The 70,218-nt window shown below is 49.1% G+C and overlaps 2 protein-coding genes and 2 non-coding genes across 4 annotated transcripts; 3 read left to right on the top strand and 1 right to left on the bottom strand.

The window, feature by feature from the left end:
- The first annotated feature begins 23,454 nt into the window (after window positions 1-23,454).
- Window positions 23,455-63,027, top strand: EIF3A (eukaryotic translation initiation factor 3 subunit A). Its single transcript, XM_056120973.1, has 22 exons — window positions 23,455-23,657; window positions 30,159-30,349; window positions 30,497-30,633; window positions 30,954-31,117; window positions 31,990-32,189; window positions 34,588-34,796; window positions 36,473-36,644; window positions 40,476-40,580; window positions 40,943-41,041; window positions 42,445-42,561; window positions 42,761-42,946; window positions 43,581-43,928; window positions 44,465-44,569; window positions 45,369-45,482; window positions 48,324-48,446; window positions 50,631-50,784; window positions 52,215-52,399; window positions 56,849-56,937; window positions 57,401-58,029; window positions 60,163-60,358; window positions 60,830-60,990; window positions 61,794-63,027. The coding sequence occupies exons 1-22, from the start codon at window positions 23,609-23,611 to the stop codon at window positions 62,018-62,020; spliced, it is 3,960 nt and encodes a 1,319-aa protein (XP_055976948.1). The 5' UTR covers window positions 23,455-23,608; the 3' UTR covers window positions 62,021-63,027.
- Window positions 40,676-40,803, top strand: LOC130029962 (small nucleolar RNA SNORA19). The gene has a single exon (XR_008793411.1). It is a non-coding gene; the product is annotated as a small nucleolar RNA SNORA19 (small nucleolar RNA).
- LOC130029961 (small nucleolar RNA SNORA19) lies at window positions 41,966-42,094 on the top strand. The gene has a single exon (XR_008793410.1). It is a non-coding gene; the product is annotated as a small nucleolar RNA SNORA19 (small nucleolar RNA).
- Window positions 63,028-67,173: 4,146 nt separating the features above from the next.
- NANOS1 (nanos C2HC-type zinc finger 1) lies at window positions 67,174-68,200 on the bottom strand. Its single transcript, XM_056120917.1, has one exon. The coding sequence runs from the start codon at window positions 68,071-68,073 to the stop codon at window positions 67,180-67,182; it is 894 nt and encodes a 297-aa protein (XP_055976892.1). The 5' UTR covers window positions 68,074-68,200; the 3' UTR covers window positions 67,174-67,179.
- Window positions 68,201-70,218: the final 2,018 nt, after the last annotated feature.

Here is a 70,218-nt window from a genome sequence, read left to right as displayed (position 1 = left end):
ATAAACCAAGTAGGGGTGAGGCTGTGGGAGGAAGACACTGAGCGTAAGCTGTTCTGATCTCCAGGCTTCGGGGCCATGACTATAATATTGATCACTGGGATCAATAGGACTGCAGTGACAGGTCTGCTGCAGTCTTAGTTTCCCAAATTGCCCCTCATCTGGCATTGCAGAATAAACCAGTTTTGCTAGTAAAATAACGGATGGTTTATATTTTAGATATCAAAGAAATTAATTCAATGTATAGGCCATGTCCAACCTATTTTTCTGAGATTTATCTCCTCTTGTCTCTCTTTTTAGTTTGTGTTTTTGGACTATACCTGGCTGTGCTCAGGGATTACTCCCAGCTCTGTACTCAGGGATTGCTCCTGGCAGACTATGGAATCATATGGGGTGCCAGGGATTCAACCCGGTTTGGCTGCAGGCAAGGCAAGAACCCTACCCTATTATCTCTCTAACCCCTCGATCATTTCTTTCTTTTTTTTTTCTTTGTTGGGTCACAAGGGTTACTGGAGATGCACAAGGGTTACTCCTGGCTCTGCACTCAGGAATTACCCCTGGCGATGCTCAGAGGACCATATGGGATGCTGGGAATCGAACCCGGATTGGCTGTGTGCAAGGCAAATGCCTTACCCGCTGTTCTATCGCTCCAGCCCTCTATCATTAATTTCTAGAAAAAATTAATTAAAAACACATGCACACAAATATTCATGTACGAGGCTGTGCTGTGTCACTGGTAACAGTGAAGAATATAAGAACATAATATGTGCTGGAGAGATAGTACAATGGGCAAGGTGTTTGCCTTCTATGCAGCCAGCCCAGGTCAGAGCTCTAGCACCCCAGGTGGTCCACAAGGCCCCCTTAAGAGTGACTCCTGAGTGCAGAGCCAGGAGTAAGCCCTAAATAGTTCTGGGTGTCACCCAATGTTATCCCCCCATAATGAAAATCACTTAAAGTTATTTATATATTTTATTTTATATGTTTATCATTTATTTTATATATTTATCATTGGGTATTTATATATTTATCACAGTATTTATCACAGTTATTTATATATTTATCACAGTAACAAGTCTCATGATGGAGACGTTACTGGGCCCACTCGAGCAAATCGATGAACAACGGGAGGACTGTGCTTATCATTGGGTAAACTAAAATTATGTATTTTATACTGTAGAATTCTGTGAAATTATTAAGGAGAATGAGGTAGTCATATGTTTACTAAGTCACTCTTATTCCTGATCTCTGCCATTGAGATGCACCCTATCATTATAATTGGGAACGTTTATTTTCCTTAACAGTACATAAAATGATACACTTCACCCCCAATGGTGTTTTTATATTTAATGACCCATGGCAAATAGAATAAATGTAGAAAGCAGAAGCTAGAAGGATGGTTCAATGGACTGGACTGGAGCACAGGCTTTACATGAAGGAGACACAGGTTTGAGCCCTGGAACTGAATGTTCCCTGAGTCATTGCACGGTCCCCCGGAGTGACCCTGAAGCACTGAGCCTTGAGCATCACTGGTGGCTCAAAAAACACACAAAAACTGTAACACTGTAGCACTGTCCCTCCGTTGTTCATCCGGACCCAGTAATGTCTCCATTTTGAGACTTGTTGTTACTGTGTTTGGCATATTGAATAGTCATGGGTAGCTTGCCACGCTTTGCTGTGTGGGCGAGATACCCTCAGTAGCTTACCGGGCTCTCCAAGAGGAATCGAACCCAGCTCGGTCTGACCAGCCTCGTGCAAGGCAAATGCCCTACCGCTGTGCTATCGCTCTAGCCCCACACAGAAACAAAACAAAACAAACAAACAAACAAAAAAAGGAGACCTGTTAAATCCATAGAGCCCAGATTCTTTACTTGCACCTTCATAATGCAACTCTCACTTGCTGAATCTCACAGAGAGTGATAACTTTAGCCCCAATTACAGGAGACACTTTTCTGTGGATGTGGACTTGGGGAGTCACTGTCCATTAAACAAGGAAAAGTGTAGGCTAAGGGGCTGGAGAGACGGTACCGGGGAAGGGCGCATGTCCTGCATCCCTGACACATAATCTCTGAGCACCGCTGGGTGCATCTCTGGGAGCTCCTGGAACTGCCTAGATGACCGAATACTCTTCCATGTCCTAGGGCAACTGCATCCTCAGGACCTCATACTGAATCACTGACCTGGTTGGCAGAGAGGGTCTCTCCACCCCACCCTTTACTGAGACTGCAGGCTCAGTCAAACTTCATTTTCTTTGCAAAGCAGACCCTTTTAATTTTTATGTTGGGGTCACACTTGGAAATATTCTGGGCTTGCTCCTGGCTCTGCACTCAGGGATCACTACTGGCGGGCTTGGGGTGCCACATGGGGTACCAGGAATCAAACCCAGATGGGCAGCTTGCAAAACCAGCTCCCTACCCACTGTACTTACTATCTCTCAGGTCCCACAAAGTAGATGTTGAAAGGGGACGACAGCTGGGAGGTGTTAGGGAGATCCCCCAGCCACCTAAGCAGTGCCAGGGGCTCCCCTGCGGTGTTCAGGGTTGCTTATCTCTGGACGGGTGGGAGAACTGGAATCAATACCTCCTCCTGCCACCCTCCCATTTCACCACTGGATTCACTGCTGGCTGGGCGTGGTGTGATGCGGGTCAGACCAGCCAGACTGGTTCATCAATGTGAAGGGTGAGGGTGGGAGCATTCCCAAACCTTAACTATAGACTGCTGCTCTCTGGACAGATGGAAAGCATGTGTGCACATCTGAGCTTCAGTCCAACAGAGCTCATTGTGGCTTCAAAAGCTCACCCCATCACCCGATTTCTCCACTTACACCCCAGTTATCCCTGGGACTCTCCTCTGTGCCTCTCCCAATGGTTTGAATGGAAAAAAAAACAATCCTTCTGCTTATTTAGCTCTCAGGAGAGCCTTGAGGAGGGGGTTCCCAAGACTGCTCACAGGTTCGGTGGTTAGGGGACTCGGGAGTCAGCTTGTAACTGTACTTTGCTCATGGCTATGACAGATCACACTGCAGCAACACAGACACTCGAGGTGACACCCAAAGGCTTCACAGCTCCCAGAGGAGTCACAGAGGAGGTGCTTACTTTGGGACCACGCTGTGAAGTCCTGGGGGGTTGGGTAAGGAAGGTTACTCCAGAATCAGTGCTCAGGGGTCGCTCAGGGGGTCACAGAGCTGGGATTATGCAGAGTGTTTGCTCATCTGGCCCCAGGATGAGCTGAACTCCAGCAGGTAGCAGACAGCTCTGTGAGACTCTGTGACCCCCCCTCAAGCTCAGAAGATTCAGCCCAAAGCACTCTGTCTCTCTGTCTGTCTGTCTGTCTCTCTCCCTCTGTCTTTGCCACACCTGGTGTTGCTCAGGTCTTTCCCCTGACTCTGGGGTACTCCCAGCAACACTTGGGGGGGACCATGTGGTGCCACCAGGAAGTGAGTCCTGGCCTCCTGCATGCAGAGCCTGTCCTCCGTCCAATGAGTCAGCTTCCTGGCCCCGTGCCTGCGCTTTTGATCAGGGCGGGGCGGGGGGCAGTCACATAGGTTCTTTCCACCACCTAGCGTGCAGCCAGGTGCTGGCCCCTCTGAAAGCCACGGGCTTCCACATCCAGCCCTCCCCCGGCACGGAGAGTGCAGGCTCTGTCAGGCACTCTGCATCCTTGGACCAGCAGGAACCTTCCCCATTCCCAAGATTCCAGACACCAGCCCAGGGCTGACATAACCCACAGGCTTCATCGTTGTCATTTCTTCTTGGACTTCTGTGTGGCTGGGGATGTAACCCAGGGTCTCAGGTGCAAGCAATGCTCCCCCGCTGAGCACCTCTCCTTGAACAAGCTCCTGCAGGCTTCTCTGAAGAGAGAGCTACTCGGGCAGAGCTGACTCACCCTTGGCTCTCCAGGAATGAGTGAGAGGACTGGCATTGACGCTGATTTGAAAAATGTCTAAAGTGCTGGGTCGGTACAGGATGCCGGCATCTTCCACATGCAGAGCGACCTCCAGGGCCCCAGGAGCACTGTAGCTCTTATTTCCTTCTTTTTTTTTTCACCATTGAATTGAATCAGAGATCAGGGACAATCAGCTAAGGCCATGGGGGTGGGGAAGGGGACTCAGGGCATAGGGGGCAGCTCTTTTCTTTATATATAATTTTTTTATTTTATATAGTAATTCACAATATTTGATTATATTTAATATTCAAACACCAATCTGACCAACATTACACCTTCCCATCACCATAATTCAGATGTTTCCATCCTGAATCCCAATCCCTGACCCAACGCAGAACCGAAATAATAATTTTTGTATTGTTTGTTATGAAAAGCTGCTAAAATATTGTTAGAAGGTAAGCCTTGTGTGCTTTTATATAAATCTCTTTTTTAAAAAAAAATTCCCTCTAAGATTTGTTGCCTCCTACTTTGAACACCATCAAATGTGGTGTGGTACTCTTGGAGTATAGGTAGGGTGTGTGGTATGAAGTATGACGTGGCCGCAAATGTGGCTGCGCGGTCCAGTAATACATTCACTTGTGAGTGAGGCTGAGCCTGAGCGTGTGGAGAGTGGCCATGAGCGTGGCGGTGGTTGAGTTCTGGAGCGTTTCGGCTGCTGGGGCTGGGTCTCCGTCTCTTGGGATGGCGAGGGCTCTCACCCGCCCCCCTTTAGGGCTGGGTGCAGCTCTTTTAAGGGATTTCAACTCACTAGATGGTGGGGGAGACAGCTCGGAGGGCAGAATGCATGAAGAGCAGCTAACCCGGAACCCCAGTGTAGACACGCAGCACTGTTTGATCCTCCAGGCCTGTTCCGCCTCCCCTCCCTGTCTCTGGCGCTTCCGAGTATGACCCAAACAAAGAACAACATCAACAACAAAAACCAGATTCACTGGACTACAAAGTCACCTTCGCAAGTGCTTCAGTCAATTTCCCTGGCCATTGCCCTGACTGAGGACTGGCTTCTAGTCTATGTGAGACTCCCAGAACATTCCTAAGAAGCTGTCCTTTTCTTTTCTTTGAAAATTATGTTTGAGGGGCTGGAGCTATAGAAGGGTGGGGAGGATGGTTTTTCTTGCATGTGGCCAACCCGGGTTCAATCCCCAGCATCCCATATGATTCCCCTGAGCACTGCCACAAGTAATTCCTGAGTGCAGAGCCAGGAGTAACCCCTGAGCACCGCCAGGTGTGACCCAAAAAGAAAACAAAATTATATTTGAGGCTCCATGATTTGCAATACTGTTGCCAGGGCTTCATTCAGTTCCACACCGCCCCTTCCCTTCTCTTGTCAGCCTCCCACTCCCCCCCCCCCCATCTCCCCCCCCCCACTGCCCTTCTTTTGGTTGACCCTGAGGCCATCTTGTCCTTTCCACCTGCTGCACTTTCTTCTTGTCATTCCATGCAAGGCAGAGTCATTTATTTATTTATTTATTTTGGCTTTTTGGGTCACACCTGGCAATGCACAGGGGTTACTCCTGGTTCTGCGCTCAGGAATTATCCCTGGTAGTGCTCAGAGGACCATATGGGATGCTGGGAACCGAATCCGGGTCGGCCGCGTGCAAGGCAAACGCCCTACCCGCTGTGCTATCTCTCCAGCCCCAAGGCAGAGTCATTTAGAAAAGTCACTTCCTCAGTGTTTTTTTGGGGGGGGGGAGTGGGTGACTTTTTTTGGGAGGGGTTGTCATACCCAGTGATGCTTAGGGATTACTCCTGAAAGCGCCCAAATCCAGGTCCCACACTCTGGGCAGGAGGCAGAGACTGCATTCAGCGCTCAAGCTTGCTAGCAGTTCCTTGCCATAAGCCTCCATTCCTGTGGCCTCTTGTGCTTGGACTCTCCTCTCCTCCACCTAGGGCCTGTGGACCCAGCAGGAAGGGCCCCTGTGAAGGCCATGGCATGGCCTCCTCCTACTCTCCAACTGCCTAAAGGCGGCTGTGACATGTTGTGACCTCAGGTGCAAGGAGTGCCCGTCCCACTCACAACCTCAGGCTTGCGGGGACTGCGGCGTTAGACCGCACAGCAGGGTCCTGTCCCCCACAATCTTTGTTCTTTTTTTTTTGCTCGTTTATTTGGGGACCACACCCAGCGATGCTGAGGAGTTATTCATGGCTTTGCAGTCAGGGATCACTCCTGGCGGTGCCTGGGGAACCACATAGGATTCTGGGGCTCAAGCCCGGGTCAGCTGCGTGCCAGGCACACGCCCTCCTCACTGTACTGTCTCTGGCCCAACAATCTCCATTCTAACATGGCCCGTGTCTGCGGCCCTGCGCTGTGTCAGACTGAAGAGCTCATGGTACATTAAAGACAAACCCAGTCAGTGACACTGACGGTAGCCAAGGAAAAGAAGAAAACTCGGGTGGGAGCGATAGAACAACTGGTAAGGTGTTTGCCTTGCACACGGCTGACCCGGGTTTGGTCCCCAGCATCCCATATGGTCCCCCAAGCACTTCCAGGAGTGATTCCTCAGTGCAGAGCCAAGTGTGACCCCTGAGCATCGCCGGGTGTGACCCAAAAAGAAAAAAGAATCTTAGTAGTGGCTACTCAGCTGAGTATTGGAAAGAGGGGTGTCTTTCCATTTAGGGTTCTGCCAGGGAGTCCGGAAAGAGCTCTCTGAGGGGCCACGTCAGCTGTTCCAGGAGAAGATACTACAATGAAAGGTGCAATATCTCCACAGGGGCTGATAAGCCCATGCCCTCGCTTCCAGGCGCCTCTAATCACGTTTTACACATTTCACAGAGGGGCTGTTTGAAAACCACGCCCTGAGCCTCTGAGCACAGTCTGGCTCTGCCTTCCTCCACCTGGTCGGTGCAGTTCTGGGACCAAGCTCCTAAATCCCCAAGCAGCAGGACAGTGTACGCGACAAGGGTGTAGGGAGTGTATGTACAAGTTCCCACAAGTATCCCCCTTCCTCCCCGGCCTTCTCAAGGGGACTGACACAATATTAAGCATGAAGATGCCTGAGTGTCAGAGGCATTTTGTGCAATGAAAAAAAAAAAAAAAAACAGATATTGTCAGGTTGGCTTTCTTACTTGATTCCTTGCCTCCCTCCCTCCCTCCCTCCCTCCTTCTCCCTTCCCTTCTTCCTTCCTTCCTTCCTTCCTTCCTTCCTTCCTTCCTGTTGCAGTTCCTGTTGGTGCCTGAATCACCTGGACGCAGTAACCTGTGAGATCACTCCAGGGTTCCTAGAGGCATTCTAAAAAAGTCCAGACAATGGCAAAATGACTGATGCCAGGGGACTAGCACTCTCCAGAGAATAGTGTAGATTAATAATTCACCTTTGGCTGGGCTTGTGGACACGGCTGCCTTTGAAAGCTTCCTGGTTGCCTTCGGAAACCTTTGAGGAGAACAAGCTTTGTCTCTGTGGGGAGAGCTTGGAGACTGAGTCTGTGTCCGTCTGAAAGTAAATTTGTAAAATTTTATGATTTTTATTTTATTATTATTTGAAACTGTATGTTGCCATGTTTCCTTTCATCTTCCCTTTGGCCCCTAACCACATGCCCACTTTTGCCTTCAGATAATCTCTGCTTGCCACAAATAACCTTGACCTCCAGCCATTGCCCGAGCCTGTTGGTTCCCAGTCAATAGCTCACTTTTTTGTCTGTGAACTCTCAGTCATAGACCAGATTCGAAGAGCCTGCTGCTCCCAGGTACCCCATCACCATGGATGGCAACCCATCTTTCTTCTTATTCTTTTTTCTTTAAATGTAGGAGTACTGCTATTTATTCAGCCATCAATTAAACTGATTGAATTGGACATGAACTCTACATTACTTTTTTTTTTTTTTTTGCTTTTTGGGTGACACCCGGCAATGTTCAGGGGTTACTCCTGGCTCATGCACTCAGGAATTACTCCTGGCAGTCCTCAGGGGACCATAGGAAATGCTGGGAATCGAACCCGGGTTGGCCTTGTGCAAGGCAAATTCCCCATTTGCTATGCTATCGCTCCAGCCCTCTACATTCACTGTCACCGTCATCCTGTTATTCATTGATTTTCTCGAGCAGATACCAGTAACGTCTTCTTTGTCCTAGCCCTGAGATTTTAGAAAGCACCACATTCGAGGCTCTTTCAGGGTCAGGGGAATGAGACCCATTATTTTTACTGGTTTTGGGCATATTGAACACACCACGGGAGTTTACCAGACTCTGCTGTGCGGGCAGGATACTTTCGGTAGCCTGCTGGGTTCTCCAGAGTAAGAACCAGATAATAAGATGTCAAGGCCGTGCGCTTCCGGGAGCTGGGTTTTATAGTCTCTGGGTCTTGGCTGTTGATGGGATTACACAGCACGGGGGGGCGGGGGGGGCAGTTGGTGGGTGTAACACCTAGCTACTGGCCGATGGGGGATCTGGGTGGAGGAGGCCCAATCCCGATTCTAGCAGGCTTGGAGATCTCAGCCTCAGGTCCCACGCACCTGGGTTCCTCTGCTGGTTCTTTCATGTGTGAGGCTCTCTGAACATGTGAAGAGTGGTCTTGAGCATGGCTGTGGCTGGGTTCTGGAGGTCTTCAGCTGCCGGGACTCTGCTCGGGGCAGGGAGGGAAACTCAACCCACCCTCCTCCGAGGGGCCCCAGTAAGGACAGCCAGGCGTGAGGGCAGGAGACTGCACTGTTCTCTTCCGGAAGCTGGTTTTATAGTCTCTGGGTCTTGGCTGTTGATAGGATTACATGGTGCCAGGGCAGTTGGTGGGTGTAACGCCTACCTACTGGAAGATGGGGGATCTGGGTGGAGGAGGCCCAGGACCGATGCGGGACCCAGGGCTGAGATCTCCAACTCTCTACATTACTTTTTAAAAAAATTTTTAATCGAATATCCGTGGGCTGAAGTGATAGCACAGCAGCTAGGGCATTTGCCTTGCACGCGGCTGACCCGAGCGACCTGGGTCCCTCCCTCCCTCCCTCCCTCCCTCCCTCCCTTCCTTCCTTCCTTCCTTCCTTCCTCCCCTCCCTCCCTCCCTTCCCCCCTCCCTCTCTCCCTCCCTCCTCCTCCTTTTCTTTCTCCCTTTCATTCCCCCTTCCTTCCTTCCTTCCTTCCTTCCTTCCTTCCTTCCTTCCTTCCTTCCTTCCTCCCTTCACTTCTTCTCTTCTTCCTTCCTTCCTTCCTTCCTTCCTTCCTTCCTTCCTTCCTTCCCTCCTTTCCCCCTCCCTCTCTCCCTCCGTCCTCCCTTTCTTTCTTTCTTTCTTTCTTTCTTTCTTTCTTTCTTTCTTTCTTTCTTTCTTTCTTCCACCCAGGGATCAGTTCTGGATGGCTTGGGGGACCACATGAGTACAGGACATTGAACCCAGGTTGGCCTCCTTACCCACTGTGCTATCGTTTCAGCCCCAGTTTTTGTTTAAAAAAATATATATATATATTCTCCTTTGAATCTGTGTTCCAATTTTCCTGCTTTCAATTCGCAGACTCCAGAAGTTTCTTCTGACGCAGGCGTGGGCCTGGCCACCGGGCTGGTCTCTGGTTCTGTTGGAGCATTTTCATGGTCACAGACACAAGACTGAGCTTTCGGACCTTGTCACGCAGTTGCACTGAAACACTGAACAAACATTTCCTGGGCAGGACTGTGCGTGACACACAGAGGAGGACAGCCTGCAGAGACAGCTCAGAGGGCTGGAGCACGAGCTTTGCTCGCGGGAACCCTGGGGGGGTGATCCCCAGCACTGCAAGGCCCCCAAACACTGCTGGGAGTAGCCCCAGAGCATTTTCCTAAAACAACAATGAAACCACAGAGCACTAAAGGGCGCACCTGGCGTGCACAGCAACCTGTAGCCCGTGTGGTCTCTCTAGCTTCATGTAGTCCTGGTGCCTGGTGGCCCTCAACATGGCTGGGGAAGTGCCCCCACTCCCAAAAAAACAAAAACAACAACAACAACAAAAAACCCAGATAAAGTCAAAAAAACAAATACAAAGAATGAGGGGTCAAAGTGCAAAAGTGCACACTCTGTGTGCGAGAGCACTAGGCTCAATCCCTGGAACTGTGTGGTCTTTAGCACTGCTGGGGGTGACCCCTGAGCACCCCTGGGTGTGACCTCAAACCCAAAGCAAGACTGAACACAGAGACGATGTGTTGCAGGGATACGTTCCCGGGCTGCCTGTGCCACAGAGAGAAATCAAACCAGGAGGCTGTTCTAAGTAACGCTTTGCTACCCGGAGACCTGGGGCCCATCCTCAGCACCGCATGCAGTTCCCTGAGCATCCCCAGGAGTGACAACCAAGCACAGAGCTGCCAGTAGCTCCCACCCTCTGCTAGGTGTGTCCCCTCCCCCTCAAAAAAGAAAAAGACAAATGTCTTGGGCTGGAGCAATTGCACAGTGGGGAGGGCACTTGTCTTATAGGCAGCTGACCCGGGCTCAATCCCCGGCACCATATATAGTCCCCTGAATCTGCCAGGAGAGATCCCTGAGCACAGAGCCAGGAGGAAGCCCTGAGTACCACTGGGTATGGCTCCCAAACTGAAAAATAAAATTTTATTGAGTGCCTATTCTGTAGGGCTGGAGCAATAGCACAGTGGTAGGGCATTTGTCGTGCACGCAGCCAGCCCGGCCGAGCTGGGTTCAATTCCTCCGCCACTCTCGGAGAGCCCGGCAAGCTACCAAGAGTATTTCGCCCGCACGGCAAAGCATGGCAAGCTACCCATGACGTATTCAATATGCCAAATACAGTAACAACAAGTCTCAAAATGGAGACGTTACTGGGCCTGCTTGAGCAAATCGATGAACAACAACAGAAGGACAGTGTTTTTTGGGCTGGAGCGATAGCACAGTGGGTAAGCCATTTGCCTTGCATGCGGCTGACCTGGTTGACCCAGGTTCTATTCCTCCGGCCCTCTCAGAGAGCCCGGCAAGCTCCTGAGAGTATCTTACCCGCATGGCAAAGCCTGGCAAGGTACCCGTGACATATTCGATATGCCAAACACAGTAACAATTGTCACAATGGAGACGTTACTGAGCACACTCGAGCAAATCGATGAACAATGGGAGGACAGTGACAGTGACAGTGCCTATTCTGTGCCAGGCATGGTTTCAGATATTAAAGAAAGAGAAGTTGGACAAAAGAAACACAATTTTTCTGCCTCTGGCAAGTTTTCTATATTCTACAGGGGTAGGCAATAAAGGAACCACCTTAGAAGGGCTGGATTTGACTCAAGTGGTGGAACACATGCCTTGCGTTGAGAAATCTGGGTTTTGATTACTAGCACAGTATAGCCCACAGTATAGCAGCAGTAAGCCCTTAAACACAGAGGGTGGTCCAGGCCCCCCAAACACCATAGTGTGAAAAATCTCACAAGAAAAATGTACTGATGGTAAAACAGTATCTAGTAAATCAATATCTTTTTTTTTTTTTTTTTTGCTTTTTGGGTCACACCCAGCAATGCTCAGGGGTTAGTCCTGGCTTTGCACTCAGAAATTATTCTTGGCGGGGCTTGGGGGACCATACGGGATGCCGGGGATCGAACCCGGGTCGGCCGCGTGCAAGGCAAATGCCCTACCCGCTGTGCTATCACTCCGGCCCCGTAAATCAATCACAAATCACAAAAATCACAAATCATCCTGTTATTCGTCAATTGGCTCGAGCAGGCCCCAGTAACGTCTCCTTCATCCTAGCCCTGAGATTATATTCAAGGCTCTTTAGGAGAATGAGACCCATCATTGTTACTGGTATTTGGCATATTGGGTACGCCACGGGGAGTTTGCCAGACTCTGCCGTAAATCAATATCTTAAAAAAAAGATGGAGCGATAACACAGCAGGTAGGGTGCTTGCCTTGCATGTGACTGACCCAGGTTTAAGCTCCAGCATCCCACACGGTCCCCTGACTCTGACTAGAAGTTATCCCTGAGCAAGAGAGCCAAGAGAAAACCCTGCACATCACCACGTGTGTTCCCTAAAGACCAACAAAAACTTCAAAAAGAGGAATCAAGGATGTCTCTGGGATTTTTATCTTGAGCAACTGGAAGACTTGGGCTGGCACGGTTGACGCTGGGAAGATGAGAGCAAGTTGGGGGCAGTGGAGCAGGGGGTGTGGTCTTTGGCGCTGGAGCTGGGTGTGTGCTGGATTCAGGCATTTCTTGGAAGAGTCTGCTAGGCGTCAAGGTGTGAGCCTGGCTTTAGGAGGGGCCCCGGCTGGAGATGCAATCTTGTGACATGTGGATACTCCAGTGACGCCTCGCCCTGAGCTAGAACCAGCAGTGGCGTGGCATGAAGCAAGAAGTCCTGGGGCTGAGCGCGGGGACTTTCCAACTGAAGAGGTCTGAGAGTTGAGGCGACAGCCGCAAAGGAGCCCATGGAGTTGTCACCGAGCGAAAAGAAAATCAGATCAGGGTGACTGTGGATGTTTAATGTTTAAAGAGCCTTGAATATAATCTCAGGGCTAGGATGAAGGAGACGTTACTGGGGCCTGCTCGAGGCAATCGACGATTAACAGGATGATTTGTGATTTGTGATTTGTGAGGATGGAGGGAGCTGGCAGGGATGGGGGCTGGCCTCTACAGGCATCTGAGCGACAGGACCAGGAGACAGGCAGAGTCCTCGGGCATAGATGCAGGTGGGCGGGGAGATGGCCAGAAACCCAGGTCCTCTTCTAGCTGCTCCAGAGGGGTATTGGTGCTGGGCGAGGCCACCTGCTGAGAGTAAAGGCCTGGAGCAAGAGAACGGTCTGACAGGGGTGGGGGTGGGGGTTGAGAAGTGCAGTGACAGGGCCAGATGGACAGAGATGCTCGTGGGGGCTTATGGCTGAAGGTGGTACTTGTCAATGTAGCTGCACATTTTTTTCCCCCAGTCATTTGAGGCTGCAAAGGAGGCACAATGGATTTGACCAGGGGTTGGAGTCCGATGGTGCGAGGTGAAGAAAGAGAGAGAATGTTCTGGAAGGCGTTAATGGGAAGAGTCAGTCGAGCATTGACCCCTCTTTCTCCAGGCCCCAGGTTAGTGGGGATCCGGTCTCCCCTTGGTTGCATTTCAGGGGCAGCAGAGCACGCAAGTGATAGAATCCAGGACGGCACAGGGGCCTGAGCGATAATGCGGAGAGTAGGGTGTTTTGCCTTGTATGTGGCCAGTCTGGGGTTTCCATTCCTGGCATCCCGTACGGTCCCCTGAGCCCACTGGGCACAGCAGCCCTTAAACACAGCCTGGTGTGATCCAAAAACGAAAAACAAAAACAAAACAGAAAAAGAATCAATAGTGGCACAGACCAAAGGGCAACTAGGTCTGGACTAACTTTCCTGACTGCAGGAAAGGTTTTACAGCCAAGGCTCAGATTATTAGCAGGTGTTAGTTAGTTGAAGGTGGGGGGAGGGGAGAAAGAGGGGTGCTAGCATCGGAAATCGGCAGTAAACACTGGCCGTTCAGAACCAGTGCAAAGAGAATCATTGGTTATTTTTTTCTTTCATCTTTGTGTGCCAAAGACCTAGGTACATTTAGAACTCTGTGTAGCTGGCAAATACGCTATAATTAAAGAAGACACACATTGTTGGATTTTTATTTTCTTCTTCTTTTTTCTTTTTTTTTGCTTTTTGGGTCACACCCGGTGATGCACAGGGGTTACTTTTGGCTCTACACTCAGGAGTTACTCCTGGTGGTGCTCAGGGGACCGTATGGGATGCTGGGAATTGAACCCGGGTCAGCCGTGTGCAAGGCAAACGCCCTACCCGCTGTGTTATAACTCCAGACCCTGTTGAATTTTTAAATGTCCACACAAGCAGAGCAGGAAGTTGTTTTACGTTATAGGCTGCCAACTGTTCATGTGGGCAGCCACACACTCTTCTCTCCAGCACATTCGAGAGCACTTCAGCTTGGGTCTGCCTGGCTTCCGCAGTACGGGATGCAGCCAGGGCAAACACAAACAGGGTCTTTCTCTCTGAGCTCCATCTGTGCAGAACGACAGTGGCCCCTGGCTTATCTTCACTTTCCTAGGTTTGCTTCCTGAACTGTGACCCAAAAAATGTCACACACAGGGGCCAGAGAAACAGCATAGAGCTGAGGGCACTTGGCTTCTATTAGGCAGACCTGGATTTGATCCTGGGCACCCAATATGGGCCCTGAAGCACCAGGAGGATGATCCCTGAGCCCATGGCCAGGAGTAAGACCTGAGCACTCTTGGGTATGGTGCTCAACACAAAAAAAGTCATGAACAAAGATATTTCGAGATGATTCATGTAATTTTCATTACATTCATCATTTGAATTTTTCTATTTTGTCTTTTATTCTTTTCAAAAATTTGGGTACAATAAGGTGTCAGAATGGGAGACTAACACCCAAGAATAGTAGACATAAGGACCAGGAGGTTTACTCCAAGACTTGGGAGCCGGCCTCAAATGCTGGGGGAAAAGGCAGCTCAGATAGAGCAGGGAACACCAAGTAAAGGGTGTTTGGAGGACCTGTTGGGTTGGGAGATGCTTGCCAAATGTAGGCTATAGATCAAACACAATGGCCACTTAGTGCCTCTACTGCAAACTGCAATACCCAAAAGGAAAATGAGAGCAAAAGGGAATGCCCTGCCACAGAGGTGGGGTGGGGGTTGGGGGATACTGGGATCATTGGTGGTGGAAAAAGGGCACTGGTGGAGGGATGGGTCCTTGATCATTGTATGACTGAAATGTAAACACGAAAGTCTGTAAGTCTATAACTGTACCTCACGGTGATTCACTAATTAAAAAAAAAAACAAAAAACAAAAAAAATTGGGTACAGAGGGTAGGGCGTTTGCCTTGCATGAGGCCAACCCAGGTTCGGTCCCCAACATCCCATATGGTCCCTGAGCACTGCCAGGAGTAATTTCTGAGTGCATGAGCCAGGAGTAACCTCTGAGCATCGCTGGGTGTGACCCCCTCAAATATCCCCCAAAGTAATTGGGACCAAACCCTGTGGTGCTGGGGTTGTTACTTTCTCTTGACTTCCCCCATTTTCTTTGTGCCGCTGCGGCGATTATCAAGGGCAGGCAGTCCCGCCTTCTGTGCTGCTCATCATTGGATGCTCACCAGGGGCTGCATTTCTTTGTTTTTTGCTTTTTTTTTTCTTTTTTCTTTTTTTTTTTGCCACACTTGATGGTCCTCAGAGTCTGTTTCTATTCCTGGCTCTGTACTTAGGAGTCACTCCCGGTGGTGCTCAGGGGACCATATGGGGTGCTGGGGATTGAACCCAGCTTGGCTGTGAGCAAGGAAAATGCCTTCCTTGCTGTATGATCATTACAGCCCCTGGAGGCTGTGTTTCTTTTGGCCGTGATGCTTGGCCATGTGTTTGCCAAGGCCCGGTCTCCTTCAGTTCCGGTGCTCTCACACATTCTGGTTGCAGTGCTGCTTGTCAAGCGTTGCTGTGGTGCTCCCAGTGTGCGTGCTGGGGATCATACTCCCGGCCACAGTGCTCACACATCTTTAGCTGAGGTGCCTGCTGGGGGTTGCAAACCTTTTATTTATTTATTTATTTATTTATTTTGCTCTTTGGGTCACATCCGGCAATGCTCAAGGGTTACTCCTGGTTCTGCACTCAGGAATCACTCCTGGCTGTCCTCGAGGGACCATATGGGATGCTGGGAATTGAACCCGGGTCAGCCGTGTGCAAGGCAAACGCCCTACCCGCCATGCTACCGGTCCAGCCTGGGATTGCAAACTTTAGCTGCAGTCAAAACTTCACACTCTTTTGTGTGCACTGCAGGTCTTTTCTTTAAGCGTGTATGTGGGGACCCAACTGGCGGTGCTCGGGGGCCACTCCTGGGTCTGTGCTAGGAGCCACACCTGGCAGTGCTCCAAGGGAATATGCCATGCCAGGATTCGAACCACGGTCGTGACTGCAGCAGCATGCGAGGCAAGTGCCTTAGCCTTTGTACCATCTCTCTGGCTCCAGTCAGGGGTCTTAGAGAGCAGAGCTGCCGAGACCATGCTCTACACATGTGCGTGTCGTCAGAGATTGAGCTCTCGGCCTCAGCTTGGAAGGCAGGTGACTCTAGTCACTGTGAGTCATCCCAGGGGCTCCTTGGTTTGGGGGCAATACCCGACAGTACTCAGGGCTTATTCCCAGCTCTGAGCTCAGGGTCCCTCTCCAAAACGCTCAGGGGACCGTTTGGTACCAAAGTCTCCCAACCGTAAAGCAGGCACTCATCCCTTTGTGCTCTCTTTAGCTGACCTAGATCACTTTAAAATATTCTACTTATTATTGTTAGTATATAATGTGTAATCGTATTTTATTATATATGTACTGTAGCACTGTCCTCCCATTGTTCATCGAGTTGCTCGAGCGGGCCCAGTAACGTCTCCATTGTGAGACTTGTTGTTATGTGTTTGGCATATCCAATACATCATGGGTAGCTTGCCAGGCTTTGTTGTGAGGGCGAGATACTCTCAGTTGTTTGCCGGGCTCTCTGAGAGGGGTGGAGGAACTGACCCTGGCTCGGCCTGGCTGGCCACGCACAAGGCAAACACCCTACCACCGTGCTAACCATCATTAATCTCTAATTTACTATTTTTATCATATATATAGAAAACAATACATACAATAAATCATCACACCCCTATCATAGACATATTATTTAAAATTACAATATTAATTTATTCATATTTTTGGCCCAAACTTAGGGGTGCTTAGTGATCACTCCTGGCAGTGCTCAGGAGATCATATGCAGTGCTGGGGATCTAACAGGGGTTGGCTGTGTGCAAGGCAAGTGGCTTGCACATTGTACTATAGCTCTTAGCTCGGAAACCACAATTTTAAGCAAGGCAACATATAATAATAGTGGTGATAAGTTAATAGACGAGTTAATTTCTATAGCATATTTCTAGTCATAAAAGCATCCTCAAACTTCTAAATGAATAACCCAACACTTCCAACGTTCAACTATCATTCCTCCCCTCCCCCATACCCAGTGGTGCTCAGGGTTGATACCTAGCTCTGTGCTCGGGGCTCACTCCTGGCAGGGCTCAGGGAACCATTTGGGAAGCTGGGGATTGAACCCTTGTCAATTGCAGCAAGGCAAGTGTCTTGACCGCTGTACTATCCTTTTCTTTTTTCTTTTTGGGTCACATCTGGCAATGCACAGGGGCTACTCCTGGCTCATGCACTCAGGAATTACTCCTGGCGGTGCTCGGGGAACCATACAGGATGCTGGGAATCAAACCCAGGTCGGTTGCATGCAGGGCAAACGCCCTACCCTCTGTGCTATCGCTCCAGCCCCCTGTACTATCCCTTTGATCCCAGAATCTGGAAAATTAACCTGGAAAAGAAACTGGTTGTTACCAGGTCTGGAAGGATAAAACAGGGGTTAAGGTGCACACGACCTTAGCGTGATCCTCAGCACTACATACGGCCAGTTCTCTAAGAACCACCAGGACTGAGTCCTGGGCACTGTTGGCTGGAAGTGAGAGTGGGCTGTTTATGGCACAAGAACAGGTGGGAAAGGACTGGAGGGACCATGAAGGCTGGATAGGGCAGTGGAACTGCATCTCTCCCCCCCGGAGTTCTGGTTACTGAGGTCTTCCTCTCCCTATACTGCAGTTTCCAAGAAGACAAGATGAGTGTGATCACTGCTATGGGCTTCCCTCTCCTGCCAGCCTGCAGCATACCTTTGCTAAGGGCTGGAGGAATGAAAGCATCACCCTGAGCATTAGCTGGCAGCAGAAATTGACCGGCCCTTCTAAATACCTTTATCTGTAAAGAAAATGGCAGAACAGTTCAGAAATTGTAAAACATGTTACGATTGTTTCTTTAGTTTTTGGGTTCATACCTGGCTGTGCTCAGGGCTTGGGGGACCACATGAGGGGCCCTGGATCGAGTCAAGGACTGTTGCTTGTGAAGCAAATGCCTTACCTGCTCTTCTATTTCTCCAGCTGCAACATGTTACTTTTGGGGGATTAGGGGATGCTCAGGGCTTACTCCTGGCTCTGTGCTCAGGGATCAGTCCTGCTAGGACTAGGGGAACATATGTGTACCCTGGGATCAAGTCTGGGTGAGTGGAGAGCAACATGCTTACCCCTTCAGTTTTCAGGTTTTTTTAAGCTGCAAGATATTATGTTGCAAATATGTATTATATAGTGTTTTCTTGCATTCCTAATTATTTTTTCCCACTCAATGGGGTGGGGGGGGGTTGGAGGCTACTGTGGTGGTTGGTGGTGGGGAACTCAGGAAAACATTGTATTAGAGAAATTATCTAGTCATGTTGTACCATTGGCTTGACCAGGAATAAAATATTCACTAGCCTGGTCCCTTCTTAACGCTTTCTAAATTAGTTTCTAGCATATACAGTTTTGCATGCTTTCTACTAAGTGAGCATTAACCAGCAGCAGTAATTAGACATTTCTCTTGGCCCAGAATAGATAGTATCTTGTCTGTTCATTGTGTGCCCGTCTTTCTTCACTGGTGAATCATCTACTCCTTGAAAGCAGGCATCTTCCTTCTTCTCTCCCCAGCATCTAACATTTAGCCTGCTAACTGGTACTGAATATCTGTTGCTTGAATTTATTACGAATTTTTGTTTCTTTCTGGGCCACACCCAGCTGTACTCCAGGCTTACTCCTGATGCTTCTCAGGGATCACTCCTGGTGGGGTTTGGGGAATCTTCTGAGGTACCAGTTACACAGCCTGGGCGGTTTGTATGAATGACTAGTACCTTGTCCACTTTACTATCTCTCTGGCTCTTAACGGGGAAATTTACTCTGGGAGTGATACTATACCTTTACTCATTCATAAAGATGATACCACACTTTATTTTTTTAATTTTTTTGCTTTTTGGGTGACACCCGATGATGCACAGGGGTCACTCCTGGCTCTACACTCAGGATTTACCCCTGGTGGTGCTCAGGGGACCATATGGGATGCTGGGAATCGAACCTGGGTCGGCCGCGTGCAAGGCAAACGCCCTACCCGCTGTGCTATTTCTCCAGCCCCTGATACCACAACTTTAAATAGTTGGATTTGTTGCATTTAATCAGTCTTTAGCTATTTTACCAAATACTTCCAGTACTTTGACTTGAGAGGTAAAGAATCAAGATGTAGATACTGGATTTCATTCTACCTCCAAATTTATTTTTTATTTTATTGTTTTTTTTTAATTGGCTATCCGTGACATAGACTATTACGAAGCTGTTCATTTTTGGGTTTCAGTCATACAATGATCCAACATCTATCCCTCCACCAGCCTACACTTCCCACCACCAATGTCCCGTTTCCTTCCCACCATCCCCCAACCCCCCACTCCCCTCGCCTCTGTGACAGGCATTTTTCTTCTTTTTCTCTCTCCTTTTGTGCATTATGTGCAATACAGGTATGAAAAGGTCATTGTGTTTGTTTAGGGCGTCCATTATTTTTATCGGGAAGATAAGGCTGGAGTAGCTTTTTTGGGGGGTCACACCCGGCGATGCACAAGGGTTACTCCTGGCTCTGCACCCAGAAATTATTCCTGGCGGTGCTTGGGGGACCATATGGGATGCTGGGAATCGAACCCAGGTCGGCCGCGTGCAAGGCAAACACCCTTCCTGCTGTGCTATCGCTCCAGCCCTCGAGTAGTTTTTAAACTGGGTGGCAGTTTAGGGGTGTGGTCGTGACTGCAGAGGCTTCTGGAAGTACAGGGAGGTGGTGGAAGGTAGCCCATCCCGACCCTGAAAGAGCTTGGAGATTTTAGTCACAAACCTGTTAACCCGAATTTTTAGCAGATTATATCTCAGTGAGGGCTGTCCTGAGATGGTGGAGTCTGATCGGGGGCATGGCGGTGTTTTTGGATTATGCAAGTGGCTGCCAGAGGCTCTGCTTGGGCAGGCATCAGGCTGACCCACACCCCTCTGATTTACCTTGGTCTGTTCATTCATGCTCGGGTCCAAGATTAACTGTAACTCTTGATCTCTTTCAAGATTTATTTATGGGTCTCTAAAGCAAGGCGAATAAATGAGCTTGTATAGCTGAGGTGGTTTGAGGAGGTGGTTTGAGGGTGTGGCTTTCCTAACTTTTGGCCGTTTAATTTCTTGGGAAACTTGGTCCCAAGTTGTTTGGGTCTGGCCAGAGGCGCAGTGGCAATTTTGGGGGAATCAGGAAGACTGAAGGCACCATCAGGCTGTTGATGCACTCACCCCGTGGGTACAGGTTGACCTGCTGGCAACACCGAACCACTCTACCTCCAAATTTTTTAAGTCTGAAAAAACAACTCAAGGCAACCAAAACAAATGGCCAGAGATACGCCGATGGACTGAAGTGCATGCTTTACATGCAGTAGGTCCAGGATCTATTCCTGGCACTACACGGATCTCTCAACATTGCCAGGAGTAGCCCCTGAGGCAGGGTCTGGCCGCTAAACCTAAACAAACACAAACCAAATTTGTAGGTCCCACAAATAATGGGTAATAAACAGGGGTCATGTGACCACTTGAGCCACGTGTGTGGCAATGTGAGGGTGTTGGAAAGCTTTTTCTTCTCTTTTTCCGGGTGGTGGTGAGGGCATATGTGACCGTGCTCAGGGGTCACTCCAGGCTCTGCACTCAGAAATCACTCCTGGCACCTCTGGGGACCATGTGGGATGCTGGAGACCGTACCCAGTCAGCCCTGTGCAAGGCAAATGCCCTCCTTGCTGCACTATCACTGGGGCCCTGAAGTTTTTTCTTCTATTTAGGCCAGGTTTCCTTTTTTAATTGCTACACGGCTCCATGACCTACTAACTCGTTTCCTATCTCCAGCACTTAAAAGCTTGTTTGCTCAGGTGTAGCTCTGTAACTCTGACTTAATTATTACATACATAAAGGAGTCTCTTGATCCTGCCCTATAAAACAGTTCCTTCAGCTTCTCAGTACTTATGGCCCATCCCTGTCTGGCTCTCCTTTGAGTGATGTTAAGTTCATACGTATAAAGAAGTTTAGGCATTTAGAAGGTGAACTGAAATTAATTTTACAGCAAACTTCCTTAGAAGTTGTGGTTTGGGGAGGGGGTCTATATCTGCACTTTGCAATCCAAATGTCTTTTTTTTGGGGGGGAAGCACATCTGGCAATGTTCAGGGGTCACTTCTGGTGGGGCTCCAGGTACCATATATTTAAAATTTTTTTTTTAGTTTTATTGAATCACTGTGAGATATAGTTACAAGCTTTCATGTTTGAGTTACAAGCACACAATGGTCAAACACCCATCCCTCCACTAGTGCACATTCCTCAACACCATATCCCCAGTATACCAGAATTTCCCACCTTCCCCCTGCCTCCATGGCAGACATGATTCCCCATACTCTCTATTTTTGAGCATTATGGTTTGCAATACAGATACTGAGAGGTTATCATATTTGGTCCTTTATCTACTTTCAGCACACATCGCCTATCCCAACAGATCCCTTCTCTATTATAGCTGCCTTCCTCCCTGCAAACCCCCCTCCCCCGTCATGAAGCAGGCTTCAAACTATGGAACAATCTTCCTGGCCCTTGGAAACCATACATATATATTTTATTGTAGGAGTACTGCTATTTATTCAGTCACTGATTAGCTGATTGAATTGTGCATGAACTCCACCTTTTTTTTTTCATTTTTTATAATTTTATTTATGGAATCACCGTGAGAGCAGTTACAAAGCTTTTGGGTTTAAGTCTCGGTCACACAATGAAACACTCATCCCTTCACCAGTGCCCATTCTCCACCCCCAACAACCCAGTATACCCCCATCCCACACCCTCCCCCTACCTGTGGGGCAGATGATTTCCACATTACTCTCTCTCTACTTTGATCACATTCAATATTTTGACACCAGACCCACAATTATTATTTGAGATTTTACCCCAACACTCAGATCTGCTGAAAAGGCAACAGTAGACAATTTGTTTTCCATTGCTGATTATGAATAACATATGATGTTGAGTGGCTGCCGTAGTGGCCGCGCAATTTTGAAATTCCAAAATTTTAACACTTAAATCTGGAGGGATTTCTGCCAAAACCTGCTGGGTTCCGAGATTTACTCCTGAGTCTCTGGAATCATGGCTGTTAAGCAGCTTGATCAGGAGCCAGAAAGGCCGGGAACTATATTTTGTGCCATAATTGAGCCCCTGTTGGCTGGGCTCATGGCAAGCACCTTGCCCCCTGTACTATCTCTTCAGCTTCCCAAACTTCCTTATGATACATTATCAATTTTATCTGTTTTGGGGTGGAGCGATAGCACAGCAGGTAGGGCGTCTGCCTTACACGCGGCCAACATGGCCGACCCGAGTTCGATTCCTCCGCCCCTCTCGGAGAGCCCGGCAAGCTACCGAGAGTATTCGATATGCCAGACACAGTAACAACAAAGTCTCCAATGGAGACGTTACTGGGCCCGCTCGAGCAAATCGACGATCAACGGGAGGGCCTTTATCTGTTTTGGGGTCATGGGCCATTGGTGCTCACTCAGGGTTCACCCCGGGTATGGGAGGTACTCAGGACCATGTGGTGACAGGGACGAACCAGGCCTTCCTCAATGCCATCCAGCTCATTGAGCTCTCTTCTACCCTTAACTGATAAGTTTAAGTAAGAAAATGTTTGGGGTGAGGGGTTAGGGAAGTGGGGGGCAATCTCAGTGTATATTATGTGCTCCTGCATTACTGAAGAACTCTGAACTCACATATTCCATCTAGCATTATAAGATGCGTCACAAATTTTATTTTCCCACTGTTGCTGGCTGTATTTTCTCCTAAATTCATCTTTATTGCAGATCCAGGACTTAAGTAATTAGCTTTGAATCAGATAGCTTTCAACTTCTAGGTGTAATTTGCTCTTTGCAATTGTTAAAAATAAAAGATCAGATCTATGGCTCAGTACAGCGGTTGCCTTCCCCTGCACCAGCAAAAAGTCTGCAGCAACAGGGCTTGATACTTTATTTCTTCCCACCAACACTCCTTTTATTCAAAGGCTTAGAGGTCTGTGCAAGCGCACGCCCAGGCATTCGCAAGTATGATGCAACTCCCTTCTGCAGCGGGGCTTTCGCTCTCAGTAGGACTGCGGTGCCCACCTTGAGTTTTTCTGGGTCCAAAGGCGCTTTCTGGGGGGGCGGGGCGATGTCACACCCCTCCCCCTCTGACAATTTCCGAGCTGGGTTTCCCACCCGCAGCGAGCAGCGAGGTTAAGCAGCCGGCAGAGCAGGGCGTGCACACCCCATCCCCCCCAGGTCACGTCGCCCTTCCCCGGCCCCTTTCGGGCAGCGGCTAAATTCGGTCTTTCCCCGGATCCCCGCCAGGTCCTTCCGGCCGGGGCAGGCGGGACCCGGGCCGCACTGCTCGCGGGAAAAGACGCGACGGCGCGGACGCCCGCCTGACCTCCGGGCGGACGCTCGGACCCCGACTTCACACTCCCCAGCCCCACTACCGCGGAGACAGTGACCGGGATCCCCGTCGCCCAACGTGCCCGCGGCGGAGGCTCGCGGGAGCTGCAAGGACCCGCGCCGCCGCCGCCGCCGCCGCCGCCGCCACGTCAGCCGCCGCGCGTGACGCCAGCGCGCCTGCGCGCCGCGGAGGGGCGGGGCGAGGGCGGCGGCCCCGCCCCCTGCATCCGGGGCCCGGGCGGCGGCGGCGCGGCGCGGCGCGCGGTCACGTGGTCTTTCCTTTCCGTCTCGGGCCGGCTGGGCGCGGGCGTCTGCTGGCGGCGCGTGGAGCCTCGCGCTGCTTCCCCGGCTCCGCTCTCCGGGCCCCCGAGGAGTTGGCCGCCGCCGCCGCCGGGTGAACCGCGCCTGCCGCCACCATGCCGGCCTACTTCCAGAGGCCCGAGAACGCCCTCAAGCGCGCCAACGGTGAGCCGCCGGGGGGCGGTGGGGGGGTCGGGCCTGCTTCCTGCCGCCGCCGCCGCGGCCCCTCAGGCCCCAACCGGCGGGCGCCCGCGAACCGCCGCCCCGGCCGCCCCGGCCGCCCCGGCAGCCCCGGCAGCGGGGCCCCGGGGTTGCGCCGCGCCGCGCCGGGCGCTCCGGGCCGCGGGCGCCGCCTCGGCCCGCCCCGAGCCGCGGCCCCGCCGCCATCTGGGAAGCGCCGGGGCGGAAGGAACATGGCTCCCTCCCGGGGACAAAGCACGCGAGGGCCCGGCTCCTCCTCCTCCCGCGGCCGGACGGCCCCCGCCCCGGGCCCCGCCACCCGCCGCGCCCCGCCCCGGGCCGCCGCGACCCCCGCCCCGGGTCCCCGTCACGGCCACCCGCCACCGGCCCTCCCGCCGGCTCCCGCTCCGGGCCCCGCGACCACCCCGCTCCGGGATCCGCCCCGGGAGCCGGGCCTGGGGCCTTGGGCCTCGGCCTGGGGTGGGGGCCACCGCGACCCCCGCCCCGCGCCCCTCCCGCCTCCGGGTCGACCTCTGCCCCGCATCCCGGCCACCGCCTCTCGCCCCCCGCCCCGACCCCCCGCGTCCCGCCGCCCGAGTTCCGGGAAGCCGGGCGGGTTCCGGCGCGGTGAGACCCGGCAGGTGCCTCCCGCCCCGCGACCCCGACGCCCGCCGCGGGCTGGGCCGCCCAAGGTCACGCCGGCCGGGGCTCCCGGAGCCCGGAGGAGGAGGCGGCGGCGGCGGCGGCTGCAGATTCTTTTTTTTTTTCCCCCTTCACCCCTCCTCGTTCTTCCTTTTCGCGGTCCGCAGCGCCGCCCCTCGCTCGTTTCTCGCGGCCCCGGTGCTTTCCGCGAGAGCTTGGGGCATCGGGTGGGAGGGGGGTGGCGCCGTGGAGGCTGGGTTAGAAAAAGGCTTTATTTTCTGGGGGGTGGGGTGGGGCGGGAGGAGGGGTCTTCTGCAAACAGAATTGCCCACCGTGCCCGCCCCTGATGGCTGCTGGCGATTCGGCAGTTCTGCCCCCGGGCCCGAGCGCTCTCCCGGGGTCCCCACGGGCACCGGGGTCTGTCTGTCTGTCTCGAAACGTCCTTCCTCCTCGTCCCTTTGGAGTCGTAGGAGCATAAATGTCTCAACTTCGTAAAATGCGGCTCTCGGTCATGACGCAATAGCCCTGCCATCTTTCACGGCTTCTGGGGTTGGAGTAGACGAATGTGAGTCTTGGGAGGACAATTGGTTAGGAGGAAATAACCAGAAGTTTAGAAGTTCAAGTAGGCAAGCTGAGAAAAAGGATACTATGTTTGCAAACGGGAATTTTGTTTGTAGTTCCCCCGCGAAAAGAAAAAAGTGCCCCCCCCCCCATTGTATTTGCTCCTCTTGATTCCATTATCGGACCAAAAAGACGTGCAATTCAGGATGAAACTTCTGTACCACCTGCTCAGAGGGAACAGAGAAATGGCTCAGGACCCTCCTAAGAAACTTTTTTTTTTTTTTGCTTTTTGGGTCACACCCAGCGATGCGCAGGGGTTACTCCTGATTTTGCACTCAGGAATTACTCCTGTCGGTGCTTGGGGGACCATATGGGATGGCCAGGATCGACCCCAGGTCAGCCCGCATGCAAGGCAAACACCCTGCCCACTGTACTATCGCTCAGGCCCCTCAGGAAACTTTTTTTAGTCTCTGCAAGTGTCAGTTTTTCTACATTTTTACCTAAACTCTTGTGATCCTGAACCTTCTTAGATCTGTCTTAATAAAATCGCAATATATTTAAGTAGGAGAGTCCAAAACTTTGGAAACTTAGTGTGGGCTCATACCCCTGCCTGTCAGAATCTTTTGGACAAAATTCCTTTTCCAGATTATTGTTTGGTGTGCCAAATTAGTTGCTTCTGACTCTCAGAAACAGCCTCTTAACTATACAACCTGTGGCCTTAAGTTGTTATTAAGCCAGTAAATTGTGTAACGTATTAGCTTGCACAAAGACTAGTAACTATGAAGGACTGATGTAAACCTTTGGAACTAGACACATGGTTATCTTCATTGTGATTGAGAGGTACTAGGAATCGCCACTTCACGAAAAGAGTCAGCTTTTTGTGTTTTGTGTCAAAAATAATAATCTAAGAATGAGCCTGTCTTTATTGTAACAGAGACATTGGTGTGTGATAGTTCTTACCAGCCCCAGAAACTCTGGTAAATCATAGGAACTGCTTGTATAATAGGGTAAAGACACACTTTCACCACCAGGTTATCTTGATCAGTCTGTTCCCAGTCTAAAAACACATTCTGCCCATAGTTTTCTTTTCTCCGTCAGCGTGGTGGATGTTTGTCCTACATTTTTGTAAAGAATGCATTGGTTTGCCTTGACTTGTTGGAACATGGTATTTCAGAGTTTGAAATATTGCTCTTTGGAATCAAATATGATTGACTGTTTAGGAAGTGAAAAGTCCATGTGTTCCTAACAGGCTTTTCCCCCATGGAGTGATAATTAAGCCACTGCAGTCTCCCATTTGAAGCAAGAGAGTTTTCTTACTGTGAAGTGTTCTTGGACAGCTTAGTATTTTATCATTGTCCTCCTGAGACCAGCTTTGCATTGGTCCTTGTTACAAGCACATTGATGGTGCTTACCTATTAGTGTAAGATTTAAGTTCTCAATAAAATATTGGGAGTTAGAAATAAGTCATTTTGGTGCTGGAGTGACTTTGGGAGAGGGTTTGGGCCACACCTAACAGTGCTCAGAGCCACTCATGGCTCTGTACTCTGGGGTCACACCTCATATTCTGGGACCAGTAGGCAGAACTGGGTTGGTCTATCCTCTTCTGCCCCGGAAGTGATGTTCTTAATGTAAAGGGTAAACTTCAAAGCATCTATTACCAAAGTTTCAGGAGGGTTTTTGTGTGTGTGTGTGTGTGTGTGTGTGTGTGTGTGTGTGCTGTTAGATTTTTTTGGCTAAGTTTTTAAATTTTTTGAGTCATACCTGACTGTTCAGGGGTCACTCCCTGTTCTGGGGACCAAGTGTGTGCTGAGGACGCAACAACATTTGGCTGGGTGCTAGGCAAGTGTATTAACTTTTGTACTATCTCCCTGACTCTAAACAAATTGCCTATGCTTGAGGTAGTGTGCTTCTAGTGGCGTTGACATTGCTGGTCTTGGAGTCCGGCTGCCTCTCCTCATCACCACCAGTTTGCCGAAGACCTTCCACAGTGTTGTATGTAGGCTTTTAGGCCACCTGCATGCCTGTGGGAGGAAGGGAAGACAGGCACCCCCAACCCCACCCCAAAACCAGCAACTGGGAGGAAAAACTAAATTCCAATAAAGTATTCAGTTGCATTACATTTTTGCTTTACTTAGTAGATTTTTTTTTTTTTTAATTTTGAGCAGTGCTTAGGGCTTACTCCTGACTCTGCTGTTCAGGGATTTTGGCAGGGCCAGGGTACCATATGGGATACTGGGGGGGTCGAACCCGGGTTGGTGGCGTGTAAGGTAGGCACTGTCACTCTGTAGTAGCATTTTTTAGTGATAAAATTGATTCAACTGGAAATGGTTTTGTGCCATAATGACAAGATTAATACTGAGATTACTTATTTGAAATATTGAAAAGGGATTTGATTAGTATTTGTTAGTGAGGATTGTTGGTATTATTTATACATGTAACTGAACCTGGGACTTCACATAAATACAAAGCATGTGCACTACGGCTGTCATTCCCAGCCTCCAAGAAATACACTTATTTCTATAGTCTTGTGACTTCTCTTGTTATAATTGTCTTTCTCAACCCCCTTCCCCCGTAGTTGAAATACTTGTGGTTTTTTAAAATGAATTTTTAGAGGAAGGAGTGTTAGGATGCAACATTCCTGAAAGATGTAGTTAAAAATCATTGGTAGATGGAGCTGGAGCGATAGCACAGTGGGTAGGGCGTTTGCCTTGCGGCGGCCGACCCGGGTTCCATTCCCAGCATCCCATATGGTCCTCTGAGCACCGCCAGGGGTGATTCCTGAGTGCAGAGCCAGGAGTAACCCCTGTGCATCGCCGGGTGTGACCCAAAAAGAAAAAAAAATCATTGGTAGAGAATGACTAAGTCTGTGATTATGATACCCTGGCCTGTTTGTGGAGCACAGTATTACTGGGAGATAGTACTATATGTTGTTGACTTAAAATTTTTTTTTATTTTATTAACTGATAACTGATTTACAAAGTTATTGGTAGTTGAGCTTTAGATATATGTTTATTTTTAAGATTTTATTTTTTGGGGGGGGGTCACTCAGTGGTGCTGAGGACTTAATGTTCTGTGTTAGGTATCACACCTGGTGAGGCTTGGGGGACCGTATGGGATACTGGCGATTGAACCCAGGTCAGTCGCCAGCAGATCCAGTCTCACTGTATTATTGCTCTGGACCTAAAATAAACTTTTTTTTTTGGTCGAAATATTTATGTTTTCTTTCTAGGAAGAAAGTAAGCTATTTAAAATAAAATTGGGGAGCCAGAGAGATAATACAATGAGTAGGGCGCTTAACCATGGCCGATCTGGGTTCTATCTCCGCATCCCATATGGTTCACCAAGCAGAGCCAGGAGCATTCCTGGCAGTGACTCAAAAATCTTAAAAAAAAAAAAAAGTAGGTAAAATGTTTGCCTTTCATGAGGCCTGTCACCCCACGGGGTCTCCTGAGTGAGATCAGGAATGATCTGAGTACAGGGTTTGCCCCCAAACAAAACAAACACAAACCCTCCCCCAAAACAAAGCAAAGGCAACAAAATGGGAATGTGGTGTTTAGGGACTTGAATCGTTTCTTAGCTCCCCAGATTTTTCAAATGTGTAGAAAGACATTTTGGTATGAAAATTGTCAATCACAAGAAAAAAATTTAAAAGAATTTTTTTCCTTTGGCTTCATACCCTGCATTGCTCAGGGGCTCCTGGCTCCGACCTCTGGGTATCATGTCATGCCAGAGACCAGACATCCCACATGTGGAGTGTTCAGCCTTACAACTTCTTTGGCCCACAGTTAACTGAGTTTTATGTTGAGTGTAAGTTAACTGAGTTTTATGTTGAGTGTAATCTTATGACTTAGCATGATCTATGAAAAGGTAAATTTTGGTCAGGTCAACTGGGTAGAACTTACACTTTCCTGCAGGAACTCTGGGTTGCAGTCTTGTGTACCTCATGATCGTGCAGTTGAGTGTGGGGTCTTTTGATTGCTTTTTTGGGGGGAACACCCTGGTGAAGTTCAGGAATTACGCTGTGTGCTCAGGAAATCACTCCTACCTGTGCTTGGGGAAACCATTTGGGATGTGGGGGATCAACCCTGACACACAGCCGTGTGAAAGGCAAAATACCCTTCCTGTTGTACTGTCTATGGCTCCAATTTTGGGGTCTTTTGGGATCATATTGCAGTGCTTGGGAGGTACTTCCCAATACCAGGTGTTTCTCTGTCCCGATTTCTCAATTTTAAAATAAGCTTTTGGGGCTGGAGAGATAGCACAGCGGGTAGGGCCGCTTTGCACGCTGCCAACCCGGGTTCAATTCCCAGCATCCCATATGGTCCAGGAGTAACCCCTGTGCATTGCCAGGTGTGACCCAAAAGAAGCAAAAAAATAAAAAAAAATAAAATAAGCTTTATTTTTATATATTTTTGGTTTTGGGGCCATACCCGGTGATGCTCAAGAGGACTTACTCTTGACTTTGTTACTCAGGGACCACTCCTGGCAGGCTTAAGGACCATATGAGATGTCAGGACAGGACCTGGGTCAGTTGCGTGCAAAGCATACCTGCTATGCTATATACTATATATACTATATATACTATATGTACTATATGTACTATAGCAAGCCATGCACTACCTGCTGTACTGTAATCCCTGGCCTCAAAAAAATAAGCTTTAATTTTTTCTTCTCATCTTTGGACATGGATACACAATTCGCACTCGTGGATTAGACGACAAAGTGATAAAGTTTCTCCTAAATTGGAGCTAGTTTGATTATAGTGAACTATTTTTTTTAGATAGCTACATGTTAATTCAAATGTGTCTTTGAAAAGGCAAAAGACAAGTAGTAGTGAAAAATCAATTTGAGCTTTCACACCACCTGATTCTAAGACTACCATAGCTCCAAGACTACAGACACATGGGTCACTAAAAGAGTTTGCTCAGAATAGAGACCTGAGGTAGGGCCAACACGGTCCACTTATAAGGAGCAAAAGGAATATGATTTTGTCTCAAGGCTGGTGTGACAAGAACCACTATATTAGAACGTGTGACTGAAGTCATACTGAAGTTTCTGTGTTTGTGTTGGGAGAAGATTCCTTTGGTCATTGCTCCAGTTTCTGTAACTTAAGTTACATTTTGAGATTTTCATTGTTTCACCTTAGGTAATTTTGGTAGAGCCTTAGAAGAATAAATGTGACCTTAAAAAATGATAAAGTTCAGAAGTTATAAAACAGTTAAAGCAAAATTTGGACTGTTGAAGGTTATATATAATTAACTGGATTCAATTCTTCTTTTACAGAATTTCTTGAGGTTGGCAAAAAGCAGCCTGCTTTGGATGTTCTTTATGATGTTATGAAAAGTAAGAAACATAGAACATGGCAGAAAATACACGAGCCAATTATGTTGAAATACTTGGAACTATGTGTGGATCTTCGCAAGAGCCACCTGGCTAAGGAAGGATTATACCAATATAAGAACATCTGTCAGCAGGTATGTGCAGGACCAATTTTATGTTTCTGTAGGTGCTTCTGCTGAAATGCCTTTTAATCTGTTACATAGTTAATGAACCCTGCTTTTAAAATACTTCCTGGTTCTTTGGGAAAAGATTTTACCTTTTTGTGTCTTTGGGGGCCTTAGGTAAACATCAAATCTCTAGAAGATGTTGTTAGGGCATATCTGAAATTGGCAGAGGAAAAAACTGAAGCTGCAAAAGAAGAATCCCAGCAGATGGTTTTAGACATAGAAGATCTGGATAATATTCAAACTCCTGAGAGGTACGTGGGTTCCAATGCTAGTAAAGGTTTTTCTTTTAAAGTACCTCCCTCCCCATTTGAAGTGAACACTTTTTAGAAACATCTGTTACAAATGGCTTAGCTTCAAAATGTTAAATATAGTAATTTAACCAAAAATTTGTTACTTAAAATTTGTAAAACAAATTACAACCTATAGATTGGAAGCTTAAATGATAGTCTGAACAGAAGTTGGATTTGGATTTGCAGTTTGAAGTTTTGATTTTTTTTTTTAATATGGTGAAGTGGGAATGTCACCATGTCTTAAGATGATTTTCAACATGTTTGTTTCTGTGTCTTTGCAGTGTCCTATTAAGTGCTGTGAGTGGTGAGGACACTCAGGACCGAACTGACAGATTACTCTTAACTCCATGGGTTAAATTCCTGTGGGAATCATACAGGCAGTGTTTGGACCTTCTTAGGAATAATTCTAGAGTGGAGCGTCTCTACCATGACATTGCCCAGCAAGGTAAAATGAGAACCGATTTGAAAAGTTGAAAAGATTTTGCAGTTACTACATTTAACAATCTTTTCCACAGTACTTTGTATTTTACAGTTTTCACATTCACTGAAATTCGATTGGTGTTTAATCAGACATCATGGCATAAGCAATTGGGATTTTAGGGGGCTTGGACCACACCTGGAGGTGCTCAGGAATCTGATTTTCTGACCCTCGCGACCCCAGTATTGCTTGTGATTCCATACGCAGTGGTGGGGATTAAGCTAGGTTGACCACATGCAAGGCAAGCACCATACGTACTCGGGTGCAAGGGAAGTGCCCTACCCACTGTACTGTCTCTGGCTCCCAGGCCAGAAATTTTAGCGTTAAAATTTTAGGTGGTTATTTTGGAAAGAGATTTTTTTTTCCTTTTTTTTTTTGCTTTTTGGGTCATACCCGGCGATGCACAGGAGTTACTCCTGGCTCTGTACTCAGGAGTTACTCCTGGTGGTGCTCAGGGGGCCATATGGGATACTGGGAATCGAACCCGGGTCGGCTGCGTGCAAGGCAAACGCCCTACCCACTGTGCTATTTCTCCAGCCCTGTGAGTTTTTTCTTGACCCAGATTTGTATGATTGGCATTTGTAAGCTCTTCGAGAATCACTTTTAGGCCTAGGGTGCCAGAGCTGATGGTTTTGACTTCCCTTATTTTTTTAGTCAAGTTTCAAAAAGGTGTTTTAGGCTTTTCTTGAGTTAGGGCTCATCTGATGATTTCTAGAAAACTGGTGGGTTTGGTAAGTCTTGTTAAAAATTGCTTGCTTTAACATATAGGAATAAAATATGTTAAATAATTGAGATTGGTGGTGAAAAGTACTTAATATATTTTACAATTATGCTTTCAGCTTTCAAATTCTGCCTTCAATATACCCGAAAGGCTGAATTCCGTAAACTGTGTGACAATCTGAGAATGCACTTGTCGCAGATTCAACGCCACCATAACCAAAGCACTGCAATCAACCTTAATAATCCGGAGAGCCAGTCCATGCATTTGGAAACCAGGCTTGTTCAGCTGGACAGTGCTATCAGTATGGAGTTATGGCAGGTAGGTGGTAACTAGGTGGTACTGGTTTTCCTTTGCGGTGGGTGGCTTGTCACTTCTCCCCCATTCAGTATTTGGTGTTTATTTTTTTCTTTTTTGTTATTTTGTTTGCTTTCCAATAGTAGTTTCACAGGAAGCTTGTGTCTTTACTGTGATAACAAAAACACTGGAACTTGTCAATGATTTTTATTGTTTTGTTGTGGTGCTGGACTAATTCAGATGGCAAATGACTTTTACCACTAAACTGCATCCCCTGACCCATACTTTCCTTTCATATAATTTTATTTCACTTTTTGGTTTCTGGGCCATGCCTGGCTGCACTCAGGATTTACTTCTGGCTCTGTGCTCAGGGATCACTCCCGGTGATGTTTGAGAGACCCTATTTGTTGCTGGGATTGAACTTGGTTCAGTGAGTGCAAAACAAGAGCCGTACCCCTGTACATCTCTCTAGCACTAAATCCATTTTAATTCTTTGGTGGTTTTTTGGTGGTGGTTTTGGAGCCTCACCTAACGATGCTCAGGGGTTACTCCTGGCTCTGCACTCAAGAATTACTCCTGGGGGTGCTGGAGGGCTGTATGGGATGCAGGGAATTGAACCCAGGTCGGCTGTGTGCAAGGCAAGTGACCTACCTGCTGTACTGTCTCTCCAGCCCCAATTAAAGTTTTTTAGAGTATTGGTAATGAGAATTTGGAGATGAGAAAAAGACCTAAACTTATTCTTAACTGAAATAGTCTGAGAGGCAGGCACTAGGTGGCTTTTTTTTTTTTTTTTGAATGCCATGGGTCTTTGCCTTTGGCTGAAACTCATTAGGGGATTATGTGGCCTGGAGACACAGGTTCCCAGTGGCACCTGGGATCTAGAAGAGCCTACTTGGCTTTTTTTACTACTGATTCTGTGAAGGCATGTCCAAATACAACAGAAGGCATGTTCCACACGCGATAAAAGGCGTGTTCACACATCTTTTATGTCTCATATTTGAGCAGTGCTGTTTGGTACTGTGGCCTTTAATACTAAGTACCACTGGCAGTATTAAAAACATGTCAGTGGAAATGTGATTTGAGGGGCCTGCTCTCCACATATTTCCTTTATTAAGATGTAAATATTGAACTAAAGAGGAAGAAAAGTTCTTTAAAGCAGGGGCAGATATGCTTATTAGAGGAAAAGAATACATTAAAAAAATTTTTTTTTTCTATCACTGGGGACTAAACCCAGGGCCTCATGTGCAAGGCATGTGCTCTACCCTTGAGCTGTGCCACATCCTCGGTAAAGACAAATTTGTTTCTTATTTTGTTTTTGTAAGACACAAACAGGGCTTACTCCTGACTATGATCTGGGGTCACTCCTTGGTGGGGCTTGGAGGACCATATACGATGCGAGGATCCAACTCAGGTTGGCAATGTGCAAGGCGAGCGCCCTTGTTGCTCTGGTCCAAGACTAGTTTTTAGATGTTTTTGAGTGTGATTTTGGTTAGGGGCAGACAGGGCATTTTGAGCCACACTTGCTGGGTACGTTGTCTTGTGTTTAGCTATGGTGTGTGCTCAGAAAACCATGCACTGCAAAGTATTAAACCTGGTCTCCCATGTGACATCATGTGCTCATCTTTCTGGTCTTTCCATTCATTATCTTACCACTACAAAATAAACCTGATTGTGTTGTATGTCTTTTCAGACTTTTATTTGTGGGGTTTTGTGATATGTGGGGTGCAGGGGATCTTATTGTGGGTCTAACATGTACAAGACAAGTTTGTTGCCCATTGTATTATCTTTCCGGACCCCCTTTTTATATTTTTGGCTACACCCAGGGCTTATTTCTGGCTCTTAGGGGCTATATGATGGTGTCAGGGATTCAAACTGGTGTTGACCATATATAAGGCAAGCACCCTAACCCTGTACTCTCTCTGGCTCCTGTGTTTTTATTCTTTTTTTCTTGGGGGGGGTCACACCTGGTGATGCTCAGGGGTTACTCCTGACTCTGTACTCAGGAATTACTCCTGGTGGTGCTCGGGGGACCATATGGGATCCTGGGAATCAAAACTGGGTCAGTTGTGTGCAAGGCAAATGCCCCACTTGTTGAGCTATCGCTCCAGCCTGTATGTGTTTATTCTTTTTTTTTAATTTTTTTTTTTTAATTTTTTGGGTCACACCCAGCGATGCACAGGAGTTACTCCTGGCTCTGCACTCAGGAATTACTCCTGGCGGTGCTCAGGGGACCATATGGGATGCTGGGAATCCAACCCGGGTGGGCCGCGTGCAAGGCAAACGCCCTCCCCGCTGTGCTATGGCTCCAGCCCCTGTTTTCATTCTTAGAGCATTCAGATTTCATTAAGAGAATTAGATGTTTGCTTAGACTCCAATGATTGTGATTATAATACTTTTTATTTTTTTATACTGTTAATTCTAGGAAGCATTCAAGGCTGTGGAAGATATTCATGGGCTGTTCTCCTTGTCTAAGAAGCCACCTAAACCTCAGTTGATGGCCAATTACTACAATAAAGTCTCAACTGTGTTTTGGAAATCTGGAAATGCTCTTTTCCATGCCTCTACCCTTCATCGTCTTTACCATTTGTCTAGAGAAATGAGAAAGAATCTTACACAAGAAGAGATGCAAAGGTAAGAATGTAGGGGTGTTGGAGTTACTAACTACCAAATGCTATTTTCTACCAAATTATATTGGGAGTGTAGCCTAGATAAGGTTTTGCAACGTGCACAGATACCGTTTGTGTTTGGATGACTGGGGTTGTTTAGGGAATCCTGACACTGCACCGTGGATGCTAATAGCAGTCTCCTTAGCTTTGGCTGCTGGAACTGCGGAGATGGTTTTCCTGGGGAAGGATTTATGATTTTCAGTTGCATTTGTTTTGGGTCCACTGAGAATAAAGTCCACTGAGAATAAAGAATAAAGAATATTTGGACAAGGTGCTAAGATCTGAGGTTTTTATCAGTGTATATAGTATTCAGTATATTCTTAGAAAATAAGCTAGTCAATTAAGAAAAATGCTTCCATTGAGATTTTTTTATTATAAAATCATAGAATTATAAAATCAAAAGCACTTGATACTGCACATAGAGAAGAACCTGTCGGCTTCAACTTAGCTGTCAGCTGCACTGAAGTTTTTTGTGTCTGCTTGTGTATATTCTATGTTGGTAATTTTTTTGTTCTTTCATATTGGTTGGAAGTTTTCTACCTGTCTAATAACAGCTGCATAATAATACCTAGATTTTGTTTTACCTGATTTCCCCCATAATTTTCTGCCCTTTATCATGACTGAAATGCTTTGTGCGTATAGAACGTACTTTCCCATGTGTTTTATTTCCTATGTTTACATATTAGATATATGTATATTATCATTAATGTGGGCTAGAGGGATAGCACAGTGGGTATGGCGTTTGCCTTGCATGCGGCCAACCTAGGTTCCATTCCTTCGTCCCTCTCGGAGAGCCCGGCAAGCTACTTAAGAGTATCCTGCCTGCATGGCAGAGCTTGGCAGGCTCTCCGAGGCGTATGTAGTATGCCAAAAACAGTAACAACAAGTCTGACAATGGAGGCGTTACTGGTGCCCGCTTGAGCAAATCGATGAACAATGGGAGGACAATACTATATCTAGAATATTTGATACTACTTTGCATGTGACTGTATTTGTATTGGGGCCATACCCTCCCATACTCTGGGCTTATTCCTGACCCTGTATTTGGGGATCAGATGATGCTGGGGACCAGCCCCTGCTCAGTGTGTGCCAGACAAATGCCCCTACCTGCTGTACTATTGCTTTAGCCCCAATCCCTTTCTACATTCACTTTTTTTTTTTTTTTTTGTTTTTGGGTCATACCCGGCAATGCACAGGGGTTACTCCTGGGTCTGCGCTCAGGAATTACCCCTGGCGGTGCTCAGGGGACCATATGGGATGCTGGGAATCGAACCCGGGTCGGCTGTGTGCAAGGCAAACGTCCTACCCGCTGTGCTATTGCTCCAGCTACATTCACCTTTTTTTAGAAAATACTGGAATAGTGAGTATTAGGCTGTTAAGCTGTATTTTATCTTCACAGTAGCCATTGATTGCAGTGTATAGAAGCGTTCATCCTGCCATTGATTCCACAGCTAGAAAACGTTGGGTATAGTAAGTGGAAGGGTGAAATTGTCTTTTCCCTCAGTGTTCATTTTAGCGTGTCATGTTTCTCAGTTAAGTCTGTGCTGTGAAGAACGCTGTTTACAAACAGTTTACCATGATGGTGTGACCGCCATATTCTGCGACACATCTTAGAGCATTTCCAACTTTTATCTCCTTCAGAATGTCGACGAGAGTTCTTTTGGCCACTCTCTCCATCCCTATTACTCCTGAACGCACTGACATTGCCCGACTCCTGGACATGGACGGCATTATAGTGGAAAAGCAGCGTCGCCTCGCAACCCTGCTGGGACTGCAGGCCCCACCAACGCGGATTGGCCTTATAAACGATATGGTTGGTATATTTAAAGCTTTGAGGTGGCAGTACTAGGAGATACTCCTGGTTCTCTGATGGAGGCTGCTTCTGGCAGTGCTGAGAGACTAACCCCTGCAGGAAAAGCCTGGGTTCGGCCCTGTTGAGCTGTATCTCTGACCGCAGTATAACTTTGAACCAGAAAATGTTACGGTCAGGTTTCACAATTAAGCCCTGGGAATTCTGGTACATTTGTGAAGAGTTTTGTTGTGCACATGAGTTTGAGAACCAGATTTAAACCAGCAATGTTGGGTGATGGTGAATTGTTTCTAGTGAGCTGGTGATGTTGTAGGTAAGACATTACTGGGGAGGAAAAAAAGAGACATCACCGGGGTACCTGTACAGGGGCTATGCACAGGGCCCCATCCCTGTTAGATATTGATACTACACTGCCTAAGCCTGGTGGGGGACCCGAGTGTTTCTCCAGACCACATTCTTTTTTTTGGTGGGGGGTGGCTGTTTCACCTGGTGACGCGCAGGGTTACTCCTGGCTCCAATCTCAGGAGTTACTCCTGGTGGTCTTGGGAACAATAGATGTCAGGGATCAAACCTGGGTTGGCCATGTGCAAGGGCAAACACCCTCCCCTCTGTACTATCGCACCAGCCTTGAGACCACATTCTTGGACATTCTCCTCCTAGCCCACTTGTTTCCATGTTGCCACTACACACAGTTCAACTTTGAGAACTAGATTTTGTGGTATTACATTCAGTTAGATGTAGTAAACATATTGTCCTTAGAAAGCAATCTTACAACAATTATGTTTCAGAGGTTTGTATTTTAACTGAAGCAGTGGGAACACTGGAAGTATTACCCATTATTTCCTGATAGGATAATTACACAATGACTGTTTTTGTTAGTAATTCCACATATACCTTTGGCATGAGAGTTGTGCTGTTGTACTGATGGAGTCAGTGTTGGGAGAGCATTGAGTCAGCAGTTAAAATACTCAGTTTCAGTTCTTACTGGGCCCACAGATCAAACTGTAGCTTCAAAAGTTATTGGTTCATTTCTGTTGAATAGATGAACTGTTTCCCAAGAGGTATATCTAAACCCTTTGGTTCACCTTTTGAATGAGCTCGGAATCCCTGGGCTGGAGAGCAAGGACCCTTTGAGTGGCTGGCTTGGATTTCTTTCTTTTATTTTTTTTTCTTTTCTTTCTTTGGCTTTTTGGGTCATACCTGGCGATCCTCTGGGGTTACTCCTGACTGCACTCAGGAATCACTCCTGGCAGTGCTCGGGGAATCATGGGATTCCGGGGATTGAGCCTGGGTAGCCTTCGTCGTGCAAGGCAAAATCCCCTCTTAGCTGTACTCTTTGGATTCTGCAAGTGGCTGGCTTCGGTTTGATTGATCCTTGGCGCCACGTTATGATCTTCCACGCTTGCTCAGGAGTCATCCCTGAACACAACCAGGAGTGATCTGTGTGACTTGTGAGCACCATGAGAAAATTTCATCAGAAACAGACAAAATCCTGAACCCAATTTTAAATCATAAAGTCACTAATTCTGGTCAAATATAACCTATTTTAGCCCATTCTCTATTTGAAGGGGTTGTGAGTCATTCGCTGGAATAATTTGATAGGGATGAAATTAGAGCTGGTGTAATTTTATTTGCAAGGTCATACTAACTCTGTTCCAAGAAAGACAGAAGGAAAATAAATAATCAGATATTTCTGGATATCAGTCATGCACCCATTTTGTGTTGGAGTTAAACTTCGTCTCATTTCTTGGAATATGATCTGCCAAGTGTGACCTGCACCTTGTGACCCAGTCTCTGCGGGATGCCTGCACTAGTGTTACTCTCCAGTCATACTGTGCTCCTGCATTCGTTTTATCTTTGACCAGTATTAAGTATGGAAAGCATGCCTAACAGGTTGAGTGACCAGAGCAATAGTACTGTGGGTAAAGCTCACGGGTTCAAGTCCCTGTACCGCGTCTGGTCCTCTGGGCTTGGCCCGGCCAGGAGTAAATCGCTGGTGTCACTGGAAAGCAAAGTCATTTGAATTAATTGCATTTCTTGGTTAAAGCATAGTACAAGGGATTAGGGTATAGGTCAGTTTTGCAATTTACAATTGCCGTACAAATGTTTGCTCTCCTTTTAAGGAGGATTATGCAGAGTGGCATTGTTGTACTGTGAAAGGAAGTTGAGTTAAGATAGGATATAAGTATTCCCTGTAACACATATGGTCCCCGGGGCAAAGCCAGGAGGGATTCCTCATCCCAGAACCTCGGGGTGCTCACGGGCCCCTTCTGGGTGCTTGGGTTATGCTGCTGGTGGTACTCAGGAGACTGTTGTACGTACTGCGGTGTGACTCTGGGTCTCATGGACAGCACGCACTTAGCCTTTCTAGCTGGCGACTGCCCTCAAAGGTAACTTTTAACTTTAAAGAGATGGTAAATGAGAGGATAAATTTTATTCAGTAAACTCCCATAACTAAGCCCTAAGAGTTATCATTATCTGACTTAAAATACCGTGAATTTTGTTGTTTTTGGGCCCACACCATATCAGTTCAGAACGTCATCCTGACTCTGTCTTCAGGGATCATTTCTTGGTGATCCATAGTACCCAGGAACAATTTTTGGTTCTGTGTTGAAAGGACATTGTCCTGGGGCATGAACCCAGGGCAAATTGTGCGCTTCTCCATTTGGCACTGTCTAGTGCAGCACTTGTGCCGTTGTGGTGGCACGGGTGGTGGACGGGTGTGTCATGGCCCTTGTGGACCTGCATTGCTGCATGTGCTCACACCAGGTCGATCTCAAGCTGGCGTGGCAAGTTGGGTAAGCACTGAGCTCTCCCTGGGCTCCTGTTTTAAAAATGAAAAGCTTGGGGTATCTTCTAGGTTGTCTTGGCATTGGCTAATGGTGTATTGGGGCCACCAAAGCCATGCCCAGCCTCTGCACCAGCTCTGTTAGGCGCTGTTCAGTTGTATTGGGTACTGCATGTGCTCAAACATGTTAACATGGAGGCATCTCCCCAGCTGTTCAGAGTCCTGTATGTGTTTTTAATGTAAGTTAACTTGTAAAGACTGGTGTTTTATTTAGTAGGCTGTTGCCATGCGTTCTTTAAAACTATTGTGTTGATTTGCTCGAGGTAAAGGTAAAGGCCCTCCCGTTGATCGTCGATTTGCTCGAGCGGGCCCAGTAACGTCTCCATTGGAGACTTTGTTGTTACTGTGTCTGGCATATTGAATACTCTCGTAGCTTGCCGGGCTCTCCGAGAGGGGCGGAGGAATCGAACTCGGGTCGGCCATGTTGGCATTGTGTTGATTTAGTTTTTAAATTTTCTGAGTACCTGGGTCTTTTTCACTCTAGGTAGATGTGCATGATTGGACATAGTTGTCCTTTAGATTGCATGTATCAAAAGGGGACAGATTTGAAGGTTGTCGATTCAAGAAAATTTCCAGTTTGGGGGCTGGAGCGATAGCACAGTGGGTGTGTGTTTGCCTTGCACGCGGCCAACCTGGGTTTAATTCCCAGCATTCTATGTGGTCCCCTGAGCACCGCCAGGGGTGATTCCTGAGTTCAGAGCCAGGAGTAACCGCTGTGCGTCACCGGGTGTGACCCCCCCCCAAAAAAAAAGAAAATTTCCAGTTTTTTGTTTGTTTGTTTTGGGGTGGGGCACATCCACCTGTGCTCAGGAATTACTCTTGGCGTTCTGGGAATCATTTGTGGTGCTAGGTTTAGCAATATATAGGCAAGTGTTTTACCTGCTCTACTGTACCCCTGTACTATGTTTTAATCAATGTATGCTCAGCTCAGGATTCCAATGTTAATTTCTTCATGCAGTTAACCCCCTTCCTTTTGCTTCTTGCAGGTCAGATTTAATGTACTGCAGTACGTGGTCCCAGAAGTGAAAGACCTGTACAATTGGCTGGAGGTAGAATTCAACCCACTGAAACTCTGTGAGAGAGTCACAAAGGTAAAGCTTTGCTGAACTTTTTGTTAGAACTTTTGTTAGCCTGTAACTAAAACTGCTGCAGCTTTTTACGTTTACGTTTGCGTTTACGTTTGTTAGTGCACATTCCATTGTCTTTTTTCTTTCTGTCAAGAAGAAAGATATTTCTGATGTGCCAAACTAACATATGGAGGTAAATTAGCAGCATGGCTTGGTAGCCATTGCTGTCAGTCACCTTCAGACAAGTAACAGCTGCTTTACAGTCCACTTATATTTCTTGGCATTGTTTGATGTTTTTGAATACTAGAAACTTGGAAAGCTTTTTAGGTGTTTTTATTACTGTGTCTGCACAGAGTGTAATTGTTTCAACTTAATGGATTTTATAGGTTCTAAATTGGGTTAGGGAACAGCCTGAAAAGGAACCAGAATTGCAGCAGTATGTTCCCCAGCTGCAGAATAACACCATACTCCGACTCCTGCAGCAGGTAAAGATGAAAAAGGAATGCTTTGTGTGTTTTTGGGTTTGGACCTTACATGTTCGTACTCGGGGCTGCTCCTAGATGGTGCTCAGGGGACCGTGCAGTTCTGGGTATTGATTTGCAAAGTATTCACTGCAGCCCTCGCAGTTATATCCCCAGTCCCACAGTGCTGGAATTTCTCCCTTTTCCCCCACCTCATTTCTTTTCTTTTTTGGTCTTTGGGTCACACCCGGCGATGCTCAGGGGTTACTCCTGGCTCATGCACTCAGGAGTTACTCCTGGCGGTGCTTGGGAGACCATATGGGATGCTGGGAATCGAACCCGGATCGGCTGCTTCCAAGGCGAATGCCCTACCCGCTGTGCTATTGCTCCAGCCCCCTCCCCCTCATTTCTTTTAAAATCAATTTTTTTTATTAAGGCAATGTGCTTTACAAAGTTGCACAATGTTCCAGCAACTGTCCCGTATATCTTAATGGTTTTGCTTCCACGTCCCTATTTTTCTTTGGATTTTGGACCGCAGAATTTAGGACTTTCCCTCTTTGGTTTGTGCATACTGTCTGTGCCATTTGCCCTCGTTAGTAGTATACCTTTTCCGTCTCTTTAAAATAAAACCTGTGTGGTTTTTCACTGTCCAAAGTTATCAAGATTCATTTTTCATATTAATTGAAACCTCTTTCTAGACTTTTTGTTATTAGGAAATGCAGCCGTGAGCACCCTTCATACATGTACCATTACATGCATCCATGACTTTTCTGTAGCATAAGAAGTGAAATCCACAGGGTTTGCGTATTTAAAGCTTCTTACATTACATTTGGTAGCTTCTCAAGGCATTGTATTTATGAATCTTCGCAAATAGCGAATGAAGGATTTTCTCCTGTTAACACTAGGCATTACCAGAAGAGCTTTTCTTAAATGTTCACTTGGGTATTTGTGCACATTTCATTGACCTGCTTTCTAATGTTCTTGTGAGCAGTGTTATTTCTCATGTGCTACATAATAATTGAAGGCTAATTAGCAGTATGACTAAATAGTAATACTGCCAGTCTCCTTCAGACAGCTTCATCAGATGTTTCAGCTGAGTTAGCTGAGTGGTACATCTTTGCAAATTAGAACTTTTCACACACATACCTGGCCTTTCGGGGGTTTCTTGTTCTGTGAATCTAGAGTTTGAAAGATGGTGTATTTGAGGGTCATGGGTAGTGTTAATGGTTGTTTGGTGTTAGTGCCCTTGGATTAGAATTCTGGCTCTGTGATAAAAATGCTGAGATTCTTTTTTTTTTCCTGCCTCTGATGCAGATTGTGTGTGTGTGTGTGTGTGTGGGTGTGTGTGTGTGTATGTGTATGTAAATACTGCACATGAAAAGTGCTGAATAAATAGCCATATGACTGACCTTGTGTCTTTTATGCAGGTGGCACAAATTTATCAGAGCATTGAGTTTTCTCGTTTGACTTCTCTGGTTCCTTTTGTTGATGCTTTCCAACTGGAACGGGCCATAGTAGATGCAGCCCGGCATTGCGACTTGCAGGTATGTGCTAGAGGGGACAGTGTGAGAAGGGAGGGCTTCAAGGGCTAGATGAACACTTCCTTTTCTCTCACTTTTGGGACGACGGCACAATAGTAAGACTACTGAACACTTTTTTTTTCTTATCCAGCTAACCTTTTTAAAATAAAAAAATTATGCAATGTCTTCATATTCGTGTATAATGGTTCTTTAATTCTCTAAGGTTCGGATCGACCACACCTCTCGGACCCTTAGTTTTGGATCGGATTTGAACTATGCTACTCGAGAGGATGCTCCTATCGGCCCGCATCTGCAGAGCATGCCTTCCGAGCAGATACGGAACCAGCTCACTGCCATGTCCTCGGTTCTTGCCAAAGCACTTGAAGTCATCAAGCCTGCTCATATACTGGTAGGCCCCCGCCCCCGCCCCTCTGTCTCGTTTTGGACCACACTTGGCTCTATTCAGGGACCATTTGGAGTATCAGAGATTAATCCTGGGTGGGTTGCGTGCAAGGCAAGGACATTCCTGCATTGCTTGGGATTGGATCAGGGTCTGCTACGTGCAGGACCAGAACCTCTCTGTCTCTGTTTCATAACTTCTCATATGTGAGCTGTTAGTGCGCCTCCTTGGCTGGGGCTCGAAAGGAGATTTGCTAAGGACAAAAGTGACATAGTCAGTAGAAGCTTTCGAGGAGCACTGCCAAGATGATTGTATTGAGTTAGTAGTGTTTTGGTTTTGGGCCATACCTGGCAATGCTTGGGGCTCACTTGCTTGGTCTGTGCTTGGTCACTTCTTGGTTAGTCTTGACTGGGTTTAGGGGACCCTAGGGGATATTGGGATTGAATCCTGGTTAGCTTTGTGCAAGGCAAGCACCTTACCTGTTGTACTATCTTTCTGTCCCGAAGGGAGCCAATAATTTGAAAAATGTCTTCATTTATTATTAAAAATTCATGCAGTGGTAATACATTAGAATTACCTAGTGACATATTAGTACCTGACATATTAATACTGACACATTTTAAACTTGCATTTCTCTTTGAAGCAAGAGAAGGAAGAACAGCACCAGCTGGCTGTCACCGCTTACCTTAAAAATTCCCGGAAGGAGCACCAGCGCATCCTGGCTCGGCGACAGACAATTGAAGAGAGGAAGGAGCGCCTCGAGAGCCTGAATATTCAGCGTGAGAAAGAAGAACTGGAGCAGCGGGAAGCTGAACTTCAGAAAGTCCGGAAGGCCGAGGAAGAGAGACTGCGGCAAGAGGCAAAGGAGAGAGAGAAGGAGCGCATCTTACAGGAACACGAACAGATCAAAAAGAAAACAGTCCGTGAGCGTTTGGAGCAGATCAAGAAAACAGAACTGGGTGCCAAAGCGTTCAAAGATATTGACATTGAAGTAGGTAGCCGGGTGTGCCTGGACTCAGTCTGGTGCCTTCTCTTACAGGCGCTGATTTCTGTTTACTTGTTGGTCTAGTTATTAGGCTTGTTGCACTCCTTTTGGTATAGCTGGCTCATCGCAGTTACCTGCGTTAAGAATTTGTTCCTATATTTTTCGTTTTTGGGCCACACCCGGCAGTGCCCAGGGCTTATTCCCGGCTCTCCTCAGCAGTTGCTCCTGCCAGTGCTCAGGGGACCATCTGGGATGCTGGGATGGAACCTGGGCTGGCTGTGCAAAGCAGGCGCCCTATCTGCTGAGCTCTTGCTCTGGCCCTCAGGTTCTCTGCAGCTGAAATGCAGCTGTGGGTTAGAGGAGAAAGGCATACTAAGATCATAACCTGTAATTTTGTTGAAAATGAAAATGGGTTATTGTAAAATAATGGTCACACGTGTAGATCAACAGGTGACCAAAAATCCGGGTTAAATTTTAGAAAACAGTGCTCCAGGTTGACAGTTAAAAATATATTAACGATGATGCATTTGGATTATTTTCAGGATCTTGAGGAATTGGATCCCGATTTTATCATGGCAAAACAGGTTGAACAACTGGAGAAAGAAAAGAAAGAGCTCCAGGAACGCCTGAAGAACCAAGAGAAGAAGGTAAACGAGTGTGGAATCCGGTGCCTCACGTAGGCGAGGCCTTAAGTTCCACACGAAGCCGCACTTGATCTTTGCCTCCATTCGTTTGAATTTAGAAAAGGGTCTGGCACCCCAGGGCCAGTAAACTTCATTTAAAAAACTTTGTTTGTTTTTGGGCCACACCTGGCTGTTTTCAAGACTTACTCCTGATTCTGTGCTCAGGAATCACTCCTGGCAGGCGTGGGCGACTACTAGGGCTTGAGGAATTGGATCTCGATTTTATCATGGCAAAACAGGTTGAACAATTGGATCCTGATTTTATTATGGCCGGGGATCAAACCCACTTGGCAGCTTGCAATGCAAATGCCCTACTCGCTGTGCCGTCTCTTTCCCACCAGGAAATCTTAAGATTCCCACCAGGAATCTTAAAACTAAGAATTTGGACTCTGCCTGGCATTGCTCTGGGGCAGCTCTTGGGAGAGGGTCCCTCCCAGTGGTGCTGAGGCTTGAACCTGGCACTCCCGTGGTACGGTGGTTTGCTTTAGCCTCGTGTGCTACTACCCTCCTCCCCCCCCCCCCCCCCCCCCCGCCCTGGCCCAGGAGACTTTTATCCTCAAATAGGGCTGAAATTTGGATTTCTGATAATACCTTTGTTTTTTTGGTCCACCTCTCTAGCTCTGGTGGTGGTCTTAGGGGGACTGTGTGTGGTGTTGGGAACGAGCCCAGGTTGCCTGCGTGTCTTTCCGGCCTCATAATAGACGTAACATGCTAAGTTGGCAGAGAGACTTTTCTTTTAAAACTTGGTTTTCACGTCCTTTAGATCGACTATTTTGAAAGAGCTAAACGTTTGGAAGAAATCCCGTTGATCAAGAGCGCATACGAAGAACAGAGGATAAAGGACATGGACCTGTGGGAGCAGCAGGAGGAGGAGAGGGTAAGTCCCAGTCCCCTCGCTCCAGGACTTCCTAGTTTGTCAGATGTCGTTCGGTACCTCTAGTAAAACGGTTTTGTTTTGGGTTTTGTTAGTGCTGTGTGCTAACAGATCAGCGGAAGGTCTTTTCACAAGAGAGATTTAGAAAATGGAAGTTGGAAAATGCGAAGAATAGCAGATAGAGTTACCAATGCTATCGATGCAAAGTATGTACTTACTTGTGGCGTTCTGGGGCCGTGTCTGGAGGTGCCGAAGGAACAGCTCTTTCAGTGTGCAAGATGTTGCTCTCGGCAGTGCTCTGGGGCTCCATACACCTTGAGGATTATATTTATAGGATTGTGTAGTGTATTAATTTTAGAACTCCCCCCCCCCCCCCCCCCGATTTGGTGCCAGTTAGTGGTTACTTGCCATTTTGTTTGTTCTCTAGCAACTTGACAAGCAGTCGCTGGCTACCTTTTGGTCTCGATTTGTGTATTTTTGACTCTAGATATACGGAACTACATAATGTTTGATATTTTTTGTTACTGAGCAATTTAAAGACTTAATCTTCACCCATCAGTGCTCAGGGGCTATTCGTGGCTTTCCTGAGATGGGAGTGACCACTCTGTCCAGGGCAAGCGGCCATGGTGCTGGAGATCTGAACTGGGGTCAGCTGCTTGCCTCAGCCTTTCTGTTCTCTCCCTTGTCCCTTACTCTGTTACTTGAATGATAGAATAATCAAGTTCCAAATTCTTGATCAGATTTGTCCTTAAAACAAATTGCCTTTTTCATCTTGTTTGTTTCAGGGTATGGCAGGTATTGGCCTCGGGGCTAACTCCTGGGTCTGCGTGGAGATCACTCCTGTTGGGCGCTGGGACCCGACCTGGTTGTAGGACTTGAATCTGGACCTGGCTGCCTGCAGGGGGGCAGCCTCCTTGCTGCCCCAGCCCTTTGGCCCCAGATACCTCATTTTGGTTTCAGGAGTGAAGCTCGGGCTGGAAGGAAGATCGGCCAGCACTCAAGCGTGTGCGCCTAGCAGGCAGCTGCCCTGGCCTCTGTCCCTGGCACCTCTGGGGGTGGCCCCGGGAAGGATAGCAACAGGATAAGAACAGGGCGCAGTGCCCTATAGTGCCCTGTGGGTCCTACAGTGTTTTTGGGCATCTCTCTGGCTCTCTATGTTTTGGTGCTGTGTAAATAGTTTTCACTTGGGAAGTCTGAGAGATGGGCCCAGAAGGTAAAGAAATGAAGACAGCGCAAGCGCCTGGGGGCGAGTGCTGTGGAGTGGTGGTGCCTCGGCTTGGTGAGAGCGGGAGTTACTCTAGGAAGTCCGAGAAGTGCTGCAGACCAGCTGAACAATTGAGATTATTGGCTGCGGTATCTGCCCTAGGCAACTGGGGAAAGCCTGTCCTTTTAGAGTAGTTAATCCTGTCTTAACCTCCTTGTCGTTAGGGAGGAAAGTGTCTTAAACAGTGCTCACTGCTCATACTATTGACTCTGTTCTGCTTATTGAGGTATAGACTTCGCGGGGCGGATGGTCTCATGTCAGGGCCTGGCCATGCGGAACTGCTTGCTTCTCTGTCCTGTGGCTGGGGGCCCCCAGACTCGTGCTGGTCAGTGTGTCCTGAGCCATTGGATGCCGGGCATCGGCTTGGGGCATTTTGCATGGAAGTCGCGTGCCAGCCTCTGAGCTCTCACCCCATCTGAGGGGTTCTTCGATAGGCTGGTTTCTCTTCCTGGTACCACAGGCTTAAATAAAACTCCTTAGAGGCTTTGGGGGTGGGGTCTATTATCTGGGCAGTGCCTGGCAGCCGTGTGGTGCCGGGATTGGATCCTGGGCTCACACGAGCGTCGTGTGCTTCAGCTCTCTGAGCCATTCCCTGACTGCCCCCTTTTTCCTTTGTATTCTGAGCCCTGGGCCTTTCTTTCTCTGCTTGAGCAGGTTTATTAAGGTGGGGGGTGCGTGGGATAGTGCTCAGGGACTCTGCCTCTGCCCAAGGTTGACAGTTGGGGCTCTCAGGCCCAAAGGAGGCACTGGGCATCAGACTGGGCGCAGCAGAGTGCAAGCGAGTGCCGGAACCCTCTGTACTGTTGGGCTCTCTCTGCGGGTGCTAACTTGTGTCCCCGAGATTCAGTACTCCTTTTTCTCTCTACTTTCCTGGGGGATGTGTTTGCACAGATGGGTTCCCGTGCCTACCTTTGCTTGTTTAGGGCCGCATTCAGCAGTGCTCAGGGGTATTCCTGGCTCTGCTCTCAGGAATCACTCCTGGCACTGCTCAGGAGACCATATCGGGTGATCGGGATGAACCCACAAGACACACCCTCCCTGCTCTATTGTTGTTCTGGCCCCCAACTTTCATTTCTTTTTTAAAGACATACTCGATGGTTCTCAGTTTGCTCTAGACCAACTGCTCCACAAATGAGCTCTGATCCTCTGGTTCAGAGCCTCCCCCAGCCTACCACTTCACTTTTATAACAACACACACAAGTTCGATATGCCAGACACAGTAACAGCAAAGTCTCCAATGGAGACGTTACTGGGCCCGCTCGAGCAAATCGATGATCAACGGGAGGGCCTTTACTTTACTTACTTTACACAAGTTGGAGCGAGGTTGATAGTTTGTTTTCAAATGCTAGAGGTGCAGAGCCTTGAGTTTGCTTCCTGGTATCGTCTGGCTCCTAGACCATGCCTGGCTGTAGTTCTGAGAGTGCAGGCGGTGGGGTGGGCCGGGGTGGGGGTGTGTCCTCAAGCAGCAGAGCCCCTGTCTGCCTGGAGACCCTGCTTGTCATTGACAAATGTCTGTCAGGAGCTTGAAGTCAGTCAGTAGACAGGTGTTTGAAATTGACCCTTGTGCCATGTCTTCACAGATCACAACCATGCAGCTGGAACGGGAGAAGGCTCTCGAACATAAGAGCCGCATGTCACGAATGTTGGAAGACAGAGATTTATTTGTAACGCGACTCAAGGCTGCACGGCAATCTGTTTATGAGGTGAAGTTGATGGTGTTGGGGAAACATTTAGGCGGAAGTTGTTCAGTGTTGACTCAGTTTCATACTGGTTGGGAGGAATGCACCCGGCTGTGCATGAGGGTTTCTTTGGGCGAAGCTCCAAGGGCCCAGATGTGGTGCCACCCATTTAATCTGGGTGTACCAGAGTTGGCCGCGTGGGTAAGCTCCTGCCTGCTGTATCTGGCCCCCTGGTTTTTGTTTGGGGGCCATACTGGCAGCAAGGCCTGGGGTTTGCTCACTGTGATGTGGACGGACCATATAGTACTGGTGATCAAACCTGTTGAACTCTTGTTCAGACGATACTTAATTTTCCTTTGGGGAGAGTGGAGTGCCCAACCAGGCCAGGCTGCTCTATCTAGTCCAGCACCCGGGTTGACTCCTGGTAGTGCCGGGGCTCGGGCCTTACGTGGTGCTGGGGTCTAGCAGGGCTCGTCCCTGCAAGGCGAGCACCTTGACCCCTCTGCTCTCTGGGCCCTTTTGTAGAAATCAGAAATTTCTACAAAAATGATTTATCCTTTCTATTTGGTAGGTAAGGTATTATAAGGAGAAAATTAGGTGAAAGAATGCTAAAGTTTGCTTTTGACAAAAGCTTTTGCTTATTAATTGAGAAAGTTAAAAAGTGTCTATGGTAAGTTCTAAAGTAATATTCCAGTTCATTCTGAGTTAAAATATCTCTGGGTATAGATGATGTTGGTAACTTAAAAACTTTTTTTGTGAGGAAAATGTCCAGTCATATGGGAATTCTCATGGAATGGCAATGGAACATAGTTCAGCAGTAGAATTCCTGCCTTCAGTGTGTGAGGCCATGGGTATGATCCCTGGCTTTGCAATGCATATGTCTACCAAAAAGTCTTTTTTTTTCCATTTTGATGCTTTTTGGGGACCACTCTGGCAGTGCTTGGTCAGGAATCCAGCCTAGGACTTATGCTGTCTTCCTGGCAAGTGGCTCCAACTCTGAGCTTATATCCATCTCTGGCCTTCAGAACTCTTATTTTTAGACTTAGGGCCTACCTGGGCTGATGTTCAGGGTTGTTCCCTCAGCTGCTTCCGAAACCCACGTTGTATCTGAGAACAAACCTGTGGAAAGCATTTCCCTTGACCCTTTATTTGTTTATTTATTTATGCTTTATGGGTTGCACCCGGTGGTGCTCAGGGGTTGGTTACTCCTGGCTCTGCACTCAGGAATTACTCCTGGCGGTGCTCGGGACCATATGGGATGCCGGGGATCAAACCTGGGTCAGCCACGTGCAAAGCAAATGCCCTACCCTCTGTAATAAGCTCCAGCCCTTTGAGCCATCTCTCTGATGTAGAAGTTTTGTCTCATTACTTGAAGGTTGTTTTCTATGGCTACCAGAAACCTGCAGCTCTTTGTTATTGGGTTTTTGAGTCACGTCCTGCAGTGCTCAGGGTCTGTTCCTGACTTTGTTCTGGGGTCACTCCTGTGGGTGGGGGGACCATATGGGATGCCAGGACTCTAATATGGGTCAGCTGCGTGCATGGTAATCTATCTATTATACTATTATCACTGTCACTGTCCTCCCTCTCATCGATTTGCTCGAGTGGGCACCAGTAATGTCTCCATTGTGAGGCTTGTTACTGATTTTGGCATATTGAATGCGCCCCGGGGTAGCTTGTCAGGTGCTGCTGTGCAGACAGGATACTCTTGGTAGCTTGCCGAGTTCTCCGAGAGGGACGGAGGAATTGAACCCGGGTCAGTTGCGTGCAAGGCAAGGCAAACGCCCTACCCACTGTGCTATCGCCCCAGCCCCTAATATACTCTGATTTAAAAAAACAGTTTTTCTTTTAGTGAAGCAAGTAGTTTTATTTAAAGAAATTTACTTTAAAGAAATGTGAGGGGAGAGAAAGAGAGTGAGAGAGAGTTCAAGAGAGAACATGAGCTTCTCCAGAGGTTACAGAACCTTAACGTATACTATTATACTGTACCTATTATGCTATCTCTGGCCCCAAGAAATTCGCAGTTTTTGTTTCTTTTTCTTTAAGACTTAAAACCTCCTGCGTTCAGGTGTGTGTAGCTCAGTGGTGGGTGTGTCTCTCATGAAGCTCTAGGTTCAGTCTTGCCCTCACAGGGAATTCAACAAATTCAGCAAAACTTGTGAGCCTGTTGATTTCTCGAAAGTCTTATTCTCGGTAATCATCCAATTACAGGAGAAACTTAAACAGTTTGAAGAGCGACTGGCAGAAGAAAGACATAATCGCCTGGAAGAACGCAAGAGGCAACGGAAAGAAGAGCGCAGAGTAACTTACTACAGAGAGAAAGAGGAGGAGGAGCAGAGGAGGGCCGAGGAGCAGATGCTGAAAGGTCAGCCCCGTGCGGCCGGGCGGGAACTGGGGGCTCCTGGGCAGCTGCTTGAGTCGGTGCAGTGATGTGCTCGGCCCCCGGCCTCAGCAGTCTCCCCGCTGTCAGTTCTTTCCTGTGTGAGGTCCCGTCCTTCATTCACACCCGACTCTTCACACCTTGATAATAGTTTTTTCTCTGGAAATTACTGTTACCTTGAGCTCTTTGGCGGGGAGGGGCATACCTGACCCCACTCAGGGTCTGTCCCAGGTGGTGCCCGGAGACCACATGTGGTGTGGGATTCGAACCTGGGTCAGGGTCGCAGCAGTGGTTGCATACTAGGGATGTACCTTCACTTTCCTGCGCTGTTGCGCAGACCCAATACTGTTTGACCTTTTTTTTGGCTTTTGGGCCACACCTGGCAGCTTTCAGGCTTCCTTCTAGCTTGGGGCTCCCTGGTGTCCAAAGCATTTGCTCTGCCTATTAAGCCCCCAAATGCTATTATTTTTCTTTTTTGGATTTTGGGTCACACTTGGCTCTGCTCAGGGCTTACTCTCTGGCTCTGCACTTGGGGATCACTCCTGGTGGCCCAGGGATCTAAGATGATGGGATGCTGGGGATCAAACCCAGGGCAGCCACGTGCAGGGCAAGTGCCCTACTCTCTCTCCAGCTTCCCAAATACTCTGTATATGTAGAGGAATTTTTTTGCTTGTTGCTTTTTGTTTTGGGGCCATACCTGGTGATGGCTCAGGAGTTACTCCCGACTCTGCATTCAGGAATTCCTCCTGGTGGGCCTTCGGGAACCCCATGGGGTACCAGGGATTGAAACCTGGCTGGCTATATGCAAGCAAGTGCCCTACACTGTAGAATCACTTCAGCCCCTTATACTGTTATTTCTAATGGTAAATAACATAAGACTTTCTTAAAATGCATCCTGTAGCTGATTATTTAGAAAGTCTTTATTTTTTTAAAATTTTTATTTTTAAATTTTGGTCACCTGGCCATGCCCAGGGGTTATTCCTGGTTCTGCACTCAGGAATCACTCCTGGCAGTGCTCAGGGAACCATATTGGGTGCTGGGAGTTGAACCTGGGGTCAGACACATGTAAGGTAAACTACCTGAACCATGCTTCAGCCCTTATTTAGAAAGTCTTAAGGGTTTATATACTGCTTTTTTAGTAACAAAATTACAACTGGATTTGGGGCGAAAAGGGGATAGGAATCACACTTACTGTTTTTGGTTTGCTTGTTGGTTGGTTCATTTATTTGTTATTTTGAGGCCATATCTGGGTGTGCTCAGGCTTATTCCTGGCTTTGAGCTCGAGAATCACTCCTGACAGTGCTTGGGGCCCCACATGCCATTCTAAGGCTTGACCCCAGCCCACTCTGAGTGTGCTAGAACTGTGCTGTCTCTGCTGCCCCTGGGAGCCTCACTTGATGACAATGTTTGTACAGAGCGGGAAGAGAGAGAGCGAGCTGAACGTGCAAAACGTGAGGAAGAGATGCGGGAGTATCAGGAACGGGTCAAGAAATTGGAAGAAGTAGAAAGGAAAAAACGCCAAAGGGAGCTGGAAATTGAAGAACGCGAGCGGCGTCGAGAGGAGGAGCGGAGACTTGGTGAAGACCCACTCTCTAGAAAAGTGAGTATGAATTCATTGACGTGTGTCACCTCTCTTGCACAGCATGTTTCAGATTGGCTGTGTGGACAGTTATGTTGATCTTACGTTGGGCCATACCTTGTTTGGATCAGGTGTGTTATGTTTTCTTCATATGGGAAGAAAAATCAGACTCTGCAAAACTGGGATTTTATAGACCTGTGGAGAGTATTTGCTGGTAAAAACTGTGGGAGGGTGGGCTACCGACACAGTGCACTGTTTGGCTTTAGGGTTAAGGTTAAGTAACTGGCTATGGGGGGAGTGTCTTGCTTCTTTGTCTGCCTCACCTGTTACCAGATGTGGGTGTCGAAGTTGAACTTTGCCTCATACATGCAAAGCAGCCGCTCGGCCGGCCATATTCCCAGCCCTAACGTGTTGCCTGTTCAGGACTCATCGAGCCTCACGAGTCAAACCTTATTTCTTTGGAGGGGGAGCGGGAGGCATATTTTTGGATCTCGCCTGGCAGGACTCAGGACGATATGGGGTCCAGGGATTGAACCCCGTCGGCGCTTGCCCTGCCCCCATCCATCTCTGCTTTCTGTTTTGTGATTGTAGGCCCACTCCCGCAGTGCTGTGAGCCCTTTCTGGCGCTCTGCTGAGGATTGGGATACAGTGCTGGAATCCTCTCTGCAGCCTGTCACAGAAGTTTTACATTGTATTACCATCTCCTCCTTTGTAGAGTTACTTTTAATTTATATCTCTTGTTTTCTAGGTCTATGCTTGCCTCTTGGCATTTTTTTCTCTCTAGAGTAAAACATAATACAGTTTTGATCAATTCAGATTTTTCCCTTAGAACTTCAGGCCTGAGCTTGCTTTCCTAATACACAGAGACCCTAAAGGAAGTTCAGTTCTTGCAGGTGTTCGGAATTTTCTCATTCTTTGACTAAAAGGGAATTTAGAAATTTCAACTAAAGCTTTTTTAGGTGCTGTCTGTATTGTCCTTCCTTATAGGATCACAATTAACAGTGTTCAGGGCTTACTCCTGACTCTGTGCTCAGGGATCACTTCTGGCAAGGCTTGGGGACCATACGTAGTGGCAGGCATCAAACCTCCATTGACATTTGCAAAGCAATTGCCCACTGTACTATCTCTGGTTCCAGTGTTCTTTCTTTCTGGAAGCTGGGATTTGTATCCTTTCAGAGAATTCAGTACTTTAGGAAGATCAATTTTTATTTTTTGCTTTTTGGGTCACATCCAATCATAGCACAGGGGTTACTCCTGGCTCCGTGCTCAGGAATTACTCCTGGCAGTGCTCGGGGGACTGTATGGGATGCTGGGAATCAAACCCGGGTTGACTGTGTGCAAGGCAAAAGCTCTACCTGCTGTACTATTGCTCCAGCCCCCAAATTTCTTTGTTTTTTTTTAGTGTGCAATCATTTATTAAGTCTCTTCTAGATATTTACAAACATAAGAAAAGAGTAGACAAAAGATTTAATTTTAGATAGTTTAGCATAAAAACATCAAATACATGTATCGATTTTATACTATTACATTTGAAATCTCAATTTTCTGAATTGATAAACATTGTTTTTTAAAGAACACTGTCTGAATAAATGAAGAAATAGTGAACAAAGCTATTTCCCCTCAAATGGCCTTCAAACATCAAATGCTAGTTAGAAATTAGTTTTGCAAACCTTTTCTTTTTTGCTTTTTGGGTCGCACCCACTGGCTCTGCAGTCAGGAATTACCCCTTGCCGTGCTTGGGGGACCATATGGGATGCTGGGAATCGAACCCGGGTCGGCCACGTGCAAGGCAAACACCCTCCCCGCTGTGCTATCGCTCCAGCCCCGAGTTTCGCATACCTTTAAGGAAAAGATTGATCACTATGCCAAAAACCATGTAGAGCTTCTCAAATGAATTTCATAACATTGAGATCGAATTTCTTTAAACTAGGAGCACTTCCCCTTTTATCTATTCTTGACTTTGAAAGTTCTCCTTTTGCTTCTTCCATCTCAGATCCTTTTGCAGTTCAGTAAGATTGCTTTCTAGTTTATACGGTAAGAGTGGGACCTGAGGAACCCACTTGGATGGGACCCATCCTTCCGTAAATAAATCCCCCCTTCCCCCCGGCCCCTTTTTGTTTTGTTTTGTTTTGGGCCCTACAGCCAGTGGTGTTCAGGACTAATTCCATATGCCCCTTGACTCCTGTCTCTTTGGCTCTAAATATAACTCTCGAATGAGCTCCCCTCTCTGCCTTCGCTCTATTCGAAAGAACCACAAAATAGAAACACCATCCAATAGAGAGGCACCTGTTTTTTGGTAGGTGCGTTCTCCACTGGGTCTGGGCCTTCAGGGCTATCCCCACTACTGCTCCGGGCCGTGCGTGCCGGGGAGTGAGCTGACCCAGGTCCCAGAGCACGCCAGCCATGTGCTTCAGGCCTATGAGTTGTTTGTTCAGGGGAAAAGTCCTGCTGAGGGGCTGCATTGGGAGAAATAGTTTGCATTGAGAGAAATAGGGGTTTTTGTTTGTTTCTTTAATTTCTTAAGGGTTTGTGGTAAAGCCACTTGAATTCCTTCTTGATTAATTCACAGGATGACTGTCCCTCCTTGTTTCCATACGTCATGTGTATCCTCTGTGTCTTCTTGGTCTCAGAGGTGGCTCAGCCCCTGGCCTTTGTGACGCTTCACTTCTTGAGGGCCGGTTCTTCCCAGGAGGTGCTGGTTTTGCGAGGGGCTGCTCCAGTTGTTTCCTGCTCATTGATGTTGGAGGGCTCTTTGCCCAGACACGTTACATTAAGTAATGAACTTCTTAGGAATCACCAACTTGGGCTTCTAGTTAATTTTTTAACTCTGTGGAAATACTTAGATTCGCACTCCTTCTATTAAAGAGAAAAAGTAAACTTGTTAATTTCTCTTTTCTCTTCTGAGAGAGGCGGCTGGACTGCACCCAGCTGGGCTCTGTGCTTGGTTCTGGCTCTGCCAGCTTGAGCCTGTGGAACCAAGGCCAGCACCTTACCCGCTACACTATCTCCTGGTGCCAGCTTTGATTTCTTTTGGACGACTTGAATTTCATAGGCTCAGTGTCCTGGTCCTGAGGCTAGACCAGCCGGTCAAACGGTTGTATCTTATTTCTTGAGGCGACCCTATAGGTAGCTTTCAGAGTTCAATATAATATATAGTGTAGGTGATAGAATTGTTGCTTTTTTTTTCTTTTTTTCCTTTCTGGGTCACAGCCAGCGATGCACAGGGTAACTCCTGGCTCTGCACTCAGGAATTACTTCTGGCAGTGCTTGGGGGACCATATGGGATGCTGGGAATTGAACCCGGGTTGGCCACGTGCAAGGCAAATGCCCTACCTGCTGTGCTGTTGCGCTTTTTGTTTTTGTTCCGAACCTGGTGGTGTTTGGGGATCACGCCTGGTGGAACTCAGGGGCCCTGTGGGGTGGCTGGGGATCGAATCCAGGTTGGCCGTGTATCAGGCAAGCATCCTACCCACTGTCGCATCTCTCCAGCCCCGAAATGTTCCCATTAAACTAGGCACATTGCCCTGAACTAAAGGTATTGCTACCTTCCATACTTTGCCGTTTGATTTGGGGATTTTAGAGCTACACCACCCCCAGTGGTGGTCAGGGTACCAAGTGCAGTTCTGGGGAGCAGTATTTTGAAGTCCTGTTAATTCTTCCTGCGGAGATTTCATTTATTTACTCAGCCTCTGCTCACCTTGTTCAAAGAAAATCTGAGGACTCTTAAAGATGAAGTTGGCATCGATTTACAGTTTTATTTATTTTTGGGTCCCACACCCAGCGGTGCTCAGGGGTTATTCCTGGCTCTGCACTTAGGAATTCCTCCTGGCAGTGTTGGGGATGCCGGGAATTGAAGCCGGGTCACCTGTGTGCAAGGCAAATGCCCCATCCATTGAGCTATAGCTTTGGCCCTGCAGTTTCACTTGTAAGTCTTAGGGTTGCAGGGTCACTCTTCCACATCACCCTCCAAAATACCAGTGTCCCTCCACCACCATCCCAACTGCTTTGCCCACTGCTTGGTCAGCTTTGGCTTGTTCAGTTTCACCCAGTTTTGACTTTTCCTCTAATGTCTGATTTTGGACATTTTACTGATTGTATGGGATAGTATATCAAACTTTTTCTTGTGGTATTTTGATAATTCTTAAAGCCCCCAGTGCACGAGGGGGCGAATTTTACTGCTCCACCATCCTGAGGTGATGTTAAGCATAGAAACATTTATTTTGGGGGAGGAGTGGGGAGCCACACCATACAATACTCAGGGCTTACTCCTGTCTTTGAACTCGGGAATCACTCATGACAGGCTTTGGGTTGATGAGGATTGAACCTGGGTCAGCCATGTGCAAGGCAAACGTCCTCCCTACCTGCTGTACTATGCTCCTGCCCTTAAGATTGTTAAATACATGTGCAGAAATGTTTTATGTTAGTAGTTAAGAAGTTACCAATGAGTGTCTCTTCTTTTGATTGATGCAGGACTCCCGTTGGGGAGATCGAGACTCAGAAGGCACATGGAGGAAAGGCCCCGAGGCGGACTCTGAGTGGCGGCGAGGCCCCCCGGAGAAGTAAGTGGGCGCAGGGAACCACTGTGGGAGCGCTGAGGGGTTTCTGATTTGGTTTATTTTGTAGGGAAAGGACAGCATTGAAGGATTACATGTGTTTAACAATGATTTAAATGTATTTATAGTTGACATTAACACTGCTGTAACTTCTGACCTTGAAGAATGTCGAGGAATTGCTGTCTTGGATTTTGTTTTTAATGGGGTAGTATTGGCGTTAGGGCAGTAAGCCCTTCGCACCTTCTCCCTCTGAATTTCAGATCAGCTCCTCTTTTCAAATGATAGGTTTGAAACGGTCATACAAATAGGTTGAGATTCTGTGTATATCTCCTTCTAAAGCTGTTTTCTGTCGATCTAGAAGCTTCGTGGCTGTCTCTAGTTAGAACACACATAGGCTGGGTGAATTGGACGAGGTGAGTGAGGTGCTGCGGGGCGTGGCCAACGGTTTGCTGACGGTTTGTTCCCGCAGGGAGTGGCGGCGCGGAGAGGGCCGGGACGAGGAGCGGCTGCACCGGAGAGATGAGGAGAGGCCGCGGCGCCCTGGCGACGACGACGAGCGGGAGTCCGCGCTCAGGCCCGACGAAGACCGTGTCCCCCGACGGGGCCTGGACGACGACCGCGGTCCCCGGCGCGGGCCTGACGATGATCGCTTTCCCCGCCGCGGCCTCGACGACGACCGGCCGTCCTGGCGCAGCGCTGACGAAGACCGGCCTCCCCGGCGGGGTGGCGACGAAGACCGGGGCAGCTGGCGCCACGCCGATGATGACAGGCCACCGCGGCGGGGACTGGATGAGGAGCGAAGCTGGCGTGCCGCCGACGATGACAGAGGACCGAGACGGGGGCTGGACGACGAGCGGGGCCCGCGGCGTGGAGGCGCCGACGATGACCGGCCGTCCTGGCGCAGCGCTGACGACGAGCGGGGGCCCCGGCGCGGGCTGGACGATGACCACGGCCCTTGGAGGAACATGGACGACGAACGGATGCCCAGGCGCGGGGCGGACGATGACCGGGGGCCGTGGAGGAACATGGACGACGAACGGATACCCAGGAGGGGCGACGACGGGAGGCCTGGCCCCTGGAGGCCTCTGGTCAGGCCAGGTGAGCGGCCGGGCGCGGGGGCTGGGTGACTTTCTCAGGAGAACCCTCCCACGGGAGGCGGGATTCTGCTGTGTCAGGGCTCCGCGCTGAATCCGTGCTGCCTCCGTACTGCAGGCGCTTTGGTGCTTTCCCTGTTTCCCGCAGAGCACTCAAAGTGGAGTGACTCCCTGACAGTCGTCCTGACCTGAGGCCATGAGCCTTGGGTGGGCTGACTTGGCTGTGCCGGCGTTGCTCAGGGGTGCTCGCTGGCTTTGTGTGCACTGGGTGCTGCCCCGGGGCGTGAACCGGCTGGGCTCCGAGACCCGTGAGCTCTATTTAGCTCCTGAGCTCTCCAGCCCCTTGCTCGTGTCTTTTGCGGGTACTCCCACTGTGGTGCTTGGGGGTCCATGTGATGTTGGGGGGTAAACCTGGGGACCCCCGATGCAAAACACATGCTCCAGTTGTCAAGGTTTGTCTTCCTGCTTTCTCATTTTTGAGAAATTTTGCAAACACATATATGTTGTCTTGCTTCTTTTGCTTCTGCGAGTGCTTAAGATTGGATTTCCGGTTAGACATGGCACCTTTGTACCAGCTGGCGTTACTCTGGCATTACTTTGAGCTCAGATCTTTTAGCGTTCTTAAATCTATGCACTGCTCCTTGCCTCTGCAAGTTGGGTCTGGACCTCTACTTTTTGTTTTTAAATTACTGTTACTTTTACTGTATCTCTGAGTTACAGAGTTACAAAGTTGTTATATTCAGGTGTACAATGTTCCAACACCAGTCCCTTCACCTATTTCTACTACACCAATATCAGTACTTCCTTCCCCCCCTCCCCCCCAAATCACCCTTCCCCATGGCCGGCGGTCCCCTTCTGGGCCTGACATCCCCCCCACCCCCGTCTCCACCCGAGTGCCAAGCTTCCTACTGGAGACCACTTCTGCCCTTCAGTTTTCTTGCCTCTTGAACCTCCACTTTGACCTCAGCTGCCAGCCATTCCTGATGTCTTATTTTTGAACAAAAGTCAAGAGTTATCTGTTCAAAAATAAGGAGCTTCCCACCTTTACTAGTAGGATGGAAAGGGTTTTAATAAGTGGAATTTTGTTATGCTTGGTAACATAATAAAACTGCTATATTTATGAAATTTCACTTTGCTGCCACGCGCATCCTGTGGCTAAGAGAGATACTGATCACAGGCTCCGAGGACTTGTCTTTTTCACAGTTGGGTGGGTGGGAAGGGGAAAGAGACTTACTCCTTGTAACCAGGGGAAGAGTCTTGGTCGAAAGGTCTTACAGGGTGTGAGGAAACTTGGAATTGGGCTGCCTCTCGCAAATACGACCCTGTTCCTCACCCTGTGTCTTCTAGTTGAATTCTGCTTATTGCTGTCTTAATAGACTTACACTTGAAGCCTCGGCAAATAGACTTCACCCAAACTATTACTAGCTTTCCTGTACGTGTGGTAGAATAACAACAGAAATCCTAAGTAGGAGCGCGTGACTGTGAAATGAGCTGTAAATGGAGCTTTTTTGTTTGTTCGTTTTCGTACATGCCCAGGGGTTCTCCTGGACGTAAAGGTAAAGGCCCTCCCATTGTTCGTCGATTTGCTCGAGCGGGTCCAGTAACGTCTCCATTGGAGACTTTGTTGTTCCTGTGTCTGGCATATCGAATATGTCGCGGGGAGCTTGCCAGGCCCTGCCGTGCGGGCGAGATACTCTCGGTAGCTTGCCGGGCTCTCCGAGAGGGGCGGAGGAATCGAACTCGGGTCGGCCGTGTTGGCTGCGTGCAAGGCAAACGCCCTACCGCTGTGCTATCACTCTGGTTTCTCTTCAGATCGTATAAATCGTATACTCTTGGACGTGCACTCAGGAATTGTCCTGGTGGTGCTCAGGCGACCATATAGGATGCTGGGGATCAAACCTGGGTTAGTGGTGTGCAAGGCAAATGCCCTACCTGCTGTACTATTGTTGTGGCCCCATCTTCAGTATTTTCTTACACAAGGTTGGAGGATTGTTTTTGTTCAGTGTCAAGGATGACAAGAGACATATTCTACCTTTGAGCTATGGATTCCTGGCCTGGATGTCTCTTAAGTTGTGTTTAGAATGGTGGATTGAAGTCAACAACACTGTCTTGATTAGAAAAATTCTTACTTTAACAGGTGGATGGAGAGAAAAAGAAAAAGCCAGAGAAGAGAGTTGGGGTCCACCTCGAGAATCGAGACCACCAGAAGAACGCGAATGGGATAGAGATAAAGAAAGAGATAATCAAGATCGTGATGAAAATGACAAGGAGCCAGAGAGAGAGCGGGACAGGGAGCGAGACGCCGACCGAGAAGATCGCTTCAGGCGGCCCAGGTTTGAGTACTTTCCAGCCGCTACTGCCCGTGTGCTTCCAGCTCCGGCTGGAGGGCCCACAGCCTGCCCGCAGCGCCAGAGATTGACCCCGGGGTTCCCATGTGCCAGTGACGTGCACTTCATCCCTTTGCGCGGTCTCCCGGGCCCCTCTCTGATTAAGGTGCCAGAGATCAAAGCCAGGGACAGGCGCTGTGCTCTCCCACTGAGCAGAGCCCGTCCTGTCACTCTGTGAGGCTAAGAGCTGGGAGTGTCCTCTCCAGAGGGGCTTTGCACACAGTCACTTGCTTGGTGTGCTTGACTGCTTAGCGTGTAGAAGGTGCTCGGCACTCCTGAGGGCTCTGTAGAGGCTGACCACACGGGGGTCAAGACAGCTGGATCGGCATCGGGCCAGTGAGGTGTTCTCACCTGGGCTCCCGTTGGGCTTGGTCACGTGCGCCTGCTGTGTGCAACTTGTCGTTTTGGTGGTCCTAGGGATGAAGGTGGCTGGAGAAAAGGACCCGCCGAAGAAGCTTCAAGCTGGAGGGATTCAGGTCGCCGTGATGATAGGGATGACCGTCGCCGTGATCTGAGAGACCGACGAGACCTCGACAGGGACCGGAGAGGCCCTCCGCTCCGCTCAGAGCGCGAAGAAGGTAGGGGAGGGGGGATGTTTTCTCTGGGAAGAGCGGGGTTTGTGGGAACAGAAATATGACAGCAAACTCACTGCTCAGAATTCCACTTTCAGGAGTTCACACATCTCTAGTTCCAAGTGTATTAGAATCGATTGACTAAACGCACGTAATTAAGGAAATAATGGGCAGTTATTTAGAAGTCACGTCCTGGTGATTAAACTTAAAAGTGTTCCACACTGTAATTGTAACACTGCAATACTATTTTTAATGTCCTCGGTGTAGTGGGGTCGTAAGTGTATCATATTCTTTTTGTGATGCTGGGGATCAGCCAGGCCACCCAAGCGAGGTAAATGTTACACTGCTGAGCCCTGTCCCTGGCCTTGGGAGTACTTTTCTGGGTAATTTATTATGAAGTCTCTTTAACATTAATCAGAGAGCCTTTTGCTACTCACATTCTCCTTCAGCCAGATAATCATGACCTTGCCCTGAAATAGTCTGCAGTAATGTTGCTTTCCCAGACCATTGACATTTTGTGTGGCAAATGTTTTTGTCAGATAATTGAATGAAAATGATTCAGGATAGTTACTGGCTTTCTATGGAAGTGGTTCTGTTTTGCTTCTGCATTACACGATTTCTGAAGGTTTGTGGGTATTAGACTCAGGCCTGGTGGTGCTAGCACCGAGCCCGAGTCTCCTTGCATCACCGACAGTCTCCCCAGTCCCATTTCTGAGTTGGTTGAGGGATTCTTCCTTCACGTCTGTTCATCTCGGCGATAGAGTGCCCCGGGAGCTTAATTCTCTCTTTCCTTTCTTTTCGCATTTTAGTCAGTTCTTGGAGACGTGCTGATGACAGGAAAGAGGAACGGGGGGAAGAGCGGGAGCCCCCTCGCCGCGTCCCTCCGCCAGCTGTTACGAGGGACCGAGAGCGAGACCGAGAGCGAGAAAGTGGTGACAAAGAGAAGCCCTCTTGGAGAGGCGACAAAGATAGGGAATCTCTGCGTCGTACTAAGAATGAGACTGACGAAGAAGGATGGACCACGGTACGACGTTAAGTCTCGCTCGTGGATTCGAACTCGTGTCTTACATGGGTTTGATGACGTTCGGGGATGATTATACTGTGCTTCAACCAATCTCAGTTGGATTCTTTTAATGTTCTCTCTCCATAACACAAAAAGCATGAACTTGTATTAATCCTATATAATAGATTGATCATGCACCGTACCCACAGAAGGTTGGAATACCATGCCATTTTCTGGAATTTAAGGTGTTGCATTATTTCATCAATCATTTGTTTACAAAAAAGAAAAACTAAAAAATAAATTTGAAATGTGAACCCTTCAGGTATTGAGTAACACACCTGTATCTTGGCATAGAAATGATCTTTTTTTTTTGTTTTCTTTTGTTTTTAAAATATCTGATTAATTTGGAATGAGGTATGGTTCTGTTTTAGAAAAGTATTTGAGAACTTAAAAGCAGGGAGCTGAAACAATTTTCACGCCATTAGCAATTGATACGTACCTCTGTATCGCTTGAGGTAGCTATTGTTATAAATTGAGAAAGTTTTTAGGTTCACTCTAACTGCAGTAAACATTAGAATACAGTGGATTTCTCTGTAGGCTTGAGAGGAGGCGAGTAACTCGAAAGCAAGCAGGCTGCAGTCTCACTGTAGTGACAAGACTGCTTGAGTGGGAATCCGAAACAATTAAGCCTTGAAATTTTAAAGCATTTGGTAAACTATTGCTGAACTTTTTCTGTTGCCAATAGCAAACTGCTTTTCCATTAATGGAGAATTCATGCCTTTCAAACATTTTAAATATGACAATATTTATAAATGTGTGGTTTGGAGGATTGTTTTTAAGTTCTTTTTCCTAATTTTCTTTCTCTCCAGAATAGATTCTTTGAACAAGTAATTTGTAGTAATGACTGTGTTGCCTTCAATTTTTGAGTGTAGTAGCTATGTTAAAGATGGACTCTCCGGTCTTATTGAAGCCAACACAGAACTTGCTGCTGTGGTTTTTCTTCAATGATAAATAAAATACTTACAGAATTTTAGTGTTGATTTGTGATTCTAGAGAAAGTGTTTTGTAACGGTGAGCTTGCATATTCAGTCAAGTTTTTTGCTAAAGTTTCATCAGTGCCAGTGTCTCGAAGCCTATAGTATCAAAGAGCAGAACTTAAAACAAAGCAGATGCAGCTAGGTTGGTTTCCGCTAAGTTCCCCTCCTTCCGAAAGGGACCCCATACCCCGGTGCTACCATTTATACCCTCTCTGTGCTCTGTTGCATGGACGGTGGGTGTGGGTGTGTTAGGGAAATAGTGCTTTCCCAGGATGGAGTTTGCAAATTCCAGTGGCTTTGCAAGGCACTTGATTTCTGAAGTTGAGCAGCAAGAATGCCTGATGGTGCCCTGCAGGATGAAAGAAGGAATAGAATACTGTACTGGGTCAGATGCAGCCTCTTCTGTTCATGTTACCCGTGATGGAAGCGAACGTTTACTTGCTAACTGGTATTTCAAGAAAACGGATGTCTTTTACGAGTCCTCTTATCAAGTTAAAGAACTTGGACCTGAAATCTGTGGAGGCTTAGGTTACTAGAAAACAGGGTATCTGTGACATGGCAGACAAGATTGTGTGGGTGAGTTGCAGGTACACGTCTGGTGTGAGAAAGTGCCCAGGCCCTCCTGCAGACACACTCTTCTCCCAAGTCCTTTCTTTCTGGGAGTCGAACCCCCCAAGGCCTTGCAGACTTGCCCTCTGGACACCCCAGTGTGTGTTATCAGGAATGGCTTCCACGTGACAGTGCTGCTCCATTCTGGAGGGAATTGCCCTGATGTTGCTAGAGATGGGTCTGAGGCTGGAGGTGTCTGAAGTGGCTCCCCAGGGAGGCTGCCTTAACAAATACGAGACCAAAGACGGTTTGTTGATCCTGACTGTGGGGGAAGGTGTTGCCGAGGGGCGAGGAAGGAGCAGTCTGCCGAGCACTGCTGCCCTCTCCTTGGGTCTCCCACACGGTGCTCCGGAGCTTCAGCTCCCAGCAGCTCTCTGCCGACATGTCTCTCACCCGCAGGGTGGTTTGGGGGCGGGGGGCGTGCGATTCTAACTGGGGTCACCCTCATGCAAAGTGTGCGCCTTAACTCTTGTACTGTCTCACCGTGAAACTTGGAACACATTAAACTTTCTTCCCCTTTGTGGTTTAACTTTGACTTACTACCAATTTCTTGCAAATAAAATTTAATTTTGGAGCTCCCGGAAACGGACTTAATGGAAAATGGGAATTCAAGGAAATCGAGAGCCAGCGGCGAAGGCTCACAGGGAAGCACTGGCGGCCGAAGGCTGTGCCACCACACGGCGCAAAGCAGGTGCCTCTTGAGGCTTCACATCGCACTTCCTTTGGGTTTGGGGTTTGGGTCACAGCCGACCCTGTGGGGCTCCCGGGCTACTCATGGGTCAGTGCTTGGGGTACTGTGTGGTTCCAGGGATCAGGTTCGGCCTCCCAGGCCTTGGGAGCCATCTCCCAGGCTGGCCCTGGGACTTTGGTGTTTATTTGGGGGTGGGGGGTGGGTGTAAATGTACACAGGTGCTACCCTGGCTCTGCTCAGGGGACCAAGAACCGCAGTGGTGTCGGTCACAAGTGAGGCAACAGCCTCCCCTACTGCACGGTCTCTCCAGTTCCCTCATTTGGATTTTAGAACTTTGTGTTCCAGCCTTGGCATCTTCAGACGGTTTTTGGCCATACTGGCCTATGTTGAGGGCTTACTCGCCGCAGTTCTAAGGGGGTCATATGGGAAGGGGGCACGGGCAGGCATCAACCGGAGCGGGCCACATGCAAGGAAAGTGCCCTATCAGCTGTACTATCGCTTCGGTCCCTTGATTTTTACACTTGTAAGGCAAGTTGTTGGGGGCGTCTGGGGGACCATATGAGGTGCGGAGGATTGAACCCAGCTCAGCCACAAGGATCGGTGGCCTTACCTGCTGGGAGTATCTGTTTGGCTCCAAAAGATAGGATTTCTTTGGTCCTAATTTTAGCTTTTTAAGAACTGGAGAGAAATGAAATGTGTTCATCTTCTGTTGATGCCTGAGTTCCAGTGTCGGGGAAGGGTCTGAACCCAGAGCCTCACAGTGCTGAGACCGCACTCTGTAACGGCCACATCCTCAGCAGAGGCTACTTGATCTTCCTTGGTGTCCATCTCTGGGTTTCCCCCCAGCCCCGCAGGGTTCAGGGCTCATTTGTGGCAGCATCGAGGGACTATGGGGTGCCAGGGATCCAGCCCAGGTCAGCTGCATGCAAGGCAAGGGCCCTCCAGGCTGTACAACTGCCTGCTTCTGACAGGCTACTTTTCAAGTAGATTAGTATTATGGTTCCCAATTAGTACTGTTAATCCTGTTTTCTTTTTGGGGTGCTAGTCATCAAATCCAGGCCCTCCCTTGCAAGTGCTCTCTGTCACTGGCCCCTGATACCTTGGCAGATATCCAGGCCTTCAACGTAGTCTATCTTCAACATAGTCCCAGTTCCAGCAAACTGGGTATCAGTATGCAACTGCTGTGAGCACATCCTGTCTGGTCTCACATTGCTGTGGGGATCCTTAGGTTAAAACCGGGGGCCTGGGACCTGGAAAAGACCCCGGCTCTTAGTAAGTAGCTGAGTTGACTTCTGCACCAGCTGTCTCTTCTGGTTTGGCAAATACAGATAATAAAGCCTGGAGGGTGAAGCCACACAGCGGGAGAGTATGCAGAGTTCCTGCTGAGCTAAAAACTGAAGCAGAACAATATGTTTCAGGGAAGCTAAAAAAACAATTCACCCAATTTCATAAAGCCGCTTGAGCTTAGGTCCTGTCAAATCTGAAGGTTCCCAGTGGGTGGGTCTAAGTTTGTTCATACCGAGTTTGAAGGTTGCTTTTAAGCAGAAGGGGTTGGGGGCGGTGGGGGACCAAGGGAGGGCATCCGCCTTGCTCTGAGGAGCAACGTGCCCTTTGCTCACGTCTGTGCTGGGATTAGCTAGTCATAGAAAAGCAGTCTGGCCTCCAGGGCCCTGGGTACACTCCTGGGGCCTGTAGACAGTTCATTTCAGATGGGGGTGTACTGTGTGATACCTCTTGGTATGATACCATGCCCCCCGTGTGATCGGGTGATGGAGCACGAGATGTGGAGGGCTGGCAAGCTTAGGGGGCAAGTCTCTTGGACTCACAGGGGTCCCCAAGCAGACGAGAACCCCACCCGCCAGCTGTCCGAAGTGCTTATTCTGGTTTGAGGATAGCTCACGCTCAAAGCCAGAGGCCCCCCATCAACTGACAGGGAGTGGAACCTTCCAGCCCTCAAAAGATTCCATCTTCTACTTAGCGTGAGAGGTACCAGCTGGAGTAAAAAGCTTCCTGCTCTGGGAGCCCTGAAATGAGCAACGCGGTGAGCTAATCCTGCTCTCAGCCCTGCTTTTCATCTCGACATCACGAATGTTTTCAAACTGCAAGCCCGGGTGTGTGCAGACAGAAGGCCAGAGGAGCAAAGCTGTAGACAAGATTAATTCATAAACTGATACTGTATAAATACACAACCTTTTTAAACAGCACCGTCTCAAGTGTACACAATATGATTATAAGTTGGCACGATTTTTTTTTAAAGGTGAAAAAATGCTAGCTGCTAGCTCAGTAATAAAATACCTGGTACATAAAATGATAAGGAGGAGCCATATTCTTCTACCTGTTACAGATTGTGCACGTTCGCTCCTCCGGCTAGGACAAGCGAGTCACGAGGAGGGAATAACCCCCGCCCAAATCAACACTGGCAAGTTTTACGCCTTCACTTCTCAGAAACGGGGATGGTCTCCCCGGGCTGGCTTCCCCGGGCCCCAAACCACCGACCGAGGACAAGAAACGGCTGGTTTCAAACAATCAAGTCATTTTGCCAACGTTCCATAAAATTGCTAAGTTGTCCGTCCAGCTCAGAGGCTGTTAAAAAAATATTCTAAGGGCTAGTAAAGTGCCTCCATTCATAAAACGAAACCACGAAGATGTAGAGGAGACAATCTCATACCGACTCGCAGCGAGGTCGCCGGGCGACGGGCGCGGTAACTCAGCCGCGCCTCTCCGGGGTGGGGGTGCGGGGGGACTCGGAATCCGCGCGCGGTGCTCGCTGGCGGCGTGGGCAGAGACGAGAGCGAAACCGAGATTGTCAGCGTCGAGCGGACGAGTCCTCCGTGCGCGCGTCCGTCCGTGCGGCCTCAGCGCGGCTTCTTGGCGGCCAGGCCGTCCCGGGCGCTGCGCGGCGGCGGCGGCGGCACTTTGGAGAGCGGGCAGTACTTGATGGTGTGCGCGTTGTCCCCGCTGGCGCCGCACAGGGGACACGTGTAGCGGCGCAGCACGGGGCACAGCACCCGGCCGTCGGGGCCCTTGAGGATGTGCGTGGTGTACAGCGCCACCGCCTCCTTGTTGTTGCGGCAGAACACGCACACCTGCAGCTCGGGCTTGAGCAGGCGGCCGGCGGCCGGCCCGGAGGCGGCGGGGTGCAGCCGGGGCTCGGCCGCCCAAGCCGGGGCGCGCTCCTCGCGCGGCGGCGGTGGTGGCGGCGGAGGCGGCGGCAGCGGCGGCGCCACCTCGGCCGTGGTGGCGGCGGGGATGGGGATGGAGATGGGGGCGGGCGCGCCCAGCAGCACGGCGGCCGCGCGGCCGGCGAACGGGCTGAGCCCGGCGAAACGCTCCTCCAGCAGCCCGGCCTCGGCGGGGCCCGCGCACAGCTCCAGCGCGCGCAGCTCCAGGTAGCGGCCCCGCGCGCCCGGCTCGTCGCCGCTGCTGTCGTCGCCGCCGCCGCCGCCGCCGTCGTCGTCGTCGTCGTCGTCCACGTCGTCGTCGGGCGGCCCCAGCGCCGGCCCCCGCGCCCCCGGCCCGGCCCCCGCGTGGGGGGAGCAGCAGGACGACGACGACGACGAGGGCGGGGAGCCGCGGCCGCCGCCGCCGCCGCCGTCCACCGCTTTGGTGATGAGCGTGGCGAGCCCCAGGTAGTCGTTCCACGAACTGAAGGGCTGCGGGTGCGCCGGGCCCGGGGGGCTCACGAGCGCCATGGGCGGGGGCGCGCGGGCGCGGCGGGGCGAGCGGGGCGCCCAGGGGAAAGCCTCCATGGGCGGGCTGCGGTGGCTGCGGTGGCCGCGCGCGCCCGCCGCCGGCGCGGGCCGGACGGAAGGGACGCGCCGAGCCTGCCCGCCGGCCTGCCGCGGGGTGGGGCCGCCCGCCGCCTTTTATCGGCTCCCGCTCTCCTCCCCGCCCCCGCCGGCCGCGCCGCCGCGGCCCTGCCCCCTGCGCCCGCGCCCCGGACGGAGGCGGAGCGGAGGCGGGCGGTGCGCGCGCGGCGCGGCGCGGCGCGGCGCTGCGCCCGGCCCCGGCCCCGGCCCCGGCCCGCGCGCCCCTCGCCGCCCGCGCGCCGCGCCGCCTCCCCGGCTGCCGGCCGGCCGGCCCCGGGCGAGGGGGCGGGCGAGGCGCCGCCTCGGGCCCCGGCGCTAATTGGCTGCTGACCCGGCCCCCCACCGGCGCCGCGGGCGTCGCTCCGGACGCTGATTGGCCGCGGCTCGGGGCGGGGGGCGGACCCTGCCCGTGCAGCGGGGAGGGAGGGGAAGGGACCCGCGAGAGGGGCCGGGGAGGGGCGTGCGCCCGAGCGCCGGGTCTCCCGCTGGGCCCGGGCCGGGGAACAGGTGACCGCGCCCGGGTCTCCCTCGGCCTGGTGGTGCGTTTCCCCGAGGACCGGGCTGTGCGCAGCGACGGGCGCGCCCAGCCGCCCCGGGTCTGTTGGAGAAGCCCCTTCCTCCCCGCCGCCCCAGCAGCGGCGAGACCGCCCGGGGAGGCAGGACTGGGCTCCAGCTGAGGATGCGGCGGTCCTGTCCGCAGCAGCCCGGTCACCAAGTAACTTCGGTTGGCGCGGCGCTCCGGAGAGTTTGGAGAGCAGTGGAGGGACGCACTTCTCCCCGCCGCCTCCCTGCTGGTATGCCGGCGGCAGCCGTGACCCGGGTGGTGGTGGTGATGGGGGCTTAGGGAGGGAGGGAGCGGGCCAGCAAACCTTCCCGCTCTCAGCAGGGATGGGGCGCGTGGGCAGCGCCTCCCTCCTGGAGGGTCTCTGTCCAAATCTGGGATCTGTGCAGTTTGAAATGTTCAGCGTCACAGTTTACTACTTTGAGACGAATAAAATAATCCGGCAGTGCTCTGGGCATACTCCTGGCGGTGCCTAGAGGCAGGGAGGTGCCTGCCTCGAACCCGGGTTTGCTGCGCGCAAGGCCTGAACAACACAAGCCCGTACTATTTATAAGCAATATGATGGGGGAGAAAAAAAAGGGGGCAAAACTTTTCCTACCTAAAAAAGCAAGGCCTGGAGGGATAGTATGACGGGTCGAGTGCTTGCCTTGGGAGGAATGGATCTGGGTTGAATCCCTGGCACCAGAAAGGGTTTTTCGGAGCCCACCAGGTGTGATTCTTGAGCACATTGCCAGGAGTAAGTCCTGAGCATTATCAGGTGTATACTCCCACCGACCCCCCCCCCCCCCCCCAACACACACACCACAAAAAAAAAAAAAAGGGGAAAAGGAGTAGGTAGGTGGCAGGAAGGGCTCTTCTGGGCTCTGGGACTTTTGGAAACTGCCTGCTTGCGGGGTGGACTGACAACCACCAGCACTTCCTTCCCCCTGACGGGTTGAAGTAAGGAGTGGGGGGAATGAAGGTCCCCACCATGCTCAGGGGGTGATGCCCAGAGCTGGCGCTGACCATGAGTACCTGCAGTGTAAGCAGGCCTTGGGAATCCTTCCAGCTTCTGTCCATTTTACAGATGAAGAAAATGAACCCTAGTGTTGGGTTTCTCTGGATGCCAGAGAGCAAAATGGGCTTTGCACTGTGGGAGGCTTGGGTTCCTGGCACCACCGGTGTGACCTCGACACCCCCCCTCAAAATAAAAAAACAAAGACGGAACTGGACAGCTATTACAGCAGGTAGCACACTTGCCTGGCATGTGACCAACCCAGGTTCAGTCCCTGGCATCTCTCATGGTTCCCAGAGCACTGCTGGGAGTGATTCCTGAGTGCAGAGCATCACTGAGTGTGCCCTTCTTCCCCGCTCCCCTGTGAAAAAAAGACATAGATCAGATCGCATGGTGAGTGTGTGACAGAAGCAGGACTCATCATTCCTGACTGGACAGCTGCCTCCCTGCTGGACCCCAGACCCAGAAGCTGCATCAGAGCAAGTCTGCACAAATCTACAGGAATCAAGCAGGAAACATGCAAGTTCAC

The sequence above is a fragment of the Sorex fumeus genome, unplaced genomic scaffold (assembly GCF_029834395.1).
Source record: "Sorex fumeus unplaced genomic scaffold, SorFum_2.1 ptg000043l, whole genome shotgun sequence".
Lineage (NCBI taxonomy): Eukaryota > Metazoa > Chordata > Mammalia > Eulipotyphla > Soricidae > Sorex > Sorex fumeus.
This window is presented reverse-complemented; position numbering and strand designations above follow the sequence as displayed.

What these genes read in the sequence shown, in the direction of transcription:
- NANOS1 (XM_056120917.1), bottom strand. Translation starts at nt 68,073, where the DNA reads ATGGAGGCTTTCCCCTGGGCGCCCCGCTCGCCCCGCCGCGCCCGCGCG.
- EIF3A (XM_056120973.1), top strand. Translation starts at nt 23,609, where the DNA reads ATGCCGGCCTACTTCCAGAGGCCCGAGAACGCCCTCAAGCGCGCCAAC. An exon ending in AATATTCAAACTCCTGAGAG is followed by an intron (nt 30,634 to 30,953) that starts GTACGTGGGTTC and finishes GTGTCTTTGCAG; the next exon opens with TGTCCTATTAAGTGCTGTGA. An exon ending in ACACAAGAAGAGATGCAAAG is followed by an intron (nt 34,797 to 36,472) that starts GTAAGAATGTAG and finishes TATCTCCTTCAG; the next exon opens with AATGTCGACGAGAGTTCTTT.